This window comes from Lagopus muta, chromosome 1 (assembly GCF_023343835.1).
Source record: "Lagopus muta isolate bLagMut1 chromosome 1, bLagMut1 primary, whole genome shotgun sequence".
NCBI classification, from domain to species: Eukaryota; Metazoa; Chordata; class Aves; order Galliformes; family Phasianidae; genus Lagopus; species Lagopus muta.
In genome coordinates, this window is record NC_064433.1 from 69,548,039 (window position 1) to 69,608,961 (window position 60,923).

At 39.0% G+C, this 60,923-nt stretch overlaps 1 protein-coding gene across 1 annotated transcript; it reads left to right on the plus strand.

Annotated features, from left to right (window-relative positions):
- Positions 1 to 3,764: 3,764 nt before the first annotated feature.
- UPK3A (uroplakin 3A) lies at positions 3,765 to 47,837 on the plus strand. The gene is made up of 7 exons (XM_048939305.1): positions 3,765 to 3,820; positions 41,125 to 41,199; positions 41,409 to 41,564; positions 44,126 to 44,405; positions 45,597 to 45,679; positions 46,112 to 46,244; positions 46,821 to 47,837. Exons 2-7 carry the CDS (start codon positions 41,145 to 41,147, stop codon positions 46,906 to 46,908), a joined length of 795 nt encoding a protein of 264 aa, XP_048795262.1. The 5' UTR covers positions 3,765 to 3,820; positions 41,125 to 41,144; the 3' UTR covers positions 46,909 to 47,837.
- The last annotated feature ends 13,086 nt before the right edge of the window (positions 47,838 to 60,923 follow it).

Here is a 60,923-nt window from a genome sequence, read left to right on the forward strand (position 1 = left end):
TCTCCCTGACATCCAATCTAAACCTTCCCTCCTTGAGCTTAAAACCATTCCCCCCTTGTCCTATAACTATCTTTTTACTTACCCAAGTAAAAAGTTGATTCCCCTCCTTTTTATAGCTCCCTTTTAAATACTGAAAGACTGCAATGAGGTCTACTTGCAGACTTCTCCAGGCGCAGCTCCCTCAGCCTGGCCTTGCAGGGGAGGTGATTATCATCTTCATGGCCCTCCTCTGGACCCTCTCCAATAGCTCCACCAAAGAGATAAGGCTGTTTGGCCCTTGCCCCTCGCTCCTTGACTCATTGTTCTTTTTTTTTTCTTTTTATTTCTTCTTTTTCTTTTTCTTCTTTTTCTGGCAAGTTCATAAACATAGATTGCTTTCCCATTTAAATGCATTTTTTTTTTTCATAACAAGTGTTTTGACTTGATTTTTAACCATAACATTTGAAGAAAATACATTGCCAGTTTCGTTCTGGAAGAATGTATGAGTTAAATATATACACATATATATATCCATGGCCACTTGGAACATTTCTTCAGAGATATGTATCCTATACATTTTTAAAAGCTTGATTCCTTATACAGCTGTCAGCTGATCTTTTTCAATTAAAGTCCTTTGATCACTACCACCTGTCCACAGATTTTGTTTATCTGGAAAGCTCGGTTTCAGACACACAGAATGTAATTAAGAAACTTTACATGATCCGTTTGGCAGGAAAAGAAAAGGACAGATCATTATTTCAAGATTTTTTTTTCTAAGAACTTTTTAACAGACAATAGCAGGGTTCTAAAATAATATCTTTATCCACTTTAAAGATTTGTGAGACAATTAAGTAGAATTCTGATAACACTGGAAAGCTGCTAATGTGTGGGATGCGCGTCTGGTTCTACCTGTGTGCACTTTAAAGGAAAAGGTGGGAATAAGGGAAAAGTTCATCTGGAATCTGTGGGATTTAAACCTTATACTCATTCTTTTACAGAACACTGCAAAATAAAAGTTTAAACTCTCAATAATGCCAGCTAATGGCAATGGCTCTGAACCAAAGAAATATATGCGGAGAAACTTAACAGCGAAAGTTTTATTACTTTTAAGTAAGTATTCTTATTGGCAGCTCTGGACGCACGGGAGTAATCCTCCTATCATGCATAGCTTATGCAAAAAGATCCTCAGTTTATATACATAACTGGTGTTACATATGCAGAAGTTTTCCAAGAGGTACATTACATATTCAGAAGTTTTCTCAGAGTTATGTTACGCATTCAGGTTTTCCCAGAAGTATGTTATATATTCAATGACCCATTCCAAGCTGGACTTGCTATTTCCTTGGTACAAAGACTCAGCAGGACTTCCTTATCTCCTTGGTTCAGAGACACAGCTCTTTCTGTTATCTGAGCAAGTTGCAGGGCAGCAGTATCAGCAAACATTAGCAAGCTTAACTGTACTGTCACTACTTGTATCATTTTAAAGCAGAACTGTCTTAGAACATGCCTCTCCATTTACAAAAACATCTAGATTAGGGAGGGAAAAACAAACAAACTGAAAGCACAACAAACAATATAAACAAAAAACACTCATGGGGACAGTCAGAGGTTGAAGGTCTACGCTGAAAACCTGGAAGTTTTTCAGTGGATGCAGTGGATGCCAGACTAAACAGAAGCCAGCATCATGCTCTCCTCATGAATAAGGAAAACTGTAAGCTTGGCTTCTTGGTACTGGTAAGGCTGCCTCTGGATTTCTGTGTTCACTTTCATGACCTCCCACTTCAGAATGGTTTCTGAGAAACTAGTGTGGATCTAGCAGATTGTTGCCAAGATAATAACAGATGGGATACGGAGCTAGTCTGGTTTAATCCAGCAAAGAGGAGGATGAGGGCAGTCTCATAGCATCCACAGCTGCTGTTGGAGAGCAAAACAGAGATGCAAAGTAGTGTAAGATGATGTAGCCCAAGGCAACAGCTGCAAATAAAGGCTTGGCAGGTTCAGACTGGAACAGACTTAACAGCGTGAGGGACTGAAGCGAGGTTCAGCAAAACCTTGAAAAAAGGCAGAGAGCTGACTTGGCAGGAAAATGTTGAGAAGCTGCTCCAAAAGAGTCTGGGGGCTTGGGTGCCTGGGCTCAAGGCCAGGCTGGAGTTTGTGTAGGTGGCAGCCTTGAAAAAAAGCAGCCTCAACAGAGACTTCCCCAAACATCTCTGCCAAGAAGCTTCATCAAGATTTCTCCTTACTTCTCTTTGTAACTGCTTTTAAGCTGAAACTCTTGCATTTAGTAATCTGAGCTTTGCTGCAGCCCTGTGGCAGCTGTGCCTGGCCATGTACCCTGTTGATCCTGGCCCAGTCATGTGGTCTTGACCTCCCAGTCTGCCACCATGAACTTGACTGACACCCTGTTTCAATGGCTGCCATGGGCATTCCCTGAGCCTCCTTTGCTCTCTGCATGGTTGGCATGCCAGGCTCTTTCCCACGGGGTGCCCCACAGCTTTTCTCCTCATGTGGAGCAGCCAGCCATCTCAGAGCTGCGCAACAGCTACTTGTGGGGATCCTTCACCAGCCCATGATCCTGGAGAGGTTTTCAACCGTCAAAAACATCAGCCAAGGTGAAGAAGTTCTGATGCAATGCTGGAGTGTTCTATTAGAGCCTTCAAGAGCAAAAGGGGCTGATGTCATTGCAGCATATATCATTATTTTGCATGATAAGAGCTATCACTGCAAGTAGTAGCAATCTGTAAAAATTTAGTATAGCTGATTGATAACTGCAAGTGGTTAGCACAGTAAATATTGTTTCCTCAATGCTAAAATACCTCAGTCCAAAAGTAGCATACTTTGGTTTGGAATTGACAGCATGGTATGGAGGCGTGCAAATCTGATGCTCAAGTGGTCCAGCACTGAGGGGGTGCCATGACCAAGTGGCCAAATTAAAATACTTGTTACTGATTCCACAGAAGTTTTTGTTTTTAAATTAATACATTTCCTTTTAGGTACTAAGTGATTTTGTTTTTTAAAAAATAAAATATGGTTGCACGGGACTGTTCTGGACAGCTGACATTTCACAGAAACTCCCTTATTTCTTCCCCCCTCCCCACTTTCATCAGCAGGAGGGAGATCCAAAATATTAACGTTCTCTCAGAGAACTATTCAACATTTTCTACCATGGTGATAGCTCCACAACATGGCTTTTGACACATTCTGAAAGTCTGCATCCTGAAGGACTGTGAAGAACGCTCTGAAAATGTTTTCATTTCACAGTCCGTCCTCATGTCACAGATAGAGATAATTTCTGAAATAATTGGATGAGAGAGATCCTGAGCTCTTTTATAAGCAATCAAATGAGCACATATGTAAGGAAAATGAGATGGTGAAGGAAAGGAAAAAGGAAGAACAAGAAGAGGGTTTCATGAGAGACACTTGTTAATTCACTAGCTATAAGGGAAAAAGTTGTTATTATTGATGCCGTACTAGTAGTTATTCCCAGAATAGAACAGAGATGCAATATCTTCCTCAAACAATGTACAGTCTAGCTGTAGCACAAGAGAAAATGAACAAGTACAAAACAATAGCATGGACACAGGAAAACACAGTGCATTCGGAAATTGTTTCAGAAATCATTGTTCATTATTTTTTGCATCACAACAAAGTCAAGAGGATCTGCAGACCATGTGCAACAAAGGTCAGAAGACACATTCTCAAGGCAGGAATGCAGAAAAACTGGAATGCATATCCTGGCTGAGCTCCTGACCTGTTGATCAGTCCTGAATGAGTCAGTTCACAGCAGTGTGCCTCTCTCTGTTTCCTGTCCAGTCTCTTCTATCTCAAGCTTTTATTGAAAGTAAGTAGTAACATTTTTTCACATATGTGTATGTGGGTATGATGGGTCTTTTAGCATGATAGAGCTTGTGGGCACTGCTATGATAACAATACTAAAAAGAAGAAAGTTCTTTATTTAAGAAGTGAATTATATATATATATATACTTTTATATATTATATATATTTTTATATATTATATATACTTTTTATATATTTTATATTATATATATATATACTTTTGTTACGGGCTTTCCCACACTAGTCTTACCAATATATCTCTATTTTGGTCTTTAAGGATAAATCTAGTAATGAGAAAATAATCTGACTTCTCAACCATGATTAGCAATAGAGTGGGAGTTGGCTTCTTCCATTGCTAAAAGGAGTGTGATTTGAAAGTGTACTTTCAAAAGCATACAGAAAGTAGGTCTGCCTTATATTAGACTTTCATGAGAAGTTCAAAATGACAAGTGATGTTAATGGTATTAGTCAAGCAACAGCAACCATATGTCTCATCGCTTTTCTAGAGTTAAGAATCTATCACATTAATACTTTCCACTTGGTTTCAAAACACCAAAACAGTTGACAGAAGAAGTACTGTTCTGAGGTGGAAGAAGAACTTAGATGCACTTCTGCAATGAGGAAGAAATTTTACTGAATGCTATAGACAGGTATCCAAGGACAATCTATGGTGTATGACTATTCATATTTCTCATGTTGGCTTGCTAATGTAGCACATTTTAAAAGAAAGGAAGTATAGAAAATTCTAGCATGGTTATGTTCAGAAAATATCGCAGTAGTGAAATTAATTTGTCCCAGGAGGCCTACGAAGATGCAGCATTATCCCACAGTATCTAATGTATTTAAGATAGTAAGCCAGTTGGAGGACTTCTTTAAAGCTGAGATTAAGCAAGTGAGAATTTCATGTGCAACCTGAGTTTGCATATAATCTTTTCCTTAGTCTCTATGACATAATATATTCACTTACTGTGTTACTGTAATGAAGTAATTTGGAAAGATGATAGTAACTGCTGTTAAGTGAATCTAATGCAAAGATTATTGCAAACCTAATTGAAGTAAAGGAATATACGAAAAGGGAAAGAAAAAGAAAAAAATATTTCCCTCTCCATGATAGAGAGTTGCAAACCCTGAAAGGTCTGCTGAAACCAGTCTTGAGTGGTGTGAATTATAGAAAATGTTGATATGTTTTGTAGTACAGCGTGTATAAAAGATGGTATGAAAATCAGCACAAAGCTTGGGAAAGTATTGATAAAAGCATGAGAAAACATGTAAAAGCACATTTGATATTCTTCCTGATCAAAGAAATAGATCAAAGAAAACTACTTTTCCTCTTACAGGCTTTTGGTTTGATGTTTGTGAATAAACAAAATTCCTCAGAAATATACATTTCTTATTACATCATACAATAATTGACTCAGACGGAAATGAACCTGGGACTCTGAATTTTGTTTGTCTGGGAAAGAGTAATTTCATATAAGTTGAGAAAAAAATGCATGAAGGTTTTAGGATTACAACAGCTAAAAGAAACCAAAGCATGGTTAATCATTCCCGTGCACAATTTTTCATTATGGAAGGTTGACAGAAAGTAACAAATCAGAAATGTCTGTTAGACATTTGATCTGAACTAGTCAAGAACAGTGCTGAATCTGGCTTACAGTTCTAGTTCCAATAATTTAATACTATGTCTACAATGTAAAATGGTGCACAGATACCACAAGTAGTTAGAAATAAGCTAGTCCAGACTCAACTGCATTAGCAGGACACTCTGCCTATGGAAGTTCACTCAAAATTTACTAGAATGGAAATTGCTCTACCATGTATTTCTTTGGGAAAAAAATATCACCAGATCTGTATAACCAATAATAGTTCTGATTCATACAGGTCTTATTTTGTTGAAGAGGACGATGGTTCTATACACTTTCACTTATTAGCTGCCTTTACAATCAGAACTTAAAGAATAAAAAAGCCAACAAGAAATGAGGCCAGGCTTTGACCAGACATTCTCTGGATAAAAATATTAGAAAAGGATAATGTGCATCTTTCCTACTTTTACAAAGCAAACTGAAATTTAACGTGCTTTGATGGCACTGAATTTGAAGTCAACTGTAGCCAGTTTCAAGCCATGGCTGCCTTCTAATGATGTTTCAGCATTTGTCTCACATTCTAACAGGATATTGTTAAACCCGGACTATGGGCAGTGCAGGAAGTTCTTCTTCCTGCTGTAATACCACTGCTATAATAAGCAGCTCAGAGCAGTATATAATTGCCAAATGTCACCCAGGCTGCGTTGTAGGCATAGCTTGGAAGTAATTACAGTTTATAGCTCTGCAGCTTAGATATTACACCCTGTCATAATTAAGGTAGAAAATTAATAATTCTGGGCTTTTTGTCCATGCAACACAATGAACATTGAAAAAAAAAAAAAAAAGCCAGAGCTTTTCACTTTAGAAGTATTAAAATTTTTCATTGACAAATTTCATGTGTATCCCTGTACCACTTCTTTATTGACATTGGTTTTAATTTTAGAACAGTCAGTATCTTAGTTGGACAACAGAGAAAAGTGGTTAATTTAAAGCAGCATCACAATGTCTTTGAAATGGTTGCTGTAAAGTTAGTGTAATCTGTAAAATAATTTTTAGGAAAAGTCATTGAGAAGTTACCAAGATCTGTCTTAAATGTACACACACGTACACACACATATATAGTCATGCTTCTTCCTGTGCCTTATCCTTCCAATGGTAAAGTGAATACTTATTATCATCTCGCGTGAAAATTGTATGAAAATGTAGTCATTACTGTTTTTGAAGCAATCACATACAATTATAATTAAACCTAGAATGCCTTTGAGAATATTTATTATTACACATAGAATGAATTTGAATGATTGTAGTATGACAGAGGATCAGGCAGTGATCACTGATGATACAAGAAGGTACCAATATCTTCTATTTACTGTTCATAATTCAGCTTGGAATACAAATGAATTTAAGGGCCAAAGAAAAATGAAAATGCATGATGTAATGAAAGACTTTGCAACTTCTGCATTTTTTGGAATTAAAGTACACTTTCCTGTTATTCAGAGACTTGAGAATGCCACTATAATAAAATACTAAAATGAAAAACATCACATATATCCACCACGTACTTTTGTTTCATGCAAAGGCACGTAAAATAAGGACTTTCTCTTTGATAAAAATTCGACAAAAAGTAACAGAATGAAGAAAGAAAATGCTACTTAGAATGACAGTGACTGTACTGTGACTATCCTTGGGACATGACTTTGAAGGCTGGCTTCTCACCTGGGATGTATTGGCTATGTACCAATGGAGCTGTGCCAACCTAGAAGTGCTAAGGATCTGCTCGTGGGTTAATAACCACTATAAATCTTTAATGTAACTATCTTGGATAGGCTATCTGCTTTTTATAGCATGCTGCATACTTGGATTTGATTGTTAATGAAATTGGAGTGAAATTTCACATCTGATTATCTAAGAGGCTTATGAAAATAAAAACAGAAAGGATAGCTATAAAACAACATGACACTGTTTCAGAAACAAAGCTTGTGTTCCACTGTAGTTACCATTTTGTTTTTGGGCTTTTCTGAGCTATGTCATTCCTAATATGTACATTGTTTCTATACTATTGGAGCTCCTTACAATTGTCACCCTGTGTGGTGACATTACTTCTGTTTGTGACTGAGAGGTGTCATCCAGCCTCAAGCTATTAAGCACCAGAGCAGGACTTCTTTCCCTATTATTGCAAGCAATGACCCTTAACACCTAGCAGGAGACTGGTGATAACGCCTCTTAGGGATTTTTCACTAAGATGCTGTTTCTCCCCTGCCAGTCAAAGCTACAGCATATATAGTCAGTAAAAAACAAACCTCTCAACGGATTCAGTTTTTGCACGAAGCTATTAAAGCTTTGCTAAAATTAGAAACCACAAGAAAAACCAACCCTAGTGTGACTTGCTCTGAGCAACACAAGGTATGGAACAGTTGGAAACAGAGTGACGTCACTCAGCTTTCAAAACATATGGTTAAATGTAGGCATTGCTTTGATTTATGGATACACCTGCAGTACGCTCATTTCAGAGTAGGTTTGTTAAGTTTTCATATGGTACAAGCCAGGACTGCAGACATGACCTATGATATCAGTTCCCGCTGCTATTACAGGAATCCCACTTGTGTCTCTGCCTGGCCACACTTGACCCAGTCATGACTCAGGCAGCGTATGTCTGTGTTTGTGTCTGTACACGTGTCTGTCTGTGTGCTTGCAGGGCTGTCAGGTCTTTCTTACAAACAACACTCACTCCTTTTTCTTATGTGCCCTCTGATAATGAACAGTATTAGGGTGGGGTGTTCTCTTACTTGGGTTTTATTGTTTTATCTCCTTATCTAGCAATAGTTCCAGAACTGCAACAGATAATTCCTTTCTGAGATGAGACTCAAACCATTATCAGCGTTTCTCAGTTATACCCAGTGGAATTAGAAAAACTTGTGTTTTTTTTCTATCATGGCTGCCTGGATGGAATTAAATGACTGCAGAAGTAATAACATAAAAGCAGCTATGCTCTCAGTTCTCTCTGAGAAACAGAGGCAGGATTTAGGAGTCACACTTCAAAGTAAGTTCTAGCTGGATATGTGTTCCTTTTTCATGTGGAAAAAAATTCCCAGATAGCGTTCTTTCCATGCAGCTTGAGAAAAGCACTCAGCCTGCTGCTGTGGAGCGTCTGGATGATTTCATTTTCTAAGAAAAGAAAATGATCTCATCCTCAGTACTTAAAGATATATCACCCCATCATTTTCCCTTGCCTAGTACAAAGGGGAATTTGAATTCATGAAGCTTGAAGCCTGATGACTATAGAAGTACTGACCTGAATGGCACAAAAGCATTACCTTTAACCCCTTCCCCACTGCTAGCCTGCACATGCTGGTGTTCTGGCAGGAAGAACAGCCTGAGCAGGCAGGAGAGAAGGCTGATGAGGGCTTTGTATGGTGGGTGGCAGAGACACTGTGTTGCTTGGTTGCCAGTAACCTTCAAGCTAATGACTCGAGGCCACAGCAGGCAGCATGCAGCATGCTGTGCTCTAGGAATAAACGGTGGGACAAACTGCTCACTACGTTACTTGAATGGACTGTCAGGGGACTGACAGCCTCCCAGAGGAGAGAGATTATCTTAGTTTCAGGTGGGATGGAATTGTTTTCTTCACAGTACTTGGTATGATGACGTCTTGGTTCAAGGAGATAAGCAATGGTGATAACTCACTGGCATTTACAGTCACTACTAAGCGTTGTTGTACAGAGTCAAGGCCAGTCACAGTGAAGGGCCCAAGGAGCTGGGAGAGAACAGAGTTAGGACAGCTGACTTAAACTGGCCAAAGGATATTCCATACCATATGACACCAAGAGGAAGGAGTTTTGAGGGGGGTGGGAGTTCATCTCACTCTCTTTCACTGCTCGAGGACTGAGCTGGACATCATTTGGGGGTAGTGAGCAATTGCTTGTGCATCACTTGTAGTATACAGATATATATTTATTTATATATATAAATAATATATAACTATTGTCCTCTTCTTTTTCTCTATTTTAGTAAATAGTTTTATGTTAACCCACGAGTTCTACTTTTTTTCTTTCTGATTTTCTCCCTCATCCCACTGGGAAGTAGGGGGTGAGAGAATGACTGTGTGTGCTGAGCTACCAGGTTAAAACAGAACAGAGATTCTGTATTTCAGGGTTTTGTCAATGATGTCTTAAAAACTGGGAAAGAGTGCCTTGAACTCTGAAGTTTTTTTTGTATTGACTGTGATCTATTTTCAAAGGACCTGTGGCATGTAATTAAGTCAGTGAGAAACACGTAAAGTACTTTGCTTTTTGAGTACCAAGATATTTATTTAGGGACAGATACTAAAATTTTTAGGCTCCAGATACCTCTTGATGCAGGATACCTACGTTTGAATTGAGGTTTTAGGAACCAAATTCAAAATGTTTTAAGTCTGGCCTTAGGTTCCTTTGGCCAGTCTGTATGCAGCAAGGGTAACTGCAGAGTGGCCATTTCCTCTTAGCTCCCCCTTGCATTTTCATACCATGGGAGTGCTTCTCTGTGGTATCATTTAGTAAGCTTAGTCTAACTCCGGCATGAATCAAACAAAACCACAGAAGGGCAATATAACTGTGATGAGAAAAGTATTGTGTCCCATGCTTCTTACTTGCTACATTCAGACTGTTATGTATTCTACAGTAGATTCCCATGAATACAAGAACTAAGAGGATGCAGACTACAATGCAGAAATTGTAACCAGTGTTTTACTAATTGCATTTCTAGATAAATACTCAACTTTTTATTACCACTTTGTTCCAGGCTACAACTGACAGCACATACCTCAGACTGTGCTTACATTGCTTACATTTCCATTCCCTCTATTGCACTGCTTCTTGAAGAAAAACTGTAATAACTTCACTAAGCAGTTCTTAAATGGTCAAAAGAGATACTGCATTACTCTGAACACAATAGGTGTACTAACAAGAAAAGAAGTTCCCAATATTCCAAATTGTCTTTTTCTCCCCAAAAGCATGCTGCTTTCAAACAGATTCTATTCAATGCAGTTGAGTTATTTCAGTTTACCTCAGCCAGCACCATATTCAGAGGTTCTGCAAAGATGTTCTATGAAGACAGTGATGCTCTGTACCAAAATTCGCTTTCTACTGCCTTCAAGTTGAGTCTCAGTTCTCACTGCCACTTGCAGCACCTCTCATTAGGAGTAGGATAGTTATTCTATTACTGCAGCAGAAGACACAGCTCACACAGAAGCCACAGAGGCACTGTAGAAAAGGGTGATTTCAAAATAAATTATTTTATACTGAAGGCAGTAGCTGAGTTGATGTTATGATGCCCATAGATTTTGCTTGGAGGGGAAATTGGGTTGCTCTTGCACAAAGCTCATTTTCCTTTATTTTTTCATTACGCTTTCCTCAATCCTGTCACAAACAACTCAGAAGCTTCCCAAGCACTCTGAAAATGACTGAATTTAACAAGTTAGAGAAATATACAGAAGAATAAAAAAGGACAAATAACAACAATTATGAGTAAAATCATTTTGCCTGTGTGTTATGTCTTTCAACAAGACATTTCAAAAAATCTTTTAAAGTGTTAATGAAGCCTCAAAAATCTCTTAAAGGAAGATGTTTGTGTGTGGTTTACTGCTAAACCTTTATTGCTGTCACGGTTTAAAAAGCAGACACATAGTTATGTACTGCAGTGTTACAGTTCAGAACGAAAGATGTAAGGATTACATAGCTGAAAACATAGGGTGAGTTAGTAGGAGTAAAATGCACAGTGTTATCTGCAAGTTGACCAGAACTTAAGGAATTTTAGCTCTATGAGGTCTCTCATGGCTGACAACTGGCATCACATATAATGTGCAGATGTGATCTCCCTAAAATGTCAGTAAACCAGAGGGCAACAGAAAGTGGTGTATACTAAAAATACTTATACTAAAAATACTTTTATCATGAGATTTTTAATACACATTTATTTAAAAGGATGGTTCAGAAGGTGGGAAACAGGAGAGCAATGCCCCTCCTGCTGTAATTGAAGATCAGGTTTGTGACTGCCTGGGGAACACAAACATCCATAAATCTATGAGTCCCAGTGAGATGCAGCCCAGATTCCTGAAGGAACTTGAAGCAGTTACCGAGCCAGTCTCAATGGTATTTGAAAAGTCATGGCAATTAAATGAAGTCCTGGAGACTGGAACAAACACGATGACACACTCATTTTTAAGAAACAGAGAGGATGACCTTGGAACTACCGACCTGTCAGCCTCATCTCTGCCAGGGTCCCTTCCAACTTCAACAATGCTGTGATACCATGATATTATAGCTATTAATGAAAAGTCTTTCTAAAATAAAAGATAAACATGTGGAGAGGAAGATGCTTCCTGAAGTGTCCTTCTACCCTTCAGCCATTCTCAGGCAACCTTGAAGGGCATCTTGTAAGCTGTCTCACAGATGCCTTAGGCTGCCCTCAGGGAAGATCCTCTGAAATAAAGGATTTCTGTGATGGACTTGGAAGCGTCACTGACATTCAAGAGCAATCTGAAGGCCTGGGAATAAAGCAGAGACAATGAGCCCCGGGCAGCACCCTTGAGGCTTAGTTCTGTTCAGTCAAGCCTTGGTCTCTGCTGCAGTGGCGCACCTCAGACAACTCAGATGAAAGCCTAAGGCTAAGCCTATTGAAACTCTCTCTTGCTTTCATGCTTTCATTTTCAATTTTGAATGACAATTTAACCATCTTGTTTGAATAAACTGCATTGCTTTCATTTTCTTTTAAAATGAACTCCAGTGAATCTGGTAAATGAGGAATGCCTTCAATTTTTCAAATGAGCCACAGCAGTGTTGCAGAGAAACCAGGTGAGTCTTGAATGAATTGGGGTAAATCTTCACTAAAGCTGAAACGGCAGCATGTAGCATTGCTCAGGGCTAGAAGGGGAAAAGCCTCAGCAACTCAGAGAAAGACAATCATCAGCTTCAGAAAATCCCAGATCACTTAAAGTAGTTTGCAGTTTGAGTTCATCTCAGTAATGTGTTGGTGTTATGTCAGCAGGCCCGGAATCAGCACTATTATTATCAGCAGTAAAAAAAAAATACATATATATATATATATATATATATATATATATCATATATATATATGATTTTCCCCCTTTTTTCCATGCTTTTTGTCTTTGTCACTAAGAATGACATTGATGATGCATTTTTCAAACTCATTACTGCACTGAGAACTGGAGTTCCCAGATGGGACTGCTGAAAGTACGTAGCCTAAGGATCAATGATCCAAAGTGAAAAGCGCTAATATAGCGTTATTCAAATGACATTTTAGTGCTAGCAATTTTCTCTAATTGCAGAATCTACAGGGTACATTATGGTGCATTACCTGAATAATGATTTTTTAAATAATTGTGAATCACACCATAGACGTATGACTATATAATGAATCTGCTCTATTGCCAATTGTACAGGGAGTATGAGATGATAAAATACATCCGAGTTTTAAAGAGAATGATTTGTTTAAATCCACAAGAAACATATTTTTAGTAGTCATTCTCTCTCACTTACATTAACTGGAAATGCAGGTACCAGTTCTGAGAAATAGTTCCTAGTCATCTAGTTCTAATAGAAAGCAAGAGGAAGTAATCCATTACAAAAATAATATTTGAAAATCTTGGTTTTGAGTTCCCAAAAGAAGTCTTTTACCAGAAATGCGATAGGTAAGAGAGTACATTTATTACTGTAACAAGTCTAGCATCTCTGTGCTAGCGTTGGGCAGAAAGTTTTCTTATTCTCTCACATTTCAAGCCCAATGACCAATAGTAGTTAATCCCACAAATCCTACAGAACTGATTCCTTGTTTGTGGGCTGTCTGGGTTCATTCTGGATGGCCAGCAGAATTAGGGGAAATAGAATCATTCTGAGTTTGTCTTCTAGGGATAAAATATGGGACAACCATTTCTCAAAAACTGAATGCAAATCCTTTGTTTATTCTCTACCAGTACAAAATCAAAGTTTACGCTGAGGTTGAAAAAAAAACAAACATTAGTTGACTTTCATTTCAAATTCAAAGTTGTTTTTCTTTTTTAAATCTTGCAACAAAATTGGAGGCAGTGAGAAGTAGCACAAGTACCCTGGTCTGTCATGGTGTCCAGCTGTGCAGTTACCCATACCGTCTGCATGTGAGTACATGGACTGACCACAGAACACCCTGTAGGGGAGGGGCCCCTATAGGTTTGGCACTTACTAGTGCAAATGCAAATTCATCATTTACAATGCAATGTACGTATCATAGCTGTTAACCAAGGAGAAAATATTTTATTGAGCAGACAGAGCTCTGGATACATGCTGGTTTTTATATGTCTTCAAGGCCAAGATGCAATAAACTGTGTTTCAGCTGTAGAAGGCTGTTGTTCTCTCACCTAATTAAATCCCTTTTGAATCACCTTTATTACTGCTAATGACACCTCTCAGAACACATATTGAAATTTGTCAAGTTCCCAATAAATTTTTTCACTGCTGTTTATTAAGGCTAGTTTTTCTAATGTTGGTCAAACTCTCTTATAACTACATCAGTAAGGTAGTCACATTATCATCTACAAAATGTAAATCTCAAGTGTACTAGTGTTGAGCTGTCCGGTGTATTAAACAAACGTTAAACCATTTTGTATATAATCACTATAATGTGATGGAAAACACAGCAGTAATAGCAGGGTAGCAAAGTCTTTAGCTACAACAAACAAAGACAAACCCAAATTCAGCAGCCATGGATGCAGAAATTTAAAAAAAAAAAAAAAAAAAAAAAAAAAAAAAAATTGCTTATCCACAGAAGGCCTCAGATAAGAAAGCATCTCCAGTGAGATACCCTCACCTCCACTTCCAACCCTTAAATGAAATCAGGGGAGGGGTGGATCCTGTCTCCACCCTTTCTGGTGACTCAGGTACATTGCATGCACCTGAGCTCCCCTGGGTTGGCCCTGCCTTCCCACCAGGTGATCAATCACTGGTTCAAGCCATGACTTAGCATTTCCACTACAATTACCCATTCTGAAAATACAAAAGCAATGCTGTATAGTTGAAATGAAAGGATGTTTCCGTTTGACCATGAGTTCTATTCTATGTCATTCACCAAATCTATGTTAAACTAAAAATATTGTCTTAATTTCAGGTGGGATGGAATTGTTTTCTTCAGAGTGTCTGGTATGATGCTGTGTCTTGGTTCTAGGAGAAAAACAATGTAAACATGCTGATGTTTACAGTTACTACTAAGCAGCATTGTACAGAGTCAAGGCCATCCACAGTGAAGGGCCCATGAAGCTGGGAGGAAACAGAATTAGGACAGCTGACTTAAACTGGCCAAAGGGATATTTTGTACCATATGACATGAAGTGGAAGGAGTTTTGAAGGGAGTGGGAGTTCATCTCAATCTCTTTCACTGCTTAGAGGCTGAGCTGAGCACTGTTTAGGAGATGGTGAGCAATTGCATGTGTATCACATGCCCTTTTTTTTTTGTCGTTGTTGTTTGTTTATATAGTCATAACTATTACCATTTTTCTTTTCTCTGTTTTTGTAAGTAGTTTTATCTCAGCCCACAAGTTCTACTTTTTTATTCCTGATTCTCTCCCTCATTCCACTGGGAAGGAGGGAGATTGAACAGAGGACTGTGTCATGCTCAGTCACCTGCTGGGCTAAACCACAAAAAAGTATAAATCTAAGTCCTGAAACGTTTTTATGTCTTTTATTTTCATTATGTACCAGAACATTCAAGACGTTCTGGAATGATACTGGCAGTGAAGTTTTTTTAAAAGCCTTCTTCCAGTATGAGAAGTTTGCGAGTGGCTTTTACTATCCAATTATCTCTTTGAGAACTACTCTCAGGGTAAAAATATGATGTCTGCATGGTTTCTAGAAAGAAGAGTGACTTACTCTTTCTTTATTTTTCTCAGTTATTTTATGCTGTTCAAGTCAGCGGTGTATTTGTCAACTGAAGAATGACCCATACACATACTTACATCACAACTGGCATTTTGTTGCAAAATCTCCTACTCATCTCATAGTTTTTTGTTGTTGTTTTGGGTTTTTCTGTTTGTTTGTTTTTAAACTCTTTGATTTTACTGATAACTATGTCAATTTCAGCTTTTTGTACCTGATTTCTTGTCATTTTTACCTGAAATTGTATTGGTTTTACCCTGCAGAGAGATTTTTCCACGGCTTTATTTGTGATGTGAAATGATTCAGTTTCTAGCTCTGCCTGTTCAAGCGTGCTGTAGAAGCCATTGGGTTCTCATGATGCTTGCCAGTGTTCCATCTCTAAGTATGATTTGTTCACTGACTTGTTTTCCTTTTGCTGTTTCTAACAGTTTCCTGTTTATTTGTAACGGGTCTTCTGGATTATATGAATTTGCCAGCTTGAAATTTCACATTTCACAATTAATGCTAGTTCTACTGAGCTTTGCTTCCCTGAAAAAATTAAACTCCATTGTCACCCGCCTGTAACTATTGTCAGCTCCTGAGCACTGATGGCAGCTTCTTCCGACAGTTCTGAAACTGCAGTTGTACATTTTTTGCCACCTTATAACATTCACTGTTGTACCCATTTTTCCACATGACTCAAGCCTACTTTACCCTGTCTTCAAAACAAAGGATTCTCAACTCTGCAATTACCTAGTAGCTTTTACACACTTATCAAGCCTGACAAGAGAAAACCTATAATTAAAGTGGGCTGCTTGCCGGAATGGCTATCTTAATGTGTTCTTGCATCTTAATTTGTTTCCACTGGGATATCCTGTGAGTTTATGAGTTTATGACCTTGATAATCTGGGTGCTTCTGATACCTTCTCTCAAATTATCCAGTTTGCATGACCCTGTCCAAGCTAAACGTCCTGTTAGCATAGCAAATGATAAGCATTTTCACCATGATAGTGCATACTACAGGGAAGGAATATGTGTGAAGCTGTAGGACTCCTCTCCTAGAAGGAAATGGAAAAGTTACAGCCCTTTTTCTATCCCATCTGTTGGAATAAAGAAACAAAATTAAAATTCTTATCATTTCTTCATTTTTAATTAGCTGAAACAGTTTGAGTAATCTTAAAATACACTTGTTAGGCTCAGCAAGTCAGAATCAGATCTGTTGAAATGTGCTGGAAATATTAAACATATTCATACAGATTAGCTGCAACTATGTCCTACTCTCCCTTGTCATAGTCAGTGATGTACTCTACCATTTCTAACTTGCAGCATGATACAAACTTCAGCACATTTTCTTCTTAGAAAATGTATGCATTTAATTCATATGGCAAGCTCAGTGAAATTCCTTGTCAATTATGAAAAGTAGAGTTGCTCATAAAAACAGCTTGGGAAGACTGTTGAAGAAAAATGAATTTCCATCAGCTCTGAATACAGACAATCTAAACAATCTAAGAAGCTCTATAATTTGTCTTCATAAAAATAATTTATCTTAAACAAAATGCTCTGAACAAATAATTTTCCATGATAAATAATTCTGATGGGGAATTTAATCAGCTTTTGTGTAGGCAAGTGACTCTCATTACAACTCCCATCTCCTGCCCACTTCCTCATCTGTGCCTGCTGGCACACAAGCCTACTTCTACCCCATCCAAAGCATGGAATACAAAGACAAGGTGGTGCAGGTCAAGGAACAGCACAGGGCTCTTGCTCCTTGGAAGAGATTCTTACTTGGCTTTCAGAGTTACTGCTTCAGAAAGTAGGAAGGTGGCAACGAATGTTGCTTGAGAAGACTGCACAGTGCTCTCTTGTCCTCCTTCTGGCATTGAGGAGGGTGGTCTCATACACAAAATGCAGAGACACAATAGCAGCTGTTAGTCTGGAGTTACAGTACTTTGAGAAACTAGAAAGAAATGGTTGTTTATGAGAGCTGTTACAACTGAGGTACTCTTTGACTTCCACAGCAAACCTTTATATGCTGCATAAAACATTAAGCTACTTTTCAGCTTTTTAAAGAACAATCTTCTCATGGGTATCTTCCCTCAGGCCTTTTCAGAGGGATTTGCTGGCAAGCAGCTATGGACAAAGTCATAAATAGGAGCTTGTCCAAGAAAACTCAGAGTAGGAAGAGTGTTTCCATGACTGAATGAATCCTCCTTACAAACCAAACTCAGTCCTTACTCCTGACACTGCAGTAAGTCAAGCTGTTGAAGAAAGCAGACTTCATGGCAGATACACCTCCCTGTAATGGTAGTGTATTTCCTCAGCCACTTCAGGGATTAGAGGACAAAAAGAGTTTGGAGAGGCAAGTGTACAGAATAATTACCAAATGCTGGCTCAGGCAAGAAAACAAGGCAGAAAATCTCCCTGAATTCTTTGGGAGAAACTGACAGAAATAGCACAAGGGCTTTTTTGAGTTACAGTTCAGTCATCCAGCTGTGCTAGACATATAGGTCTCCACAACAAGATGTGAAAGGGCTGGGAAGTTCCATTACAGGGATTCCAATTAGACAAAATGGGGATAAAATTGGTTAATACTTATGCTGATTCAATGAGCCATATTTAAACTTAAAAGCCAGAATAGTAATCATTTCAAGTATGTTCTCAGTCATGCAAACACGACAGCCTGAGGGTGAGCTGCTTGAGAAGATTCATCTGAGGAGGCTCATCAAGAGCTGGTTGACACACATCATTTGATTTCTATTTTGGCTTCTGCCTTTTGAGTCAATCACTTTTGTGTTGAGAATTTACACTGATACATTCATTAATGCGCTGACTACCATTAACACTTAAAAAGATATATATAACTCTTAAAAAGCAATAGCAAAATCTAAAGCAGAATCTAGACACGTGGCATCTATCCTAGTTTGTACAGCTAGTTTACTGTGGTTATGGACACACAGAGCTGTGTTTTCTAACCTCTTTTCCAGTCCCCCAGAATATGAATCAGACCCTGTTTAATAGCCAATTTGCAGTATTAGCACAACAGAGTGACTGAGCTAAACTGCTTAGTTCTCTGCAAAACCCCTTCTTAGACTCAGCATTGCATGAACAGGAACTTCTTGGGATATTAGTCATTTGTTGAACACAGAAAATATCCCTCTGCTGAACACAGACTGGAAACATTTCCCGCTCTTTCCATTAGTGTGTCAGGCACTTGGGGCAGGCAGACAGCACATACACTAGAAATTGTTCCCTGAGTTCACACCACTGCTCTCCTTAGTCCACCATTTGGAGTGGCTTTACAGGACCAGCTTGAAGGAACTGCGAAAAATCCCATTAAGAAAATGTATAAAAATAACCTATCAGAAGACTTTCTCTCTAAACCAAATGTTAGTGATCAGTTTGAATCCATCACTTCCCAGCTCAGATGTTTCTGTTTCATAGAGAAGAACACAGATAAGAATAAATTTGCTGACAGACAAATGAGTCTCTTTATACCTAAAATAAAATTTAAAAAGTCCTCTTCAAATATCTCATAGCCACTTACAACAGAGTGTTTGCACCTGAAGAGAACATGCAATGTGTTCTCAATGTCCTTTTGTGGCTGGCATCTGTTTACTTTTGAGCCAACTCATGTTTTAAAGAAACACATGGAATCTTTTGAATGTGCCATTACCACTGAGATATAGTTCATATTTATCAGTATACATCCCAGTTAAGGTTAGAGAAATGGTTAGAGGTGCCATGCATTAGCTTAGTGTTCAACAACAATTCCTTAACAATGATTCCTCACTTATGTGAAATCATGGCATGCTGTGGCACATGTCTGCCTGCTCTAGAAGATGTCAGGGCTATTTTAAGATATACATAGTTTTTTTGGAAACTTGCAAAGCATCAACTATTATGTCTCTGCTGATAGTTTCATTTTTGTATTCATTTTTGTTTTCATTCTGAGGCTTCAAATCCATTAGTAATATCCCTGTGGTATTGCACAGTGCTATCAAAAGCAGCTAAAATACCTCTCATTCCAAATTTTCTGAGAGTTCTCCAATATATCTTCCTAAATTCTCTTTAATCTAGAAAACACAACATGGAAGATTCTTCGTATCTAATCCTGAGTGCAATTCCCTGCAGCAAATCATTTATCAAAAGGCATTTCCTGTTCTTCATTTAATTACATTTGATTTTCTATTAAGGATAAAAGGTTCCATTTTAAAGGGATACCCAGTGCAGTGCAGTGCAGAGAATACTTTGCTGGAGGGCCTGCAGTCCTGAATCTGAGGTCTAATCTTCTACTGACTTCTTGGTTTGCTGGGATTTTTTTTTTCTTTGCATGTTTAACTGGGTCTCTTTCTCCTACAACCTTCTCTCCATGATCACAGAATCACAGAATCACAGAATCACCCGGGTTGGAAGGGACCCCAAGGATCATGTAGTTCCAACCCCCCTGCCTAGCAGGGCCACCAAACATCCACATTCAGATCAGGTTGCCCAGGACCCCGTCCAACCTGGCCTTGAACACGTCCAAGGACGGGGCAAATGATCAGACTGCTCTAAAAGAGATTCTTAGTCTATGCATATGCAATAATGCTCAGGAAGTGATAAGCAAAAAAGGCCTTTGCATTCTTCATGTGCACGGAAAGACAGGACACAACAAAACACTGCGCAACACCATCGTATCGAATCTGTACTGGCACTACTTATTTCCTTTTTTGTTTTGTTATTAAAGGATTTCTCCACTGGAGAAATCACATTGTTACTCTTCAGACTTCTATTACAATGTCCTTTTCCATTTTGTGGAAATTCTCTTGTTCATTTTAATAAGCCAAACTACAGTAAAATGTACAACTTGTTCTACCCTTGATGTTTTACATTATTATGTGGCTTCGGGGAGCAACAGCTTGCAAAGTGTCAGAGCTGAGTATGAACATGCTAAAACAAAAGGATAAAAATAAAGCATGAGGAAGATAGCACAAGAACAGGAAGAAAAGTAAGGGAAAAAAGGAATATGCTTGTCTTTTTTATAATGACAATGAAATAAAAGGCAAAGTAATTTAATAAGGACTACAAAACACACTCATTTTAATACTACTTCATTGATAACCACAAGTCATCCACATTACACTGTTTTAAGGTGTAGAAGCTGTTCATCTATATATAAACAGCAGCAAAAGTATCAGTTCAAAGCTATGGCTGTTTAGGCTGCAAAAGATGAGTGTATGTGAAATTGTTGGGATGTGCAAAGCATCTGTATTCATAACTCAACATCCAGTAACAACTGAGTTGTGCTCAGCTGTTTGCAGAAAGAAGGTCCATAGAAATTTGCTCTTGTACTGCCAGCTGTGGTTCAGGATGTGCTGGAGACAGTACAGACTGCTACAGGAAGCTCCAGAGAAAGCATTTGAAGCAACTGAACCTGAATCTACATCAGCAAGTAGCTTTTTTTCAAACATTGCCATCATTTATCATTCTTATTTGAAATAATTTTGCCAGTTGATGACTTTATATTTCAAAATAAAAACCAAAGCTATTGGAGAACTCCGTTCATTGAAATGTGGTCACTGAAACTAGAACACTAATTACTTCATTCCTCTCTCAGCTGAGGAACATGGCTGAAGTCGTGAACTTCTTCCACCTCTGTTAGTTCTGAGCCATGTTTTACATATTGCCTAGAGGTTTCAGCTGATACACTTTCCCTTCCTCAGTGTCCTTCAGCGGAAGCACTCTTGATTGACACATTTCCTTTCATTCTTGGATTGCCCCAAAGGAGCATTTGTCTCAGCAGATATTTGCTTTCACTTGCTGTACATCTCAGGTCTTCTCCCAGTAAAGCTGGTGGGTTATATGACAATTTTAATAGGATTTCATTACGTTCACAGACATATATTTTCCTGAGGCACTTCCTTTGAAATGACTGTCCAAAGTTTTTCAGAACACTGATGGATTTCAAAGTTTCAGAGTTGTAAACAAAGGGAGGAATAGTCTTTGAGATAAGGATTTATAATTCTGTTTTATTTTTGCAGACTCTGTATCAGAAGTTGACAACACCACTTGCTTTGTGTGTTCACACGATTTCCTTCCTTTCTGTTTAGCTTTAATAAAAGCTACTCTACTACCCAATTCAAGGTAGAAGATTCACTAAGAATCTGAGTCTTCCTACATCCGTATCCATTCAAACTCCAAATTGTGTATCATGTACAAAATTGTTCAGTAGTGCTTGTGAACAGGGAAGACATTTATACTTCCAACTGGGAGGAAGCTCAGCATTGCTTTGTTAGTCTTAGAGATCATAGGGGTTAAGCTTGGGGAATGTTATTTCTAGTTTCATTACTGTCCCATGTTCCACATTCAAGGCAAATTAGCATTCCATGCCTGCTTTACACAGTGTGCCATCTCACACCTTGCGGGCTCAGGGCCTGGAAAGAGATTAAAAAAAAAAAGAGAGAGGCAATGCTAGCTGGTATGAGAAAAGAGAAGAAAACAAGTTGTATATGTTAAATGAAAGGTAGCTGAAAGCTTAAGATTCTGATGGTTATGTGTGACCGATAGCCTCTGCTAGAAACCTCTTTCTTCATTCCTCTTTGGACTCCTTTCCTTCTTTCCAAAGAAGTTAAAATGGAAACTTGGACCCTCTGTAGTTTGTAAAGGAGAGCAAAATATTGAATCTATGAAAGAATTTGGAGGATGTTTCAGAAAAAAAAAAAAAAAAAAGCAAAAAAGCAGAGGCCCAGCGGTCGCACACCTGCACATCTGCGCGACTTCAACTCACTAGAGGGAGCTATTGCCGTTTCGTTTCAGTGAGCAGCTCCTGCACCAAAAGAGCCAGAGGAGAAAAAAACCTTTTATAAAATGCCTACTGATGTTCCATCGGTCAATAATTTTCTTATACACGACATAGACAAGTTCTGCTGCTTTTGACAAAAAGATTGGATAAAAGCCAGATAGGAGTCGAAGCATGACATGACAAGAACAATGTTCTCTGTGCTTGATAGTGTTCACCTCGCACCCATTTGAGAGTTCTACTCTTTTATTCTTTCCATCTAATTGATCTTTTTATAGGCAATATATTCAAGATGCAGAATCATAGAATCATAGAATTGCATTATCTGAGTAACTTCTCCTTTGTGCCTTGCTGTTATCCAATGATGACTTGAGTTCAAGAGTAATTAATTAGTACATTATTTGTCATGGTTTGTTCAATTAGTTCCTGTTTATGTTTAAAAAGTAACACTCTGCTTTTCATTTGTGCTTAACACACATTGTTTTCCTTTGTCTCCTCTTCCTGCTCTTTTCTTTGATGAAAGTAATAGATTGGAATACCCAGAAGTATTCATGCTGTTACCAGATTCTCTCTTCATATGTTATCTTTTGACAAACTGAAATCCTTGTCATAGGAAACGCTTGGCATTTTTTTCAGGCATCATTGTTTCCAGTGATCTTTATCTTACTGTCCTAATTTTCATGTAAAAATACCTCCCATTCTACTTAAAATGAATTATATTAGTCATTTTTATTTAGCATCCCAACTGCATTTTTCTCTCTCTGGTTCAATTGACTCCTCGCTATAACTTTTCTGTCCTTCCTAGAGTGAGGTTTGATACTTTGCATTCCCTTTATCATAGGCAAGGTATACATTCTTTGTTTAGATGTGTAATGTTTGCACCTAGCTATGCATCTTATTAAGCCCTCAAACTCAGATCGTGTGTTGCTTTACTTTTGTCATCATTATATTTTTGCTGATTTTGGTGTCACTTGCAATTTTGTCAGCAGTGTCCATTGCCTGTCATAAATGACAGCGTTCTGCTACATTCATTTATGCTGCTGTTAACAGCACTGAGGTACCTCTAAGGAATGTGCAAATGAAATTAGAAAACTATTATAGACTATCTGATAATAACATTCTACAGATAACTGTAACATGCCTATAGATGGAATGTCCTTGGTATGCCTCCAAGAATGCTAACACAACCATATGTAAGCACTGAGTTTGGAAATCTTCAGCTGCCTTGGAATTGCAAGGTATGGAAATATCTATTAATTCTCTGACCTTAGTTAAAAATTCTCTTGATCTCAGGTGCTATTTTTGAGTCTGCCCTATCAAGACTAAAATAAATATGTGCTTTGAAAAAAATAGCCTGTTAATTCTACCAGCTTTTCGAATCAGCAGATCTTTTGCAACTTATAAATGATGTTCCTGTGAACTAAAGATCTCTACCAAAGATAGTTAAATCGATGTTTGTAGCTTCCAAGGGGCTGATTATTTCTGTTTCTGAGATTTTCAAGTCTTTCAGTCTAGCAATTTATTGCTTCATTTATTTTATTAATTGAGCAGGAGATGTTTATTGGAAGAATTATCTTGTTGAGATCTTTCATTGATAACATTACAAAAGTGCAAAATGTAATGTCAGAAAGCCTGAAGAACTTAGGTGTCAACTCAAATCAGTGATTGTTATTTGCAACAGAATCATCAAACTGTGGTAAGTACTGATTCTTATTTTGCCAAGGAATAGAAATGAAAACGTTTTACCTGTGCTATATCTCATATTACCTTTCTGAACAGAAGGGACACAAAGGAAAAATGAAAGAAAGAGTGACAGGTGGTAAAAAAAAAAAAAAATGCCCAAAGAAATCCACAAAGCTTTGTTTTGATACAGAGGTGTTTATTATATATTAGATACTAGGGTACTCTATCTCTTGACATGTTCTGTGATGCCTATTTTATATTACCACCTTTTTTCCATGAGAAAGGCAGACTCCCAAAGCAAGATATAAATACAAAGGTCATTCTCGGCTGAGCAGCTGAGATGAGTGACAATTTACTGACTTGCTTAAGTCAGACAGAAAGCCAGAAGAGATTCAGGAACTGAACTAGGTTTCCAAGAACCAATTTAGCATCCTAGAAGTTGTCCTTATATCACATCTCTTTTCTGATGTTTCAGGGGCCATAACAGGAGTCAGAATTAGGACCAGTCAGAAGAGTTTCGCTTGTACTGCCAAAACATATCACAACTATGGCAATGAATATTTACTTCCTAAATACAGAATGGAGAAAGTGTCTTACTCATAGTAAGGGCAAATGAGAGGGAAACAGAATAAGGACCAATATTTGAAGGGGAAGGGAGGAACAGAACCAGAAGGGAGGAAAAGAAGGCAAAATGACCTAGGGGCAAGGGGTGATAAGGAGGAAGGCTGTTGTGTGACTGGGAGAGTAAGAAACAACACCTTATGCTGCTTTACTTGTGAGGTACCAGGCAACCAGTCTACACTTAGAATATGAATAAATATCTATCAGCTAAAGAGCTTGTGAGAGCTTCCCCGAGTTTGCCCATTTTGATATATAGCAAAATAACATACCAGAAAATCTGCCAGAGGAACCTTTTCCCACTCTTTGCCTACAGTGAATACAGTTTCTGAAGTTTCATTTTTTCTTTTTCTTTCAGAAAGCAAACGAATAAAAATCTCAAACAAGAAACAAACAAACAAACAAAACACAGAGCCATCATGAATCACTCTTGAATTCACTAGATGGCAACAAGAAGTAAGAAATCAGCACGGAATCTTTAACCAGAACATCTGGTTGGACCTTTGCAGTCCCACCACACCTTCTCCCTGCCAAACAAACTGAAGCTCTGGTTGATCAAATGACCACCTTCTAAACACTAAATAAAACATACTCCCTGCAGATGTATAAATATTGTCTCAGTTGGCCAGTGCTCATGCTGACTGACTATCAATGCATTTATCTGGTTTCACTCACAGCCACGTTTGTGTGGCTTTGATGTGGCATTAGGGTTACCAGCTTTGACATAAGCCCTGTGTCTGTACCTCTCTTTGCCTCCCAAAAGCAGAGCAATTACTTTCCAATCAAGCAGCTTAGGAGTGGGAAGGAAAAAAAATCATTCATTTTCTTAAAGTATAAATCAATTACACGTGTTGAAATGTTCCCACTTCACTGAATATGGTTTTCCAAGGAAGGCATGGGCCTTCTATGCCCTTCTTCACCTAAGACAATGGCAGCTTTAAGTAAGTAAACAAAGTGATGTATAATTAAAATGTGTATTTCTCTTTCATTTAAAATATACAGATTTTGTGTTTATTTTTCTGTGTAAATCCCTAAATCAAACCATGGAAGGAAGGGAGGGAGGGAGGGAGGGAGGAAAGGAGGGAGGGAGGAAGGGAGGGAGGGAGGAAGGGAGGGAGGGAGGAAGAATATTAGCAGGGTGTCTTTCAAGCTTGATGCTTCTTTCTGTTCTTGTGAAGAGCCAACTCTACAGAAGTGTCAAAACCTTGAGGGCACCAACAGACCTTAATGCCCTCGATGAGCCTGCCTGGGGCCACCACCATACCCCTACCCATACTCTAAGCTCATCCCTGGACTTTGGCCTCCTTCTGAGCTGTGTGGTAAGAGGCTTGGTCTTCAGCCCAGCTGAGCTGTGGCCTTGCCTGGCCATGGACTCTGCTGATCTGCACCTGTGGGCCAACCCCCGGCTCAGCCTCAGGCCTGTTGTGTCACTGTAGAGCTGCTTGCTCTAGCTAACCATGCTGCTATCACTGCATTGGATCCAGACTTAAGGATTGGTTTCTTGGCTGGACCTGCCTCATCGCTGTGACCTTGTTTAGTGACCTGTACCCTGAGGTGATCCTAGCTGCAGCCCTGCATTGCTTGCTTTGCTTGGGACTGTGGGATGAGACCTGGTTGGTGAAACTGCTAGCCATGGCATCTCCTTGGCTCTTGGATCTTATGGAGCAGTTGGCCCTGCCTGTGCTGTGTCCTGATATGTGGTCTATAGTTAGAGATGAAGAAGTGAAAGGTCTGGGAAGGCCTGATAGCAGCTTTTCAGTATCCAAATGGGGGCTATAAGAAAGAAGGGGACAGATTCTTTAGCAGGGGCTGCTGTGACAGGACAAGAGGAAATGGTTTCAAACTGAGAGGAGATTTAGATTGGATATAAGGAAGAAGTGTTTTATAATAAGGGTGGTGAGGCACTGAAACAGGCTGCTGAAAGAGGTTGTGGAAGCCCCATCCTTGAAGACAGGGTAGTCAGGGCCAGGCTGTTCGAGGCTCTGAGCAACCTGATTGAGCTGCAGATGTCGCTGTTCATTGCAGGGGAGTTGGACTATATGACCTTTCAACTCAAATGATTCTATGATTCTATCATGCAAAGTACCTTGTTGTAGAAGCAAGCACAGACAGAAAATACAGCTGTGCACAAGAGAAGCAACAGACTCCATCACATACTGTAACTCAATCAGCCCACTGCCTGCCCCTAATGAGCAGGCTGAGATTTGGAAGCACTTTGTACAAAATGTGACAATGATGGCAGTCTTCTCCAAGCATCAAGCCTCACGTGGACCATGCATCCTTCTCTCTAACTGTCCCAGTCGCATGGATTCAAACTGGGAATGGGTGTCACGTTTCCAGCAAAAGGATTGGTCACTTCTGGCCTCGGTGCCAAGCTTGGCACATGGCTGATTTTTGGATGTCATAATAGGGCCACCTCAGGCCTAGAAATAGGATTCTGTGCTATCTTGAAAGAAGTAGCAATGTGAGTTAGAAGCTGTGAGCTCCTGCTTCCCCTGGAAGCATCTTGGATGAATTTCCTCTTAAAGAAGCATGCTGTCTCCTCTCAGCTGAACAGCTTGAGATCACCTCAGAACTCTGCTTGGTCTTCTAGCAGTGTATCAACCATTCATCCAAGGTATGATGAAAGATCTCTGGCACATCACCTTCATTGTCAGCCTCCAGTCTACACCTCACATAACTGATGAGGGATGGGAGGCAGAAGTTCATTTCCGTTGTCACCCCCTTAATTCCTGTGAAGTCCTGTATGCCTGCCATTTTACTCTGTGTCCAGCTCTGCAGATGTAAAATGAGAATAGCACTCCTCAGATTCACACAGCTGGATACAAATCCAACCCGTCTATGGGACTTTCAGGCTATATCCTCTGTGGGAGTGTAATGGGGTGCATCAGCAGCCCAGTTCATACAGTGAGTGATAATGAAAACCTCACACCAAAATGTCTTTTTCAGATGCATTTCTGCACGCAACGTTGATTTAGCCAGTCATTACCTAATCCCACTGTAAGATGTCAGCTTCCCTTAAAATGGACTCGTACTGCAATTTGAAAGTGCCAATACAGCGCAGACATGCACTTCATTAAATCTAAGCCAGATAAAGAGAGGTTGGTAAATTCATGGGTAGTAAGTGCTCTTTATATTTCTTCATCTTCTCTTATTACATTTTTAGTCTTATCTAGGATTGCCAGCACTATCAATGCTATGGGCATCCTACTCAAAGTGACTAGAATGTCAGTAAGCATTGTACTGGTTTCACTCTGACCGGGTGACTATGTGCAGCAGTGCTCACTTCCCTTCAACCATGAGTAAGCACAATCACATCTTTCTGTAGGATATCTCAAAAGACACAGAGGCCCCAATGAATCAGCCATGGAAACATTCACACATTTACTTCAGTGGGCATAAATTGTATATAAAATATTGTATGTATACAATACTGATTATTAATTAACTTTCTGCTATTTTACTAATATAGTGATATATCAGTATTTATATTTAATGAAAGGGAGAGAACTAAGTCACTTAAGTACAGTGACTTAGGCAATGCAGTAGCAGTCTTGATTATTAGAATCTTGATTTATTTTGTTGCCTTGCCTCCTAGTTCTCAACCAGAGACTCATAATCTAAAGACAATTCTCCTTCTAAGGTTTTCTTTTCTTAAGTATTGTCTGAAACACTGTAAGGGACACTAAGTTTGAAGTGCTTAGTTTCTGCAAATGCAACTAGAACAAGCAGACTTTTCACTAGTTGTGACCATGTAGTCACTGTGTATTTCTTTAAGCGTGCATCTGCAGACTGAAGTGACACCATCAAAGGAAAATAACAGTTTAGGAGCATCTGTTCCCAGAATTTTTGTGCCATAACTCTTCTCCTTCTGTTACACTTTTATTCCAGTAATATCAGCAATAGCAAACACTGCCTTCCAAGCCAGATCACTGCCATCTGCAAGGTTTATTCAGAAGGACAGGAGAAATGGGCCCTCAAGAAGAGGCAATTAATGAGGTCAGGACTGAAATCAAAGGTTGGATCAGTTAAACTTACTCTCTTGTGCACAAACAAGGGATGGTGAACTTTGCATGTTTTTCTCCATTCACGGTGTAAAATCATTCTGTGCTTTTCTGAGTAACTCATAAGCTTTAGCTGGAGGGAAGGCAATTCTGGAGGAAAGGAAAACAAACCTTGTCTTTCTATGGGGTATAATGGAGTAACACTCTCTGAAAGAAGCATGCTACCTGCACAATTCCCCCACAGATCATACTAACACTGGGAAGGAGTGTGGATTGAACTGTTCATAAATCAGCATATAAAATAAAGTTTAAATCCAAGGGATCATCTGGAAAACAAACCTCACGTTGACACTCATAGCTTTTCTAGAAACATCACCAATAAGACAGCAGTTATTTCAAAGGATGTTCTAGTTTGTGACATCTAGATTCTCTGCATGCTTTCCTTTCTCACTTGTTTTTACTGCATGTAATGCTTCATTGGTTTGATGTCCTCAGATGCTGCTAAGACAGAAGAATATTGAGCAATGAGACACAGAAACAAAAGGTCAAATTCTGATATATAGCTTCACAAATATATGATTACATTTCTGACAAGGTTGAATCTCTCCTTACTCTAATGAAACTGTAGGCACTAACTACCTTGAAATGACTTTCTTTAGCTATCACTCTCTAAAGCCAAGTGGATTGTCCTCAAGTCCTGACTTTCAGAATGAGAGCACAGCACATTCAAGCACAAAAGCCAGTGAACTTCCATACCAACACAAAACTATGTAAAATTCAGGAACTGTTAGGGGAACTAGGCAAATTAAGCAATGTATAGCACTGTTCTTCAGAAGAGATCCCAATGACCTGCGGATCTCTGTGGAGAGGCAATGAACTTCAGAGGTACAACCTAGTACTCTATTTCAGAGTTCTCATTTCTTAAGAACAGGCATCTGGCTCAGCATTTCCAAAGGGCTCTCAAAAGCAGAGGATTGAAAGAAAAAAAGTCATAAACAGACAAAGGAAAAATGAATTTCTGTTCACAGATAGTACAATATAACCCATTAAGCACAGTATTGCCAGTCACCATCTCCCACTTAATAGTGATCACTAATGTAATTAAATAATGAGTTTAGTACTCATTATACCAGGAAACAATCTAGGCACTGGAACAACAGTTTCAATAACTGCACACTGTTTTATTAGTTAATAATCTTGAGTATGTTAACACATCTTAATATCTCTATGCATGTTTTCTGAGGAGTATGGGGAAGCTTTGCTTAAAGTAGGGATGAACCAGTGGAGCCCTCTGTTAGGTTTTCCTTCCAGCAAATTCAAGCAAAATTCTGCCTGAAGTGAATTGTAATTTAGTTTGTGGTAAGATAAAGTGGGGATAAAAAGGTCCAGATCTATAGTAATATAGCATCCATCAGCACTTACCCATAATTAGTAATTCATTCTATAAAAACTCTGTAATATCATTTCTCAGCCATTAATAATGGAGTTTTAACTATTGTTATAGATTTATTGGATCTTTACATGAAGCCAGCAGAAAACTTTTATTTATCATGCTTATGAGTGTTCCTACACGTTGCCATTCCTTTGCTCCCATCACAATTCCAGGATGCTGCCCCATGTCTGAGACATCAGGGCTGAGACTGGTGCTCTGAACCCATGTCATTCTCCCAGATTTTTTCATCAGAAACAAAAAAAATCCTTTCTCCTTTACCATCACTTGCCTGACTTACTTGCTATTTTGAAACTTGACCAGCAGAAACACTGCATGTGTTCAACACTGCCTGAGAATGTGGCATTCCCACAGCCTGGCTGAAGACTCAGCACCACTCCAGCATTATCCACTGACAGTGAAATGGGACACAGAGCAAACCTCGATGCCAGACACCAACATAAAGCTTAGGAGGCATTTTCTGCTTCTCTGCTTTCTTCCTGGTGCTTCAGGAGCAAGTCCCTGTGTTTGAGAGGTGTAAGGCACTTTGACAAAACAGCACAAACTTGCTAGACTTGGTAGACTTAGACTTGGCTGACCTTTTCATCACATTGAGCACTTTTTCTCTTCGTTCTGGTTTCTGACATTTTGCTTTTGATCTAATCTTTACAATTTCCAAAATTTATACTGTCAACTTCTTTCCCAAGATCTCTTCCAACAAATTCTTCTCTGTTCCTTTCTTTCCTCTTCAAGAGTCCTTTTTAAAGGTGGCTCTGAAGAACATAACGAACATCCGGCATATGCAGCTTATTTCACTCCTTTCTGAAGGAAGGACTTATACATGTGGAGTAACATTTTACTTCAGGAAGGCTTTGTTTGCACTTTTTTTTATATATGATGTGTTCTTGGATGGAAGGCGCTTCATTTTCTGAAGTCATCAGTTCTCATGGAAGTTTATTGTGTGAGCTGAGAAGTCTGTTCCCCTCGCATGTGCTGTACAATGTCCTTCATCCAACTTCTCTCTTTCAAGGATGTACAAGTGTGCCTTCACCTTCCCTGTATCTTTCCCTCTCATTATTTGCAGGTCACTTAAGGAGACTGCCTATTAACAGAGATTATGACTTGGAGGATACTATAGATGTAACTTGGTATAAATTTGTGTAGATCTATTGGGTTCAGCTCATCATTTTACCTTTGTAAGTGGTATTCACATTTATGATGTTGGATTTATGATGCTATCCTTTCGGGTGACAGCAATCTAGTGCCATGTTGTAACAGCTGGAATAGTGGTAATAACTTTTTATAAATGTTTTATATACTTTTTAAAAATATACTCTACAATGTACTTTTGCTGGTTAGTGAATTGCTTCAGTATTTAATCTAGAAAGCTGTGTATGATAATGTTAGACCTGTGTTAAAAATGCTGTATAAATTCCAGCATGTCAGTGCAAGTACCAGTAGACAGCTTTTAGTGCAAAAATTGCTTTGGCCAAGCAAGAATATGTCTATGTAATACGGCTGTAATTGCCTGAGCTGCTTGATGGTACTTATTAAATGTCTGTGTTGCCCAATATATCCCCTACGTTTAATAGAACCAGCTCTAAAGAGCAGAGTTTAGGCTATACACCAATTACTTGGTGTAATCAAAACGTATAATAAGCACTCTTCTTTGGAATTTGCAATTCTTTGTTAACTGATGCATTGAAATAAACAGAAAATGGAGCAAGTGACATATAAATAGTGGTATCTGAAATGTAGTTCTTTAGTAAGTAAACAAATAAAAGTATTGCTATTAGAAGTTAAACGTTAAGATACAAATGAAGCTTTGCTTGATGGAGATCTCCGAGTAAAACACAGGAGATTTTCTTTCAGTTTTGTAGCAGCTTAAGTCCTGCCACTACCAAACAGGACATAAGAATAGCAGAGCTACTGGTAGGAAGCTGTCAGGTTGGACAAGTGCTAAGCTAATGTAGCCTTTTTTTTAAGCCTGAAGAACTAGGAAATAAATTAAAATTACTCAAACCTTCCTCTTGGAGTTACCAGTGAGACTGATGTGTGAACCATATGCACACACAGTTGAAAATGCTCAAGTTTCTCCATTTTTAATGCTCTATATTTAATTAAATGAGATGGATTAACCGTGCTTTTACACTGTTGCAGATGTGTAATGAAGCGGTTGAACTAGATGATCTTGGAGATCTTTTCCAACCTTGGTGGCGCTATGATTCTATGGCAGCTTACATGCTTTAAAATAACCCATTTTCCTCCCCTGTTGCAGGGAGTCCACATACATTCATCTCACATGGCTCAGCTGGAAAGCTGGAAGCTGGTAATCACAGGAACTTGCTGACTACCTGTGATTATTTTTACAGTCACTTTTAACACTTTTTTATCATACCAGTTACTGTGAAAGAAGAAATTGGGTAGATTTCATTCCCAGTTTTTAAAAGTGTTCGAGTCTAGACTAGCACATAATTCCTTATTTTTTATACATGCCTTATAAAAAGTCCCTCCCCAGCTTTTCTGTAGGTTCCCTTCAGGTTCTGGTAGGCTGCTGTAAGATCCCTCCGGAACCCTCTCTTCTCTAGGCTGAAGAACTCAACAATCTCAGCCTGTCCTCATAGACAAGGTGTTCCAGCCCTCTGATCATCATTGTGGCCCTCCTCTAGACCCTCTCCAACAGCTCAGTGCCCTTCATCTGTTGGGGGCCTGAGAACTGAACACAGAGTGGAAGGGCAGAATCACCTTCCTTGACCTTTTGGCCACACTTCTCTTGAGGCAACCCAGGATGCAGTTGGCTTTCTGGGCTGTAAGCACACATTGTCATTGATGAGTCTTTCATCAACCAGCACCCCCAAATTCTACCCCTCAGGTTTGCTCTCAAGCCATTCTCTTCCCAATCTGTATCTGTGTTCGAGATTGCCCCGATCAAGGTGCAGGACCTTGCACCTGGCCTTGTTGAACTTCATGAGATTGGCATGGGCCCACCTCTCATGCCACTCCAGGTCCTTCTGGATAGCATCCCTTCCCTCTGGTGTGTCAACAGCACCACTCAGCTTGGTGTCATTTGCAAATTTGCTGAGGGTGCACTTGATCCTACTGTCCATGTCACTAGCAAAGATGTTAAATAGCACCATTCGCAGCACTGATCTCTGAGGGATGCCACTCATCATCCGTCTCCACTTGGACATCGAGCTGTTGACCACAACTCTCTGAGTGCAACCATCCAGCCAATTTCTTATCCCATGAGTGGTCCATCCATCAAATCCATTTTTCTCCAGCTTGGTGACCAAGATGCCATCTGGGACAGTTTCAAATGTTTTGCACAAGTCCAAGTAGGTGATGTCAGTTGCTCTTCCTTTATCCACTGATGCTGTAACTCCATCATAAAAGACCACCAGATTTGTGAGGCATGACTTGCCCTTGGTGAAGCCATGTTGGTTACCACCAATCACCTCATCCTTATTTTCCATGTGCCTTTATTTCCATAATGCTGACAGACACCCCATTGTAAAGTATTCAATTATGTTCATTAGGTCCTATTTTTCCACATGCTTCTTTCTTTGGCTACCTTCTTGTTCTAAGTGCCCCCCCATCAGGTATTTATATGCATTAACCATATCCCTGAGCTTTTCCAACTTGAGGCCAAATGGCTGCAGTACTCAGCCTCTCATGACAGGTACTCCAATCCTTTAATCTTCGTAGCAGCCTTTCTTTGGACTCATGCTGGTTATCTCCGTCTCTCTCTTGCATGGGGGAGCCCAGCACTGAGTGCAACATTACAGACGTGTCTGTACAGAGGGGAAAGATCACCTCCTTCAAACTGCTGGCAATTACCTTCTGCAGCCCAGGGTGCTGAGGGACCTCTTTGCTGCAAGGGTACATTGCTGGCTTTTCACTGACTTTCTTTCCATCAGGACTACATCTCTTCTGCAATGCTGCTTTCCAGCCATTTGCTTCCAAGTGCATAACGGTGCATACATCCACCCCACTGTCCACTGTTTTTCATCAGCTTGGCAATGAGAATGTACATTAGATTAAATACATGGATTAAACATTGTGTTTCAGAGTTTGAGATCTTGGTATGTGGCAAAATTGAAGCCAAATTATTCAAGTAACCAGCCCTGTCATGCTGCAAAATGCTGTGTGCATTTAAAAAAAAATAATTCAGGACTCCATTCTTCAGCAGGAATATCTGTTTAGACTATGTTCATGCAAAGTACACTCTTGCAAGCTAGATGTATTTAAACTATTTTGATATATTGTACACAGAAACAAGGTGTGGAGTGTGGACTTTATTTCCAGAGGTACTGCTTTCACGCTTGGAAACTGAAAGTGTTCTTGAGGGTTGTATTTTATGCTTGCCCAACTTGATCAGTGACTTGTATTTCACTGAAGCCTAATTCTTCTTTTCAAGGCTAAAATAACCAATACATGTATATAATAAAGACTAATCTTTTCCCCTAAGCACATAATCTGAACAGACAGGAGCACTAAAACCTGAGAGAGAAATAGTTTTATTCCTATCTTATAAGTGGGCAGCTGGAAAATAGAAATTCAGTAGCTTGCTTTCAAAAGGAGTCCCTAACTATGTGTAATTTTTTGGATTCTCAGTCAAGATTCTAACCACAAACCTGCTTTTCTTAAGGGAGTAATTAACAACTGAGAGACGAGACAAGTGGATTGCGGTGCACAGACTGGAGATGAAGGCAAAATATTTGATTGGAAATTGAGGCTCTTAGAAAGATTACAAAAGATTACAATAAAAAGCCTCTTATTGAGTCCCACTTAGAGTGTGTTGAGAGGAAAAAGAAGGTTCAAGTAATTCTACACAAGACAAAAAAGCTTCTGCCTACCATTTCAGTAAAAATATTTTAGCTGTTCAGCTTTAGGTGTTGGACTGGGAGAAACAAGAGCAGAGATGGGTTTGTCTTTTTCAAGTCCCTGAACTTCAACATGCCTTAGTTATTACACTGAGGCATTGGTCACAACAGTGCTTGCATGTCTCATATAATCTTACAGTAAAACAAAATTGGATTTTTTTTTTTCCCCATTCATAGGCTTGTAGGTTTAAGTCCTCTGTCCCAGATGGACATTCAGTGCCTCACTTGTGTGTTACTCCATCTTTCTGCACAGTCTGCACTCCAACCATGGACGTGAAGACCAAGGACCCGTGTACCAGAATTATTTTGCAAAACTTCTATTCTTTTTAGAAGGCAACTGCATGAGGTGTTTCTGTGGTATTATTTGAAGAATGCAGACTCAGACTAATTAACATCTAATTTGTAAATGTCATTCTAAAGGGTAGCTCTGTTCTGGGATTTATCTGGATATTTTCAAACAGCATCTATATCTATCAGGATGTAACCTAAAGTACTTCAACTGCAACCTGTAGACTTGTAGGCAGGGTAACATGTACTTTTTGTTCCTCCTGGAAACAATAAATAAATGATTGTTGTTAAAATTCATGTGTAAATGAAGTCCTAATGGAAAGCTTTATCCATTTAAAATCATGATATTATGGACTTAATTCATCACTTTGCTAGAAAACTTTTACACTACTCTGACTGAAGTGAAATTCAGAGCACTGTGATCAGTACAGGAGTCCAGTTATGTTGTATTTCATGTTCATTTTAAACCACAGCTGCTGCACTGAAGTTCAGCTAGTCCCAAAGGTATTAGAATAGCTCCACACAGTGATGCTTCAGGATGCTAGATTTAGAAGCCTTCCAAGCCCTAAAAAAATCTCCAAGAGCAAAAACTTACTCTGCAGTCCTTACATAGAGATTCCTCTCAAACATCAAATGTTAATCTAGTTGGATTTCATTAAATTCACTCTTGGTTGCAAACTCAGAAAGCTAAATATTGTTTACCTGGCAAAATGGAGTTACAAGGGCTCTATCATACAGATACTCAGGGCCATCCTGAAGGATTACATTGTTTGGAAAGGCCTGCTTCTCTACATCATTTGGGAAGGGTCATTTCTTTTGCCCATTTCATGCCAATACAGTCAAGTTACTTCTGCACAAAGCCAATAATAGAAAATGCAGCCTAAGGAATGTAGTCACAGGCCAGGAATATTTGATCTCTTGTCATCTCTGCTTAGCTCTTCATCGAAAAATGTATTACCTGTTCATAGATATAACGCACCATTATCCAACCACAATAAACTACCAACAATATTTTGTCTTCTCCTTCCTCTACACCAGAGTGACTCCTGATTGTAAATGCTGTTTAGATCAAGTTTCTCAATCTACACTAAATTAGGAAACTATTATTATTACAATTTTGCATGTGCAGAAGTGTGTGACTGCCCTATATTGACCTGTCTGGCACAAATGATCCATCATAACAGGTAGTTCTGAGAAGGCTGCAGCAAAGACAGGGTGCTTGATTTTTATTAGGGACATCTCTACTGTCACATAAACCCAGGATTTTCATAAACACAAATACCTCTTAGATGTTCCCAGCAGTATGAGATTAAAGTTCAAACAGATACCTGTAAACAGTAAGAAATTTCCTCAGCAAACACAAAGTTTTTGTGCAACAAAGGGGCCTTTCATTTTAACGTTCCTCCGAACTGCAGCTGTTTCGGTGCTGTGAGATTGTTTGGAGTTTACTGTAGTGATAAGATCTTACATGAGATTTCTGAGGGGAAAGCTAGAAGGACCAGTTCTGTCAGTAAGAAATTCACCTCCATGGAGCTGTGCCAATTTACATCAAACAGCGGTGTGGCCCTGATTTCTTATGCAGCAAGCTGTTTTTCCCTTCTTATTGTTACCACTGCTTGACCTTTCAAGTTTGAACCAAATTAATTGCCACCAGATGATAAAATAAATTCTAAGACTTCATCTTTATAACTGAACCTTCCTATTTCCTTATGGACACATGAAAAATTTCTAATGTAAGGAGATCTATGGCTCAGTGCGTTATGCTGCCCAGATCTGTGCACAGGTGTATAACCAAGATGTTATAATCACAATACAATTGTGTATAATCAATAGATATCAAGATGTTATAATTGCAATATAATCAAAAGAGTAAGGCAAAGCAAACAAGGATCACAAAAGAGAATAAGTAGAAGAGCTTACCCTTGGGTTGAGCTCACTAGAAAATACCAAAGAGGAGGATCTCCAGAAGAGATCCTTCCCCTCTGGTAGCCAGCTCTTAAATAGGTCCAGGAGGGATGGAGCCAGGCTCCACCCCTTCCGGCAGCACAGGTGAATTGCCTTCACCTGTGCTCCTCTGGCTGACTCATGGCTCACCTCAGGTGATCAATCAGAGGTTCAGGCCGTGACTCAGCAGTTCCCATACAACAGGTGAGATCCTAACTCAGCAGGTAGTTCTCTGTTCCTGTGTAGAGCAACTGTAGGATGGAGCTTATCTCCATCACTTCGGTCCCTTTTTAACATTTCAGAGATCATCCTGAGGCCCATAATCTTTAAACACGAAGGAACTTTATTAGGAAAGGAAGAAGAGAGCCTCCCAAAATGAATCCTGAAGCCACGTTGATAAGCATGCAGATTTAAAGATCTGAAGTGAGTGCCCCTTGTGGCAGCCACAAAGGACATAAATACTCTCCCAAGGAGCCAAAAATGTATCAAAGAAATTGCAGAACTGCACAAAGGTGCCAGGCATCCATGTGGCCTCTGTGCAGCAGATCTTGAGATGTGAATCTACTCTCCAAGTATTCTGGGATGACTTTGAGAGAGAAATGTCATAGAAGGCATTTCACCTCCTGCTTCAGTGGGCAGTTTTATCCCTGGATAAATGGGAAATTTCTAACTTTTATCTATAGCCCTATGTTATAAATTTGTTGTGGCAGTGACTGCAAAATATTTGTCAATAACTGGGAGTTTTCATTGCCAGAATAGCCTGGATTTCTAGATGCTATTATTATATTATTAACACTGGCCACGAGAACAACCACTTCTGAAGTCTATAGTAGCAGCTTAGTAACAGCTCACAACAGACTTTTTGGTTTCAGCGCAGCTCTCAAAAGGTCAAACGCCTTTACCATCATAGCAGCACAACAGCAGCTTTCCTTGCAGGTACCCTCTGCAAGGCTGATAAAGCATGACTGAGCACCAGAGGCAGTTACAGATCCCACCGGGCCACCTCAAGTAGGGCTACTGGCAGAAGGAGAAATATTTCCATCATTTCATATGCCATCTTGTCCTCACTTTCAGGATTTTTCACAATGTTACATCTCCATACTTGCTCATTTTTATCTGTCAGTTCTCTACCACTCTCCCAAACCTTGATCATCAGTTTATCAGTGTTCTTAATGATCTCCAAATTCTCTTCCACATCTTTTCTATTCACTGAATTTTATTTTTTATTTTTTAATTAATTCACAGAGGCATTACTACTCTCCTCTTTCAGCTCATTCCTCACGATCTATATCCACCAAGATATCTGCAGGAAATTGCAAGCTTGTAATAGCTTTTCAGACAACCAGTGATGATGCTCAAAGCACTTTAAAATGGATTCTGTGTCTTATATATTGTTCCACCCTCTTCACTGGATTATTTCTGAACTGATTGATGTCACCCTCATGTTTTTTAATCTCTTTATTAAACATGTCACATTCTCTACAAGGAGTTGTGCTTACAAGCAGGACACAAATTTCAGGCTACGTAGTGAACCAGAGAGATGGAACACAGCAGAAAGTGGGGGTTAACTCCACCCTGCACACAGCTGAAAGATATAAAGAAGGCTTCAACTACATATCCTGGAAGATTCTATACACTGCATGGCCTTTGGGGTCCAATCATCCCCAGCTCATTATGGGCTTCATACAGCCCTGAAAAGGCGGGGATGGTTACAGATAAATTTTACTCTCACAGAGCCATTGATCCAAATCAACTTTAAGGGCTTCTATGGATTAGTCCAGAATTAACCACAAGGTAACACAGAAGAAGACCAGCATAGTTACTTAAACAAAGGCACAGAAGTTTACACTGATCTCATCTGCTTGCTTTAGGGGACACTACAGTTACACTGCAATTAAGTTCATGGTAACATGCTGTAAATCCAGATCAGTTCTCCCGACTTCAGAGGAGTCAATAAGGATTTACATGAGTGTAAGCAAGGATGGAATCTGGTCCTAATTTAGGACACATCTGTCAACACAGATGGAGCTGAGAGAGCTTATTGTCATGTTATTTTCTTATTTCTGTTTGAGATTCTATTCACAATGGAGTCAACTCAACAATTTTAATATCTCGGAACACAGGCAGTGCCATCCCCCCTTTTGTGTGTCTAGTAATTTCTATCAGAGTGTGATATGGCCTGGTACTCAGGCTAAGTCACAACAGCTTAAGAAAATATTCTCATGAGAAATAATGGATTAAATTGTCATCCTGTAACCACTTAAGAAGTTGATTAACGTTTCTGTGATGAGCAACTCTTTTGGCATACTTTGGACAGTTGTAAAATTAATCACATGAGTCACAGCTTGTACAATCATATCCCATAGAGTGCTGTACTACAGCCTTCATCCAGGCAAAATTCCAAGAAAGTCATGTAGAGCTTTGTCTGAGTGGTGGATTTATTGCTTGGTGGCTGCAAATCTAAAAAAGTAATAATAATTGTTACCTTTCAACCAAAATTTATGTTGTGATTCTGAGCCTTAACTTGTTGCTCTTTAAAACTGTTATTCTTCCTGTTGTCCATCTGTTCTGACCACCACAGAAAGAGGATGAGGGAGAAGAACTCTCATGCAAAGCATGGAAGAGTATTCTGTAACATGTAAGTATCTTGTATGTTACAAAATAGACTGTTTCTTTTTCTCTGACATCCAATAGGTCCTGGTGGTTTATTTGCTTTGTTTTAATTAGGCAAATAATATGTGTGTTTTCTGTCATAAAAAGAAAATAGCAAGAAGACTGCTGAGCTGAAGTTACCTATCTAAAGAACTCATAATCTGATTCCATGGGAATCACTGTTTGGAGAAAGTAATGATTTTATGACCTAGAAAGAAATCCTGTTGTTTTTTAAGCTGTGCTGTTGCTTTGTGGCTAGAAGCCTTAAAGGTTTTGGACATCACTGATAATGTTTTAAGGAATAAAAACACTCAAGCAGTTGAGTACCAATTTTGTGCAACAAATAAAAAGCTCAAGTTTTAAAAGTCAGATTCCTAGTAATAAAAGACAGAAGGGTAAGTTTTTTTCTGATTCACGTGAGTATTTTTAATCTGCTATACCTGTTTATGCCAGCAATGGCTTGGAGTGCACTGTGAAATGAAAAGGAATACCAAAACACTGCTCTAAAGCAGTGCAAATCTGGGATAACTCCAGTATTCAAAATTCTCTCTCAAAAGTAGTGTGACAAAAAAAGTCAAACCAAACATATGCTGACATGCAGAGTTTGAAACAAAATGAGACACATATGGAGAGGAAATTACATTATAATTATTTGATTATATAATTCAAATGAATGTCAGGGTCCCATGACAGATCCATGAAGGAGATGGATTTGCTCATCTACCAGTAGCCATATTACTGTAAATCTGGAGTTGGTTCAGTGGCTTCAAACTAATTCCAAATATTCTGTAAAATCTTGCAGATATTTTTCCCTGCTGTCTACTTTAAGCAGGTGGTTATTAGCTTTTTAATCTGAACTCTTATGTAATAGACCATCCTCAATTTCAATACTCTCAGGTGTACTCTCAGATGAACAATTCAGTACAAGTTCAGCTTTCCCAGTGGCTTGTTATTTATGTTGCTGTCTTGAAATTTACTAAGGTTAAGAAGAATTAGAATCAGAAAACTTCTGTTTTTCAAGATATAACCCAGGAAACACAATTCAAAAGGCAACTGCGACCTAGTGGCTGGCAACCCTGTCCATGACAGAGGCAGTTGGAACTACATGATCTTTAAGGTCCCTTCCAATCCAAGCTATTCTATTATTCTATGACCTCTCAGTTATGGTTGCCCATATTTAAAATTCTGAATCAGAATTATCTATGATGTACGTTGAATGGAAGGTTTTGATGTTCAATCCCAGAATTTCCCTACACAAGAGATTTCAAAAGCTTTTAAGCGGAGAAAGGTAAAAAAAAGTAAAACACCTAACAACTACATACATGGAAAAAACCCTCTCTGCCCATGGCACTGCTGAGAGCTAAGCTGCTGCCCACCACCAGGTAAAAATCATACAGCACTCTACCTCAGCTGGAAGCTTGTAAAAGCTGAGGTGATTGGCACTAGCTGAGAAGGAGGGTGATAAGCATAGAGGGAGGTGCTAAGGATGGAGAAGCTTGTGGAAGGGAGTGGATATAGGAGATCTTTAGTAGGGGCTACTTACTAGTGTTATTTTTCTTTTTTGTGGCAGGTGTTCAGGAGAGCTCAGGCATGGTCAGCCATTGGGTTGTGTTAGTCCTCTGCTGCCTGGGACAGCTCTGTGCAGGTAAGTGATACTTATCTCTGATCTTTTCTCTTGATCCTCTCTTTGTATCTCATCATTTTTCTGTTTGGGTGGAATTACTGGAGATTGTTTTTTGTTTTATAGTGTGTGTGTGTGATTTTTTTTTTCTTTTTTCTTTTTCTTCAAGCTCTTTCCTAGGACCTGTGCTGAAAAAGATTTTCCAATATTATTTTGGCAACTTTCCTTTCCAGATCAGAGCATGAAACCTCGGCTTGCAGCCCCTCAGCTTGCAATAAACAATCCCACTCTCACTACAATTGCCCTAGAGAAACCTTTCTGTACGTTCGATAGCTCACTACATCCAAACAAATCTTATGCCATCTACTTGTATGTAATGAAAAGTTCAGGTAAGTATCAAGCATTACTTCATCTCTAGAAAATAACTACATTATATGGCCATTGCATGCTATTCTTCAGAATTTGATGGGAGCAAGAATCAGCGGAAGAAAACAGAAAAAGAGGTAGCTGTAAGTTACATGTAAGCTTGGCCTCTGGTCTCAGTTTTTTTTACTAAGGTCTTACTATAAAATAGCTATAGGAATTCCATGGTACTGATAAAAGGTGGGTAAGCTGACTCTCTGTAGGTGTGGAACAGCACTATCAGTTATAAACAGTTTGCCCTGATCTTGTTAATGAACCCAATCGGATCAAAATCTGATACTTTCTCTGAACGTGAATACCTTGAATAAAAACCCCAAATCCCCTAAGTAAATATGCTGAGAGAAGATGGGTAACCTCTGCTGTTTGTTTTATAGTTAAGGTTGCATAGACCCAGTTTATTTGTAACTGAGACAAGATACACTCATCTTATGAGCAAAGATGCTTGGCACATGGGTTCATTCGTAAAATTAATTTCGTAATTGCTTGTCAATGAATCATTGCTGGCCATGACCAAGAGCTTCCTTCACTGTTTCCTGCTGCTCTGACCGACTGTACAGACTGCCAGCTAGAGATGCTCCTTAAGCTGACAGGAATGAATGACTTTATAACATACTGTTGCCCCCGAACGCCATCTGCAGCTTCCTTTTTTGAGGAGAGTTCTTGTGGGGTGGGAGGGAAGAACAGGTCAACAGCTCAAAAAGGCTAAAGCGTGCACTGCTGAGTGATGCTCTTTTGGAAAACTGGAAAGAGTTTTCTTCATTGCCTTGGACTAGTTGAAACCTTAACCAAATACACTGTCTGATACAGCTACCAGTGCAATTATGAGTGTGCTGCCTTTTGAGATGATTCCCAGTAATGAAGTACACCTCTTTGCACGTCTAAAACAAATTGCAAGTACATTATGTGACTATAAAAAGCTACAATGACCTGAAAGCAGTTATAACTGCAAATATGCATCTGGATCTGACATTTTGTTTTAGGAAAGACATCAGCCACCCTGTCTCCTATAGATTCTGTGGGAAAAGCTCTCTAGAGATGGGTGAATCTCTACAGAAGAGGTTTCATAAAGAAAAACCTCTTCCGCTGCTTTTAAAACAGGCAGATGCAGACTTGTTTCTTGGCAGAAGCGGAAGGAATTTTGTTTGGATTTTTTTATGGTCTGCAGAAAAGCACATTGTCTCACTCTTGGTTGCACTTTCGAGCAGGGAGAGGTGAAATTTTAGATAGTTTGATTTTCTAAACACCTTATGTTCAGCTCTGCTGGCAGTGAAATGAATCAGTACACAACAAAACTGAGTGCCTAGTAAATTTCTGAAGAACTAATGTAACCTTTTGGTCTACTCTGGCTGATGACACTATCAGACTTGATCTACCTAACAAATTGAAAGAGCAAACAAAAAAACTGCTTAGAGAATAGCTCACCACAGCCATGCTGAGAGTTACTGAAAGAGGACACTGGGAGAGCAGGAAGACCTAGGTGTAACTATTCAAATTTAGGGAAGACAGCCCCAGTAACTCATGTCATGGCTAGTCTTCACTTCCATGTTCTTGACGCTGTTCAAATAACTTGAGCACCCGTCTCTGCAGTCAGATTTTGAACCCTTGTCTTTCAAAACAAACTTAATTTTGCACTGTATCATACCTAAAAACTTCTCATGGCCAAACAGTTGCAAGAACTCTGCTCCAGGAGCACAGCAGAATGCTTGTGAACTTAAGTAGTTCCCAGTATACTGCAGCTGCAGAAAAACTGGCAGTCCCTCAGCGCTGACAGCACTGTACAACTGGAAGGAGCTCTCAGATTAAATTAACTCTCAGTTGCAGAGCTTGGGAGCATCTCTTGACACTTGTGCTTTGGCTTTGCAATAGGAAAAATGTGAGAGTTGGAACTGAACTTTTTAAAGGATGCTGTAGAGTTGGGTGCAGATGTATACTTGGCTTGAAGCCATGAAGACTTTCAGACTTTCTGTCATGTCATCTGGAAGCATTAGCATGCCTGGCTGGTCAGGAATGCAGATGCTGCATCTGCTCATGCATTTCCTACACACTGGTCTGCATATTGTGCTGTTCTGGAAGGTGCTATTGTATGACTGAGGTCTCAGGGTTTCTGTTCCATGAGACAGAATTGTGGCTCTATAGAAACTGCCTTGGCAATAATATCAAATCAGAAGCGGCAGAACTTCTGGATGCTTTTTGGAGACACATGGGGTAGGGGTGAAGAACAGTCTTTGCCACCATAGTCTGTCAAATTCTTGAAAAAAGGAAATGAGAAAAAAGAGGAAATGTGGGAGGCTTTCTAATGAAAAATATTGCCTGAGATACATTGTATATGCTTCCTGGTTTCTAAGGAACAAATGTAAATAGCTTTGACAACAGATGAGGAGTAAGCAGTGGGATCACCACACAGACTGTTAGCAGGTATTTGGCTTCAGGTATTTTGGGGTAGAAGAGCAATTGTCAGCTTAATACAAGATAAAGGGAAAAGGCTGCACTAGTTCTAATAGCCTTGTTAAAACCACCTCTCCTGCAGCAAGCACAACAAGCTCTGTGGTGACTGACAGCAATAGCAAGCCACTTGACAGCACATTCCAGCAAACACTTGGGGGAAATCTTGGACCTTACAAGGCTGCCTCATTCGATGTACCCAACTGTGTGTCACCCCCCAAGCTTGCTGATGCGGGAGACATCAACAAAGTTTCCGACGTCCTGAAACAATACCTCTTCAGAGTTGGGGATGATGGGACTTGTTTGTATGACCCAAACTTCCTAGATGTCTGCAATCCACCTCTTGCACCAGACACAACATACAGGTATAACTCCTATTTCTTACAAGGTGATTGCTGCTCTTAAAACTCATTTAAGAATGAAAATCTACTTTCTAGAGTTCCCTTATGATAGTATGATGTGAATTATCAGTACCTAACTGGAGGCTGAAATGCAGTATTGCAATGGCAGTTATAAAGAAGGCTTGACTTCGGTCTAGCACTCTGCAGATCGTGCCCTATGGTGTTCTTGCAAACGTGAGCTCTATTGGGTTAAATTCATGGGTCAATAGGAAAACTCAAGTGTGAACTTCTGGATCTATACTTAAATTAGAGCAGATGATTTAGGGACAGTATCTGACCAGAAACTGATGGAAGAAGTGTGAAGAATGAAGTTGAGAATATTCACCATGTATTTTGTGCTAGATGGGTCTGCCAAATAGCAGACATGAGTTTGGCCCTGCTTGATTTGTTTTGACGGAATTGTGGGAAGCCAAAGTTTTCTGCAACCTCCTGCTCCAGGAAGGTCTCAGGGTAATTGGAGACGTCACAGTAAGGGCCAGGCAGCTTGCAGGCTTGTCCAGCCCCTGCTGTCTGTTGAAGCAAACCATCTGGGGAGCATGGGCACACTCACTGCTATTACCCAAGATTCTGGGTTTTGCTGTTACCCGCTATTTAAAAGCTGTAGTAAAGATGGCAGCCATATGAATCTGTATCTTCTGTAGAAACTTTTGCTTCTGAAACAAAATACTATGGGATCTTTTGAGAAAACTGTCTACCCTCCTCTGTCTCCAGACATTAAGACTCAAACTATTGTAGAATGGAAACTGAATTCCTTTGCCAAATGTGTTGTTGGCCTGCTTTTTCAATGCTTTTCCTATCAAAGAAAGTGCCAAAGGTTTCTATTGTTGGACAAAATGTTTGACTTCCATATGGAAATCAAAACCACTTGCTGCTCTAAATAGTGAGGCTTTTCATAAGGGAATAGCAAACTGGGAAAAACTAGTTTTGGAAAGCTAATACCTGCCAAGACTCATAAAAATGGAGTGCAAACTCTACATGTCATAGCACAGAACGCTTCTTCTATTAATACTATTTGTTCCTTATAAGGTCTCTGAAAATAGTTATCTTTCACTGCTTCTGCGTAATGCTTCAACCGAAAACGGGAGTCTGAGTAGCTAATCTACAAAAGGAAGCTCAACATTTGAAATACCTAATTTAATGCTCTGTTCTCCACAGGTTTAAATATGTGTTGGTTGATAACACTGAAGGTATCATGAAAGACCAAACTCTTTGGTCTGATCCAATCAAAACCAGAAAAGGTAAGTCTGTAGTTTTGCTCAGGTCTTCTGAAGTAGCCTTGTTTGCCTTAGGACATTACTGGTTTCCTAATGAGCAATGTCTAGCATTTTTCTACAGCTTTCATAATTCTGTCAGCCTTTCAGTACTGGAATAGCAAATACGAGATAATGGTCTGCTTCTTTTGTGTACTTTAAAGCTTTGATAAAGTTTGTGCATGTGATTGCAGACTTGATGGCTGTTCATGTAATTGGGCATTGCCAAAATTTCTAGGTAGTACAGATACTTGTCAAGTTTATAGCTTCAAAATGCTGACACTGAATCTAAAGCTTCTTCACCATAAATCACCTAGACATCAGTTTTCCTCTCCTAAATCACCTCCTTTCCCGCATTTAGTAAGGTTGTACGTAGTGAAAAAAATGATTCCTAGGAACATTCTTTCCATGGTTTTCTAGCTAAACTTCCCATGAAAATTGATATTTGGCCTGGTCGAAGGAGCGGAAGCATGATCGTCATTACGTCAATTCTAAGTGTGTCAGTGTTCCTTCTGCTTGCTGGCTTGCTCGCTTCTGTGTTTTCTGCTCTTGTGTAAGTACTGCTACACCCTGCAACTTCTAGTAGTAGCACCTAATCCCCTGGCAATCAACATTCTTTTCTATAGTTCCATGCCACTGTTGGTAGTGGTGTTCGATATGACAGACCAGATGATATTCTTTCTCTATTGAACCTCTTATCAGCAGAAGAGGAAAATTTGTCAAATAATCTTCCCTTACCAAGGCTGAGATCAACAACTCTTGTAATCATTATGCACGCTAAAACGGTCAGACTTCAGTATGGACTGATGAAAAAAAATAAAGCCTATGCATTGTTTTGTGTATTACAGGTTTCCATATATGTAGAATTTGGCAACTGTCTTAGGGGGGTTAGGCCTTCATAGTGATCATATAGTGTTTTAATTAACACCTGCTTGATTTTGATTCAGCTCTTTCATAGGATAAATAAATTACCATTTTGAATTAATAAACAGTGATTATTAAAAAAATAAATCTGTAGGCTTCTCATACTAAATGTTGTAAGTAGCAATTGACCTTTGCAAAATATACTGACAATAGGCTCCACTCAGTCTCTATTGGAACTTACTGAATTCTTTCCCATAACCACTAGGGAATCAGAAGATCCTTCTGCAGAGACAAAGGGCACATCTGGGACTACTCAACAGAGTGAACTGAGACCACAGCTAAGCTCTGAGTGAACAGCCACGTTCAAGTGAAGTCTGGAAATAAAGCTGAAAATGTGCCATGCCCTGCAGGACTGACTCTTCTGCCCAGCACTGGCCCCCTGCTACAATATGCAACCAACTGGGCCTGTACACCAAACAAAAAAAAGGACTGTTTTTTAAGTCTAGCAGTAGATGATATCCTGTCTTGTCCTAATAAGATTTTACTTAGGTGATTGCTGTTTGTAGCACACGTCATGTGCCTGGTCTGCAGATGAAGGTTCATGAGATCCTTCAGCTTCAACATTCCAATGATAAGTTGTCTAGCACACATTCACATGTGGAGTAAACATTACAACAGGCATCTGCTTCTCATGTTCAGATGAATATGACACAGCCATTGGAGTCTCAGCCTTTCTCTATATAGTATCTGCTGAAGAATTAAAGAAAAACCGCTATAGAAAAAAAAATGTTGCAAGACAAAAGTAGAGATTGAAAGGTGAATACACTTATAAACAGGGTCTTCCTCAACATTTTAGTGACTATTTGTCATGCTTTCAATTTTTTCTCTTCTTTCCAGAAAGGAAGAAACTGAATTCCAATTACCCTGCACATAGCAGAGTAATCCTGACCTCATATGCTTAAATATCCTCAAATTGTTTTGCAGGAATGGTAGCTAATAAAATTGCTTCAGATTTCTTCAGAGCTAAGTGTAATTGTTGATGGACTAGTAAAGGTGTGATGGAAAAGCATAAGTATATTCACAGCTATCAGGCTTAGCCTCACTTTTGCCTTTTCTTTATCTTAGGCAGCAACACCTTCACATCTTACTATCTAGGCTGGTGGGGGGTTTAGAGATGATTCTTCATTTTATGATTTATTGGTGATTAGAAATAAATCTTTGCACCAAGTTTAAGTTATGTACTGCTTTTTTTTTCTTTTTTTTTCCCCACTAATACCACCCTGCAACAGGTTTGTCTCCATAAATGACTAATAAGGATTCATTTTCAGAGCCCTCTTCTGTATGTATGAGCAGCTGTTCTACTGTACTTACTGGTGATGAGCAAAAAGCTCTCACTAGTTATTACTGATGTTCCCCTAGGTTACTATTACATTGGATTAAACTGTCTGGGTAACTGCTCTTTTTTGACATGTGCCTTCTGGCTAGAAATGGATGCTCAAGTACCAGGAATGGTTTGGGTTTTCTTGTTTCTTTCTACATTTAAATGGGTGCCTTGCTGCTCTAAACACAATTCTGAGGTACTTTCCCATTCATGTATTGAATCAAGGGACATCTGGAGAAAATTGCACATTTACAGCTCATACTGTCATGTTGAAAATTAGAGTGTATGAGAGATCCTTGTACTGTTCGCCTCCCTTTTAAGCCCAAACAAGTACTTTGTTTTCAGAAGGCTGTAACTCCTTGCTCTGACCCATTTGAAGAATTGGCCAACAGTAGGATCATTAAAATGAATGAAGCCAAGTAAGTTTCCTTTCAACTGCAGGCAGTAAATGCATTATATTGGAAGCCGTATCAGTAAATTTTATTACTGAAATAACTTTTTTTTTTTTTTTTAAGAAAAGTCGCATGAAACTGTCAGCACCTACAGCTATCATTTAAAACAACGGTAGAATAATTCAGTTTTGTTTTCTGTCAGTATCTTTCCAGCCATTCATATCAAGCAGTTTATGTCACCCAACAGAGAACTGGTTTTAGTCAGTTTAATGCCTTTAATAGGTGTAGGGGAATAGCTTGCTTTTGTTTTTTTGTTTCCATTGCATCTTTCCTTCAAAAGATTTTCATCTTGCCTGATTTCTTTATGAAAATTTTTAGAATGGATGGTAGGTTTTTCCTCCCTCACTACTTAACTGGAATTAATTCTGTCTCAGACACTCCTATATTAGCATTCATACATGCTCTTAAGATTTTACTTAAGATTTTCAAAACTTTTCCAGTGTTCAGAAAGTGTGTGGCAAAATAATTCCGCCTTTTTAAAGCTTCAGATCTTATGACATTTCTTCCTCCTCAAAGAGAATGAGAAGAAAGACAAACTCTGACACAGTTCAGTTCTTATCAGAATTTCCTCTTGAAAACATGAGAATAACATGACTAAGGCTACTTTTTATGAAACTCCAGTTTTAGGCAACAAGAACTGTGCTTGGAACAGCCTCGGATTTTCACAAGTTAATGTATGTCAAGTGACCATTTGTTTGACTGTGAACCATATTTCAGGACTGTGCAAAGGTAAAATGGCAGACATGATGAATACCAGAACAGAATCCCAACTACTTTTGCCTCTCTATGTGGTATTTTCATTAATCTAAATACTGGCTTTTCCCCTCTGCTTCTGTCTCCTCACTGAAGAGACAGTATGGAAATTTCTGTTTGGATCCTACCAGAAGAATGTCCTGACTTCCATCCTGGTCACACAGAAAAAGCATAAAGTATCAATTATTAATAGCATTTCTTATGTTTGCAGGTTTAAGAAAGAGAAAGGTTGAAGGACACTGATTTTGAAAGGACTGCAAAAAAGACCACAGTAAGCTTTTCAGGAGTTGTAGCCAAATCTGGTACCATTTTTGCTCAAATATGGTACAGATAAAACAAAAGGGTGTTTTCCAGCACTTACGTATGTTTTCATTAGAAATTTCAACAGAAATGAAATGGTTGTCTAGGTACTGTAGCTGTTAACATTTCTAGGCTGAGCTCAAGTTCTGTCAATGCTGCACATAATGACTGTGAACAAGCTGAACTTGGAAAGCTCTGAGACTTTGACCCATACCTGCTGTTCTGCACAGAGGTGAGTGTAATTCTAATGGATTTAGTTTACCCATAGTTTTGAACTTCATTTCTGGTATCTTTTATTTGGTTCCTGATACTTCTCTGGATCAAGTGATGTAGAAAAATTAGTGCAAGGAAGGAGTTATGGTATACGTTTTCAGCTGTACTCTAGGTTGAGATTTAAATGATGGACAAATTACATTAAATTATGTTTGCATCACTTATTCCAGTATGCTCTCTGCTGAGGTCCCAGCAGAAATGTTGCCTTAGACCTGCTAGCAGATGGACTGACTGCACTGAGATTCTGTACAATTGAAAGCTGAAGTTCTCTGCTATCTTGCATTCCTCTGTGGGTTTGTTGTCTCATCCCTGTTAGGCTGTAAATTCCCCAGGATAAAGACTATCTTTGGGTAAACATACCAGCACTCTGTATTGCTATTTCACAACTGGATATATTGCAATGCATAGCTATAATGCTAATATTGACAACAAGTACAGATACTCCAGGATTGAGTTCTGCCTTTGCAGCACATAAATATCTAGGAGTTACATGGTGAAGGCACCGCTTTATCCTGTGACATTACCACAGAATCACAGAATGGATCTAGTCAAATCCTCCAGTTCTGGGCTAGTTCAAGCTGTTCAAAGCCCCGTCCAACCGTCCTGTAAACGCTTCCAGTGTTCTTTCTGACTGCAAATCATAGCATGTCATCTACTCTCATTCATTTCCTCAACATACAGCATCAATATTTTCACATAATGCTTTGTTTGCACACCTCAAGTCCTAGACAAGTTTTAGTAGTGCTGATGAAAATCAGGCACCCTAGACCTGTCTTTTCTGTAGAAATGTTTCCAATATCTCAGTCAGTGTTAGAAAACTGAGGTTATTTGCTATCTATCCTTCCTCAGGCCTTCTAAAATAAGGAATACTCCAGGAAAGATGACTTATTTTTTCTAAACAAAGTCAATGGCATTATCTGCATTATTGTTATATCTTTATTGATATAGAGAGTCTGTAGGTCTCCCTAGAAACTTCAATGTCTCGTATACAGAAAGAACTAGTTCTATATAGGATGGATTTTGTTGCATCGTTGTCTCGTGGACTGAATCTTAACAATCTCTCATGTGTGCTAGAGTAAACTGAAAGAATATAAATGTAGTCAGAAGGTAAAGTATTGTTCCTCATATCTAAATGATAAGGACTCATTATATTCATGCACTAGCCTTAATTCCAGATAATGTTCTCAATCCCTCCTTTATATAAATAGTGCACAATATTTAGAAGAGAAAAAATGGATGTAACACCAACAGAAGAATACTACAGCTCTGCCCTACAAATTGTACAAACTCAGCTTAAGCTTCCTCCATTGAACAAGAAGTTACTGAAAATTATATGCATCAGCATCTTCTCTTTTCTTTTTTCCATATCTTCTTCCTTGATTTTTATTTACTGTACTTATTTATTTGGAAGCAAATCCGTCCCTCTTTCCAGTGATTCAAACTCAACCTCTCAGATGTTTGATAAGCTGGGCTACCTCCCCCTCTGTGCCTTGGAATAGAGGGAGCTGTTCAGGTTAGACAGTGTCTGCAAATATCCCTTTGTTACTTTCACATTTGGGTTTTACAACATAATACACACCATACTGCTGCATTGGAGTGTTGCAAATCGATGTTGTAACTGAAAAATTGAAATGCAGAGGATGAGCAAATAGTAATAATCAGTTTAATATACTGTAGCAGTTCCTAAATACCTAGTTCTGTGTGTCTGTTGGTTCTGATTATTTAATTTAATGGTTTTTATTTTTTTATTTTAGATGCTCTGGATACATTCAGCTATAAGATATACTGATCTTTCAAACTGTGTCATAATAGCACATCTGCTGAAGAATGAGAAAGGAATAAGAATATAATCATTAAGGAATGAGAATAAATCTTTATAAGTCTGGTACTTTACTAATAATGGTATTTTTATTTTGCCTGAATACAGGAACTTCTTTCTTCCAAGGTAGCTTGTAGAAGTATATATGGAATAAGGATGTGCTGCAGTATAACTGTTTTGCCTCGCTCAGGCAGAATTTAGCAGTGTATATCTGAAGACTCAAGAGCGCTTGGAAGAGTTTTTCCTATTTCCCTGATGAAAGAAGGTAAAAAGGATGGTTGTTTACATATCTAGTTCCACATCAGCAGCTTCAAGACTAAAAGCTTATTGTATTAGAAGCACAAGTACACAGGTGGTAGTTTGCTACTTCTATTCACCCAAATAGCTTAGGACTTTAATGTGTGATAGAGATGGCATTGTATTCTAGGAGATTGATGTTTTTGAGGGCAATGCTTCATTTCCTGGTTTAGCTGTAAGTTAATATTTTTAGACAAGATCTGTGAGTGTCCACATTCTTCAACTGTTATGACATTTCATTATTGCACTTAATCATGTGATGCTTCACGGACAAAAATGAAGTACCAGTTGATTTTTTTTTAAATACCTCTTTTTATGACTTTGAGGAATTATACATACGTTCTTTGAAACATTGCAGATTCCTTCTGGATGAAAGGAGTTATCTCCTTAATGGTATGAGTAACACTGGGATAGACCCTTCCACACTTGCCAGTATAATACCTGCCAAATCCACTAAAGCCTCTCTATTTTCTCTGCATTTATACAAGCATAGCTTAGCAGCAGAATGTGCTCCAGAACTGTGATCCTTTCTCAGGAAACATCCCCACTTACAAAGGTTTGAAACCTCGAGCACAGTTGGATTCAGCTTATCAATGTTCAATTTCTTCTTCTGCCTCCTGGCATTAGCGTAACTGGCCATAGCCCAGCCAGATCACACCAGGACCAGAGCCACAGAACGTCACTCTGCAGACTCACTGAAATTGTGATCTGCTCTTTGCAGCCACAGAGAATCCTGGGGTTTTTCTTAAATTTGGCTTAAGGAAAAGAATTCTCAGCTGAAATGTCAGTAAAGATTAATGCATTATTGATAGTATATGAGGCAATTATAGCAGAATATGATGGAAATAAGACCATGTGTTCTTATATCCTTTTCAAACCTTAGTTTAATAAGGAGTTTGAGCCCGAACATAGCTTAAAGCATGAGGTTAGAAAACAACTTAAAATACAAAGAATTCTCAGAAAAAAAAAGGTATTGTTGTAGTCAGAAATGTGGTTTTCACAAAAGGAAAAAAGAAACTGAGATGAATGTGAATACACTTCTGCTGCATTGTTGTTTTGAACACATATTGTTTGGGTTATTTTTTACATTTGTATTTTGAATGGGTGAGGGGCAGAAATAATTTTCTAACCAGCTGAAATAGAGATGGTATACTTGTTTTCATTAGATTTCCTGTCCATCACATGTTTACTTGGAAAATAATTTGCTCTAGTGATGCCTTTTATCTTCAGTATTGCATCTTTTTGTCTAGTGGTTATTATAGCAACAAGAATGTTTATTTCTTAGATTATTCATATTCCACAAAGTATCCTTCCTTTGCAGTTTACACCCAAGCACCATCAAGGCAGCAGTAAGTATTCTTGGAGGTTCAACTACTCCTATCTACTCTGTTTTTGTGTTTGCAAGTGTTTTTTAACTTACTGGTGCATTACCAGTCATCAATGTGGGAAGCATTGCCACCTCACAGGCATTTCTGATATTCACCATAAGTCAAGGAAATGAAAGTATTTTCCTCATTTATGACTTCTAGTAGATCATCCCTGTATGAAAAAAAGTTAGTTTAAGTCTGTCCAGATTTTTTGAAGACCTGGTTATAATTTGGCCATGCTGTGAGGAATGGCTGGATTTCATATATGGTTAAAGGGAGTTTGATGATAAATGGGCATACTCTGTGAGTGACTGAAAGTCACTGCTGGGATCATGTACGGGAGCAGAATCTGGAAAGGTCAAGAGCACCCACCTAAGCCACCTCAATTATATTGTAAGGCCCAGATAACCTAGGAGGCAGTATCAAAAATTACACATTTGGATATGTGTATGGCAAAACTGGGATTGGTATGGAAAAGGGATGTTATCTAAGAAGGAGCTTAACTGAAGGAAAGGATGGATGAGAAACACAAAAAGGTAAACAAGATATGTAAATGCTGTAACTGGGGCTGTCCATAGCTCACAGGCAGCATTCTGATCATTGCAGCTTGGAGTAAGACATTAACCATCACTGTTCTGATGTTACAACAGATCTGAAGCCTGCTTCCTTAGTCAGTGCAATGCCTTTTTTTCCTAGCAAAGAAACCCCCAGGAGAGACAAATGCTAGTTATCACTGTGTAGAAGCCCTTTGCTGGCCCAGCAGCCTCAGCACTATCCTAACAGAGTTCAGATGATGCTTTCCCCATGTTGAAAGGGATAGATACAACATGTGACAGCTATCTTCAGCTGTTTTCCTCCTCATGCTAATGCTCACACAGCCACTGCTTGTGTCTTGGAGAAAGAAGAATATAGCAAGGGACATTGCTTCCCCTCCTGCTTCGAATCTCAGTGCCTATACAATAGATCTGCCCACAGCTGCCTTTTCATGCTTTGCTTTACAGTTTTATATTCTTAGCTAACACACTCATAGTATACTATAAATATTTTGTTGTGCTTCTCCAATTGCATAATTAACACCTTTTCTATTATGCTTTTTGAGCTGTGATAGACTTGAGTCAGATCACATCTGTGCATATCTTCCCTTACATACAAACACGTTCTGCAAGAACTCCAGTGTCTTGTGTGACAGCAGCTAGGGATCTTCTTTGAATGCATTTTGATGGGAGCAATAAAGTGATGACTGTCATCAGGTGGGGATGTTTCCACAATAAGTCCTTGAGTCACCATCATTTTAATAGTACTGCATAAGCCAAATGAAACAATATTTTTATGAAAAACCATTCCCTTTTGCCAAATATCACAAATAATAATTTCCAGCTTCAAATATGTGAAATTTACAGCCAAATTACAGTCTTATGATAAATGGCTTTAGACCAGACTTTTAAAATGTCTTGAATGCAGAGTGATAAAAAGCTTCAATTTAAATGGGTAACCTAAAAATGGAAACATATGTACAAATTTAGAGTAGGTTTGAAAGTAAAAATAAACATTTCATAATTGGATAAGAAATAGTATCAAGATTAAACAGATTTCTGTTTACAAAATGGTAAATTGAATCCTGTGGCAAGCTTTGATCTAGGTTCTTCAAACAGCAGATGCCACGTGGACATATTCTGTTCAGTCTTCCTCTATTAAAACAATATTTATTATTGCTTGGACTGGAGTGACATTATACATTAAAAATAATGCAGAGCTAATGAATTAAACAAATACAATATGTTAATTTCAGTGGACTCTAATATCTGATGTTCTCTTTGCTCTTAATTTGGTCCAGAGTTAATTTCTTTGTTTTAAATGAAGAAGTTACAGTAAGTGTTTACTTTGGTTAGCCTTTAAGGTGATTGGATAGTCTGTCTACTGGACTCATTAATAGTCTTTAGTTTATCCAACCTTGCACTGAACAGATATGCTGTGAAGAAACCTTCTTCAAGATTTCTACCATTCTATTACATCTCACACTGTGTTTATGTGTGGATGTGTGTATCATATCCAAAAGGCAGCATTGTTTTTGCAGGATCCCAGGCTCCATCTCTGGTAAGTAGAACAAGTCACAGCTCTTTCTCTGGCCTTGTGGGCAAGAGGCATAGCATCACTCACTTCCATTTTTTCTGTATATTCAAATTTAAATAAACCTGCTCAATAATTTAGAGTTGCACCTGACCACGTACATTAAACCGAGCTGTGAATTTTTGAAATCCTATGAATGTAGACTTACAAGAAAAGCCCTTGCTTTTTGACATAAGTGCATGTTCACACTGGGGGGTGATTCTGGTCATCTGTGAAGCATTGCTGTTATGTGCAAGACAATCAGAGTGTTTAGTAAAATAGTGATTTAAAAGCAGTATGTTCTGGCTGGTAGTATCTGCCACAGCATAAAGCTAGGCAAAGGTGTGGGTGAAGCAGAAATTGGCTATTATTACAAATCTTAGAGAGGGTTGTAGTACATGGAGTTGCATCAGGATGGCAGCCAGTCATTAGTGGGATCTAGTATTGAATGTGGAGGTTGATGGCCCTGTATGTGGCAGGGGGATTGGAGATTCATGATCCTTGAAGTCCCTTCCAACCCTGGCCATTCTGTGATTCTGTGTGATTCTGTGTTTCTGTGAATTCCATACAGATTTTTTAATACGATCAACCTGATATTTTTAAAGTTATAAAATATGTCTCTAATTAGTGGTAAAATGTCCATTAGGTTGCATGGATTGAAGACTTCACTTTTCTTTTTCTCCAGATTTTCTTTCCTGCATATGAAAAGTCTTGGGAAATGTTCTGTGTTAATTTTTGGAAAGTTTGTATACTATACAAGGGGAGAGAAGTGCACCTGTCCTTCTTACAACTGAGTTATCTCAGTCCAGGGCTCATTTCAATAGCTTTATGAGAGTTAGCAGTTAATAAATAACACAGGAGTATCAAGCCTCAATATTTACTAATAACCTGGATGTTAAATAGTATGTATTTAGTACATACATATGTATGCATGTAGCAAGTTTGTGGACTGCACTAAATTGAGATGAGCAGTCAATACACTGAGGTACAGAACTACTATCTACTATTTTGTCAGACTACCCCTCCACTGCCATCTATCACATGGTAACAAAATGTGATGGATTACTGGCGGGAAGGTTCAACCTCTACTGTCATACCACCAACGTCTATCTCAGACACTTGGGCCAGCATAATAATATGAGCCTCCAGACACCAGCAGCCATTGTTGTTCCTCTAGTGTGCTCAGCTGGCACATCTTTCCAGATTTTGGAGAGGTGAGTGAGCTTAGATGGAAGAGGAAATTGCTAGGGCTCACTTAGGGCTTGCTTAACTTTCCCCACGTAAGAACATATATTAAATATACTTTAGGTTGTTATAGCTGGCTTTTATGAGGAGAAGTTGAAGTACTTCCTACTCTGCACAGATGTTATGCATTTTCCCTACCTGTTCTCACTCATGAAACTTCAAGATCCTGGTAGAAGATACCAGAGCTACAGCCACTCAAATATATATATGTATTCTATTAAACAAGGACAAAAAAAATTATTTTGGCCTTTTATGATGGAGAGACAGCATCATTGGTTGGGGAAGGGTGATAGATGTCATCTTCCTGGACTTCTGCAAAGCCTCTGACATGGTCCCTCAATATATCCTTCTCTCTAAATTGGAGAGGCATGGATTTGAAGGATGGATTGTTCGATGGATTAAGAATTGGCTGGCTGGACACAGCTGAAGGGTTGTGATTAAAGGTTCGGTGTGAGGGTGGAGGCCGATCACAAGTGATGTCCCTCAGGGGTCGGTCTTGGGACTAGTGCTCCTCAACATCTTAATCAATGAGGCAGACAATGGCATCGAGTGCACTTAGAGGGTGGTGACACACTGGAACAGGTTGCCCAAGGAGGTTGTGGATGCCCCATCCCTGGAGGCATTCAAGGCCAAGTGGATGTGGCTCTGGGCAGCCTGATCTGGTGGTTGGTGACCCTGCACGTAGCAGTAGGGTTGCAACTAAATGACCATTATGTCCTTTTCAACCCAGGCCATTCTATGATTCTGTGAATCTACTGTTTTCCCTAGCCTTCCTCTTAGAAAATGCTGGATTGTTTAAGTGAATTTTCTGGAGTATTTTCTACCTCTTGAAAAATGTCAGTCAGCTTGGTTAGACATTGGGAATATCAGAAAATATCTTAAAACAAAGTTCCTTAAAAAGAAAGTGATGGGAAAACTTCATTATCAATGCTTATTAGAAGGTAGCCCACAGAACAGAGACATGACAGGAATTCCAGATTATTTGTGAAGAAACTTCTGCCAGATATAAACAGTGGAATATTTTACCTGATGCCTATTTTCATATGGTCAGTAGTGACGTACAGATAGCACGCAGTATGTACTGAAAATGCATGTGTTTCTGGTGTATGTGAGAGAGATTGGTGCATGCATCTGCACTTAAAAACTTAATTTAGTTGTCTGTCATCCAACAATTTAAAAGGTGTTTTAAAAATCTCCCAGAACCCACTGCTTCTGGGAATGAATCCAGGACTGTGGGGTGAGAGCCCTGGGCACACTGTAACTGAGACAATATACACAGATTCCTCTGCAGATGATTCATTCTGAGTATAGATAAGGCTTTGGAAGTAATGACTTAAATATTCCATTTTGACAAAAATGGTGCATAAAACTGGGAACGTGCCAGGCATATACACTGCTCCAAGGCTTCAAATACAGTGGGGAAATAAAAAGGGACTATATGAGCTAGAAGTAACAAAATGCATGATACTAATATATTTTTATTCCTCAGGAGAAGTATCTTGATTAATATAAAGGGAATCCTGCAATCCATTTACGATTTTTGTGATACACTATATCCATACTAATAACAAGGTAATACATGTACAACTGTTTGCAAAAATCAGCCTTTTCCAGGTGTGGGATCTGGAGCTTTGCTCAGTTGTATAGCAAAGTTTCTCTGGTGCTAAATGATGAAGCTTTTGGCTGCTTTACCCACATGAACTTTGGGCCAGGTTTGCTCTCTGTTTCTGGAAGAGATAGCACAATGAGATCTTGTTTTTACAAGAGAGGAGCTCTTAAATGTTGCACAATGCAAACAAGGGCAAAAGTATGTACACAAGTACTTTAACTCTCAATAGGCTTTTTTTAAAATGTGTTTTATGTATTTTAATGGTTCCTAGGAATCATAACTGCAAACTCAGGCAATAATAGCTCTGTTTAGAAATGAACTGTGTGCAAAATTTTATGATTTCTGTGACATTTTATGCGTTGCTTGGCATAATGTCCTCAAGATGAGTCATCTGTCAGATGGTAAAGAGTAACTTACCATGTGATATAATACTTCAGAGGATGCCTTCCTTATTAGAAAAGGGCTGCTCTGTAAATGATGCCTCCAATTTTATTATATTGGCCCATGACATCAGAGGCAGATGTCTGTGGTACAGCAACAGAGGTTGAACTTTCCTGCCAGTATTCCTCTATGTTTTGTTACTGTGTGACAGATGGTAGCAGAGGGGTAGGCTGACAAAATGGCATCTGACATGGAAGTGTATACAAAGCAAAGGTGTGTCAATGAATTACTCCACACAGAAAAAAGTGGCACTCACTGACATTCACTGATGCTTTCTGAATATTTATGGAAACCAAACAGCGAATGTGAGCACAGTGAGGTGGTGGGTGGTGCATTTCAGCAGTGGCAACAGCAACAGTGGGTCACCTCCACTGGTGCAGGTTTTGACAAGGTCAGCATGCAGGCTCTTGTTCATCACTGGTAAAAATGCATAGCTAATAGTGGTGATTACATTGAAGAATAGTGTCTTGTAGCTGAGAATTTGCTCTATGAAATAGTGTTGTTGTTATCCGCGTAATAAATAGGAAATAAATAGGAAGCATTACTTTCAGAGTGACTTGTGTAGTTTTTAACACAACTGCCATGAGCAGGGGTGCTAATCACTAAATCAGGCACTGATTCTCTGTAGGGGGAACATCATCTCCAGAACAATCAAACATGCCTTGTCTCAGTCTTACAACCTGGAGGATGCCCTGCCTGTAATGGCTGCCCAAGGGCAGCCAAAGATTTCACTTGATGGGAATTTCAGGCAGTGGCCTTGTTTCCCTCCATAGCTAAGTGACTGCAAAGGAGGTAGGGAAACATCTGGTTTAAATGTGTCAGAAGGAGAAGAGATAATGGGAGAGGAAGAAAGAGGGGAGAGCAATATGGTGGAGTTGTAGGCAATGCCAAAGGAAAGAGCAGGAAGTGGCTCTGAACAGGATTTACTGAGGAAACAGAATTAGGCAACAGGAAGAAAGGGCAACTGAAATGTATAGGGCAAGGCCATTTAAATGGAAAAAAAAAAAAAAACAACAACCATGAACTAGAGTGAGGGCAGAGGAGAAAAAGGGGTAATAGACAGATGGAGTTGTCTGTATATAAAAAAGGAGAGACTCTATGACTCCATGGTCAGTGGTAACATGGCCAGTGGACTCCTGGTTTGGCAACAAGTCTGACAGGGGGCCAAGGTGCTCAAGGAAAAGGTATTTTTAGGGCACAGGAAGCCAGAAAAGGGACAAAGAATGGAACCTCATTGTGCTGAGAGAAAAGAACAGTTTAAGTCCTGAGGGATGAAGAAAGAGGAAATTAAACGTGACCTGGTAAAAAAAGCAAAAAAAAAAAAAACAAAAAACCAACCAACCAAACAAAAAACCTGTATTCAATATACTATCAATCAATGGCTATCCCTAAAAATTAGAGAATGGCTGTCTGAGTAAAGAAATTGGAAATTAACTAGGGAGAGTGAGGAGTGTGGAAGAAACTAGAGACAAAGTATCAACATGGCATATAGACAAGACAACGAGAGGTCAGCAGGAGCAGAACAGAGGCGATGCTGCGTGAATGAAATCAGCAATACAGAATATAAAACACTTCTTTATAAATCCTGAACAAGAACTCAGGATTCCTGAATCTTACCATTCCTCTGCAGTCCCCTGGTTATCTGTGAAACCTACAAGAAGAAATCACCATCTGTCACAAGTGTCTCAAAATTTAGGTACTGACTCCTGTCCCCACCAATGCGACTTGGCTTCTGGCTATTTAATAATACAGCTAAAATACTGACTTGAACTTATACACTCAACAGATTCTTTCTAAATCTAATCACTATGTTCCTGTATAAAATCATGGAGCAGTTCATACACATGGACGGGAGGTATCCAATTAAAATTGATGGAGGAAGTTATTTGACCAAGTCGCAAGCATTAATACAGGGCAGTTCAATTTGTGTCATCAGAATGTTTTCTTGTTCTTTCCTTTCTTTAATATTTGAGAACTGGTGACATATTCTAGAACGTACAGGAGTACCTCTGGGCAACAAATTCTATGTTTAGTAATTTTATATTATTATATTATTGGATAGAATTCTTTGCCCAAATACTAATTTCTGTAACCTGTGCTATGTAAGAACATAGCCACAAAGGAGGGCTGCAGACTGAATTCGATTTTTCTCTGGTTGTTAACAGCTGTGTATGACTACAACATACTCCAATGCCTTTCCAGGAAATAGTTCTTGGATGCCTGTATTTAGAACTAGTCACCATAAATGTTAATCAGATGAATATCTGTGGTGTATGAACACTTATGCAGATAGTGAATATTTTCTTTTTTTATTTCTGCAGGTCT

Bases quoted from the DNA above. Each gene is read 5' to 3' on its own strand.
- UPK3A (XM_048939305.1), top strand. From the start codon at position 41,145: ATGGTCAGCCATTGGGTTGTGTTAGTCCTCTGCTGCCTGGGACAGCTC. The intron at 41,200-41,408 runs GTAAGTGATACT...TTTCCTTTCCAG, and splicing joins CCTGGGACAGCTCTGTGCAG to ATCAGAGCATGAAACCTCGG. The intron at 44,406-45,596 runs GTATAACTCCTA...TGTTCTCCACAG, and splicing joins GCACCAGACACAACATACAG to GTTTAAATATGTGTTGGTTG.